The sequence below is a fragment of the Phoxinus phoxinus genome (assembly GCF_949152265.1).
Source record: "Phoxinus phoxinus genome assembly, chromosome: 9".
Classification (NCBI taxonomy): Eukaryota; Metazoa; Chordata; class Actinopteri; order Cypriniformes; family Leuciscidae; genus Phoxinus; species Phoxinus phoxinus.
This window is the reverse complement of record NC_136884.1, coordinates 36,569,041-36,631,540: the sequence shown is the minus strand read 5'-3', so window position 1 is coordinate 36,631,540 and position 62,500 is coordinate 36,569,041. Positions and strand designations below refer to the sequence as shown.

The 62,500-nt window shown below is 40.9% G+C and overlaps 2 protein-coding genes and 1 long non-coding RNA gene across 3 annotated transcripts in view; 2 read left to right on the top strand and 1 right to left on the bottom strand.

The window, feature by feature from the left end:
- LOC307004134 (tripartite motif-containing protein 16-like protein) overlaps positions 1-5,981 on the bottom strand; it is a 20,890-nt gene extending 14,909 nt beyond the window's left edge. Inside the window, exons 1-3 of the mRNA XM_079623102.1 lie at positions 5,066-5,981; positions 3,212-3,307; positions 2,891-3,124 (exon numbers count right to left, since the gene is read on the bottom strand). Coding sequence (XP_079479228.1) covers positions 2,891-3,124; positions 3,212-3,307; positions 5,066-5,638 — 903 coding nt within the window. The 5' untranslated portion in view covers positions 5,639-5,981. The remainder of the gene's footprint in view (positions 1-2,890; positions 3,125-3,211; positions 3,308-5,065) is intronic.
- Positions 5,982-26,214: 20,233 nt separating this feature from the next.
- LOC307004153 lies at positions 26,215-30,353 on the top strand. The gene is made up of 3 exons (XR_013798923.1): positions 26,215-26,283; positions 27,063-27,115; positions 30,081-30,353. It is a non-coding gene; the product is annotated as an uncharacterized lncRNA (long non-coding RNA).
- A 6,728-nt stretch (positions 30,354-37,081) lies between these two features.
- On the top strand, positions 37,082-43,938 carry LOC307004143 (uncharacterized protein). The gene is made up of 4 exons (XM_079623118.1): positions 37,082-37,344; positions 37,467-37,562; positions 39,335-39,430; positions 42,088-43,938. The coding sequence occupies exons 3-4, from the start codon at positions 39,380-39,382 to the stop codon at positions 43,246-43,248; spliced, it is 1,212 nt and encodes a 403-aa protein (XP_079479244.1). The 5' UTR covers positions 37,082-37,344; positions 37,467-37,562; positions 39,335-39,379; the 3' UTR covers positions 43,249-43,938.
- The last annotated feature ends 18,562 nt before the right edge of the window (positions 43,939-62,500 follow it).

Sequence of the window (62,500 nt, the reverse complement as noted above, 5' to 3'; positions counted from 1 at the left end):
GGATGACCTCCATGGTTGGAACGCAGGAGCTTGGAGGCTGGATGGGACCAGCAGACACAAAGGAGCCATGAGGCTGGGTGGGACCAGCAGAGGAAGGAGGGCCAGGGAATTATTCGGAACCAGAAAGTCCATTAGGCCTGGTGGGACCGGAGGAGAAGAAGAGACCTAAAGGGTGGGAGCATGGCTAGGAGTTCATTCCAGAGTATGTAGGTCAATGAGTGCTAGCACCAGGACCACCGTGTTAGGGATCCTCCTCCTCTTCACCCACTGTGAAGGGGGAACCACAGCTGGAGAGTACCAACTCCACACACTCAGAGAATAGCAAAGCCTCTGTCTGCTCTTTGAGCCCGATGTGATATAAGGCACACAGGGAGTCATCTGGGTAGTGTACCATGCAATCTAGATGGAGATTCTCATAGTTGTGATCCTCAAGGTCAAACAATTATGAAACCGCACTTCCATCAGGTTTGAAGATCACCTGAAGCAACTTTGGTGAACATTACTCAAAATTGGTACCATCAATTTTACCATGATGTAAGAAATCAGAAGGGAAAATTTGGTTTAAAAAGTTGGTTCCACTTTATTTTGATAGTCCACTTTAGACATTGTACTAACTATAAGTTACTTTGCAACTACATGTCAACTTACTCTCATTAGAATATTAGTAGACTGTCAGTAGACTTATAGGTGTTGGGGTTGGGGTTAGTAGAATAAGTTGACTTATAGTTGCCAAGTTACTTATAGTCAGTAGAATATCTGTTGGGGGACCATCAAAATAAGGTGTTAGCAGATATTAAGCATTCAGTCTACTAATACTCTAATGACAGTTAGTTTACATGTAGTTTCAAAGTTACTTATACTTAGTAGAATATCTAAAGTGGACTATCAAAATAAAGTGTTACCAACAAATATTTCTCCCAGAATAAAGAGCTCAGAACATGTTTCCTAAGAGATTTCCAGAGCTGAAATGCATTCATAAGTGTCGTCTATTTGTGACCGATCACGGAAAGTCGGCAGCACAACTTTCGAGCAAAATGAGAAAGAAGCGTTTTTTTTCAAAACTGGTGATTTTCGCTTTTTTTGCAGAATCTGTTAGTTGAGATCACGAAGAAGCCTTTCCATGTTTTAGATAGCAGTATTGGTATTTTTAAAAACGTAAATTTTGAGGTTGAAATCGGCTTGTTTTTCTGAGATTCAGCTTGCAGTAGGGGCGTGTCATTGTCTGTGTGTATTTCCATACTGGATAAGCCGGCTTTTGTTTCTTTTGTTATTGCCCCCGCCCTCCAAGGGAACAGCATGGTAGGGCTGGGCGATATATCGATATAAAAAATATATTGATATATTTTTAAATGGGATATGGAATTAGACCACATTGCATATATCGATATAGTTCAAATTTGCGCTGTGATCCTTGCTACAAGCAGTCTGAGTGCTTTTGAAGCAGTCTACGTCTCAACAGCCCAGTGTACAACGCGACTATAGTGCACATGCACTAAAAGCCTGTCTAACAGCGCCTGGATACTGGACTAAGTTATCTTTCGAGTTTTTTTTAGCTAATACTGTCAAATACACTCAAGGTTTACATAAAGGAAGTTGGTTATGTCTAAACTGAAAGCAAACCGAGAAAGTTGAGAGAAATCTGCCTGTCATATTATGCGTACATATTAGACGCGTTGCTTTCAGGTCTTAAAGAGACAGTAGCCCTAATAGTAAACATGCAGCCGCTTGTCCTTAAAGGGATTGTTCACCCAAAAATAAACATTTTGTCATTCTTTACTCACTCTAATGTTGTTCCAAACCTGTATTAGTTTATTTCTTGTGCTGAACACAAAAGAAGATATTTTGAAGAATGTGGGTAACCAGACAGTTGCTGGTCCCCATTGACTTCCATAGGAAATAAATATAGAAGTCACTGGGGAACATCAACTGTTTGGTTACCCACATTTTTCCAAATAACTTCAACAGAAGAAAGAAACATATTCAGGTTTAAAACAACTTGAGAGAGTAAATGATGACAATTAAAAATGTGGGGAGAACTATCCATTTAATGTTATTAAAACAACAAAACACAGAGGACATCACACACTGCTCTTGACTGAGAACTTTAATAGTAACTTTAATAAGAATCAATGTATAATTTATACAGTGAAGTCCATATCTGGCTTTGAGTTTGACTGATCATTTGCTCTCACTTTGCGGAAAAAATATCGGGATATATATCATATATCGATATTCAGCCTAAATATATCGGGATAAGACTTTTGGTCCGTATCGCCCAGCCCTACAGCGTGGCTACTTATTATGCAGCGCTCTAGCCGGCTCTATCTGATATCAATAGAGTTGCCTATACAGTTTTATCGGTAGATGCTAAGAGACATTTATTTATATATTACCTGTTTGCAAACTTTTTTTTTTCTTTGATGGCACATTTTCCTGACCTTTTTGCTCCCCCCTGTGCTTTACAGCGTTACAGGGGGTGTGGCTTATCTAAATGAGATGTAAATGAGCCCTATTGTCACTCCCAGCAGCAGAGAGGTGAGAACTGCACAATCTGTAGATGAAGATTTCTCCACTTTGAACTTTTTTGAGTGCCTACCTTCAAATGGCCACAACTTCTTGAAATATTATAAGATTTCCATGTGTTACACATCGTTGGAAAGCTTGGAGACTACACTTTCAGAATCTGTGAATAACTCAAAATGCCCCAGAACCGACTTGTGTCCCTACTTACCGTGATCAGTCACATTTTAAAGCAAGATGCTCAGATGAGAATCTACCTTAAGATTATATAACACAACATTGCAGTCAACAGCTCATTGTGCTCTCATGAAATGTTTCTCTGTGAGTCTCTTGTTCAAGTTATGACCCTGTTCTTCTAGATCTCTGTTACCTGCAGGAAATGGATGTGATCCTGTGTGTGTGAAAGCTGCTCCAGCTCAGCGTCTCTCCTCCTCAGATCATTGATCTCCTGCTCCAGTCGCTCCAGTCGTCCTTCAGCTCGACTCACTGCAGTCTTTTCCTGATCTCTGATCCGCTGGGTCGCCTCAGAGCGGCTTCTCTCAATGGAGCGGATGAACTCAGTGAAGATCCTCTCACTGTCCTCCACTGCTGTCTGTGCAGAGCGCTGTTAGGACACACATCACAATCACACAGTGAGCTTCAGTGAGTCCTGACTGAGACGTCTCAAACTTCTCTTCTTCTCCAGACTCACCTTATGAGAGTCTACAGCCTCTCTCAGCTGCTGAAGATCTTTCTCTCTCTGCTGGATCCTCTGCTGGAACAACCTCTGCGTCTCCTTCAGCTGCTTCTGCATCCCAAATCAATAACAGAGATGTCAGTTTATACTGCTGTCACATATCTGTCAGGGTTCTGTCACTTTGGTCTAGTTTATTCTTGGTTTTGTGCCTGAGCCCTGACACTCCTGTATTGTCTTGTCTTTGTGTGAGCGTACGGTCTCTTGTTTGTGTGCCTTGTTTCATGTTCGAAGCGTGGTGTTCAGATTCCAGCCCTCATGTCTAGTTTGGTTTCGGTTCTGTGCGAGGCGTCTGCGAGCGTCTTTGATGCGTTGTTGGCTCTTTCATACTAACAGATTGGCGAGCGTTCATCGGCCGCTAATCCCCCGCGATTTGCACCCAATAACAACCCGACCTGTCGGCGAGCTCAACGATTTGCAAATCGGGCTTAAAATCCTGTAGTGTGAACTAGGCATTAGTGTCACCCCTTCTTTTTAATCTATATGTGGATGGTCTTTCGGTGGAATTAAATGATTGCAAGACTGGATGCCTGATAGGTGATAGTATCATTAATTATTTGATGTATGCTGACGATGTTGTTATTATGTCTCCGTACAGAGCAGGCTTACAACAGTTGCTTCGAATTTGTTTAAGTTATGGTATGCAGCATGACATAACATTTAATATTAAAAAGAGTGTTATCATGATTGTTAAAACCAAAGCGCCAGTGCTGTGAATTGTATGGGCAGGCTAATATGCTTGCTCGTAAATTTTGTATGTTTACAGATGAGGTTAAAATTACTCTATTTAGGGCATTCTGTACTTCTTTATATACAGCCCACCTGTGGTGTAAATACTCTAAAGCAAAGATGAGAAAGCTTCAGGTGGCATTCAATGATGCACTTAGAATTTTGCTTAAGCTCCCAAGGTGGACAAGTGCAAGCCAAATGTTTGTGGTTAATAATGTACCTACGTTGAATGCTGTTTTAAGGAAATGTATGTATAATTTCATATGTCGATTGAGTGTTTCAAAAAATAGTATTATTAGGGTCTTAAATGACATTGCATTGACTGATACAAGATATTTTTCTTGTTTTTGGAAGCATTGGAAAGAAAACTTGTATGTCTTTTAAATTGAGTTTGTTAATTTATGTTGTATGTTTATATGGACCCATGGGTCTGAAATAAAGAAATAATAATAATAATAATTACATGAAGCATAAGGCCTCTTTCACACTGCAAGCATAAGTATCATAAAAGTGAAACTGACACAGATGTAAAGCTTCACACTGACCGTGTTTCTACTGCATAACAGTATTTATGTTAATAACTGCCATCAGTTATAAAATGTTGATTGGGAATCAGTCATTCTAATTTAAATGAAGATGGGCATCCCATTTCTATCAAAAGTTTATTTTGAAAACAGAACAGAATCCAATGCCTGAAGTGAGGCTCTAAACGACTGAGTTTATATGGACTGAGACAGATTTACTGAAAAGAAAGTGTTTTTGTCTGTCGCTGTATTTAACTTGTGTTATTCTTGACAGATATATATTTTGTCAAACAATCTGTGAATATTTTCTATAATTTTATGTTGCTTCATCAAAGCCTGTTTTACAAAAGTTTGTGTTGATCAATATGTTTACGGTGCATTTTCACCGTATTTTCTGTTAAGTTCAGTGCGGAGCACAAATACACTCAGCAGTGAAAGTCCACTTGCAGCTTCTGTCCACTTCTGCTGACGTCTGCGGTGTGAATGATGTTTACTGATCATATGGTGCTAATATAAATAGTCAACATTATATCATCAGTGTTTAGTTTATAGTTCATACCTGTTTCTCTGTCCTCTGAGCTGCTGCTGATACAGTGTCATGGTTTTTATGTTCATCCATCGTACAGAGCAAACATATAAACTTCTGATCGGTGCGGCAGAAAACCTCAAGGAGTTTATCATGTGTTTGGCAGATCATCTCCTGCAGTCGTCCAGTGGCATCGGTCAGATTGTGTCTCTTTCTTTTAAAGAAACTCTCGTGTTGTTCAAGGTGACTCTGGCAGTAAGACTCCAGACACAGCAGACAGGACTTGACGGCTTTGCGTTTTCTTCCAACACCACAGACGTCACACTGCACATCTCCAGCTCCAGCGTAACAGTCAGCAGGAACTTTAGTCTTCAGCTTCTCCACCACTTCAGCCAGCATGGTGTTTTTAGCTAAAGCAGGTCTTGGACTGAAGGTCTGTCTGCACTGAGGGCAGCTGTAGACTCTCATCTGATCCTCCTGATCCCAGCAGCCAGTAATACAGATCTTACAGTAACTGTGTCCACAGGGAATGGTCACTGGATCCTTCAGGAGATCCAGACACACTGAACACTTCAACTCATCATGAGAAATTCTGGTTTCTGCCATTTTACTGCATGAGACACACAAACACACAACAGCTCAACTGCACTTCAGTTTCAGTTTCTCTGAACTGAAGAGTTTCCTGTTTCCTGGTTCTGAGTTTGAGTGATGTGTGAAAGACATGTGCCTGCAAATCTGTAAAGCAAGTTCCTCACTCCTAGTGTAGTGGGTTTCCGTCTGCGTTGTGTTTTCTTCTTAATAATAGAGATTCCACACGATGATGCAGTTCTGATTTACTCTCGGCTTCTTTCAGTTTTTGTATCAAAATATAACAGACCACATAAGACACTTCTAACAAGGAGAATCTCTGGTTCGTGCCTCTCATCACCATGACATCCCACGAAAGAGAGAGGGTGCCTGGAAATGACATCAGTTGTACCCTCACGCGTACACAACGTAACTTACGTAATGATGGTTCCTTAACATTTTATACAGATTAACACATTTATAAAAAGGGTAAAACAAAGACAACAACACGGAAATACAAATATATATAAATAATGAAATGAAAATAACAACATATTTTGCTTATGGTCACATGACCATATATTATTATAGATTGTACTTTCTTCCAAAACAAATTATTTAAAAATAAAATGCCCTTAAATAAATACCATTACTTAACAATTCTTCCAATAATCGTGGTATGAGATTTGGCAACACCTGACAATTTCAACATTTCCACGATCAGAGAACTTTCAGAATTGGCACCATTGTCTGAATGGATCAGTCCTGGAAACCCATAGACACAAAATAAATTGTTACACAGAACACTGGCAACGGACTTTGCAGTTTGATTCAGACAAATGTGCGCATATGGAAGTTTTGTGATGTGGTCGGTTATTACTAACACATCAAAGACTTGTTATTGACATCCTCAGCCAACCAGAAATTGACACAAACCAACTCTAGCGGTGCTGTTGTGGTTATAGACACAAGTAGTGCTCTTACTCAACACACATCTCTTACATTGCATCACATACAGTTTTGTGTCTTTTTCCATTGAATTCCAGTAAAATCTTTGTCTCGCTAGACAAAGAGTGTGGTACTGGCCCTGATGACCTGTCTCATCATGCACACCTTTCAATACCAAGCCTCTTAAGGCTGCCAGTGTAACCCCTCCACCCGGGTCCTTCTCACCCCGCTCCGTGCGGGTCTCGAACCCGGGTCTCTGGCATGAGAGTCAGGCACTCTAACAAGGAGGCTAAAGACTGCAGCCTCTAGTGTCTGTCGCTAGAGCGCCTATTGAGATCAGAGGAGTGAGGTTTACTCACACAGCAACTGCTAGCTGGCCTCCGTTACACTCACCCCCCTAAACCTCACACCCATCCGGGTCACGGCACCAATGTAACCCCTCTACCCGGGTCCTACTCACCCCGCTCCGTGCGGGTCTCCGGCATGAGAGTCAGGCACTCTAACAAGGAGGCTAAAGACTGCAGCCTCTAGCGTCTGTCGCTAGAGCACCTATTGAGATCAGAGGAGTGAGGTTTACTCGCACAGCAACTACTAGCTGGCCTCCGTTACACCAGCACAACATACTGGAAAGACCTTATCTTGGTCGTCGTATTCTTAGACGCATGGTAAAGTATACCTAACCTGATTGTGAATTTGCCCCATTGTCTGGGTGTTCATACCGTTTCTTTTGACTCATTATCTTTTTCTATCCTAGAAGTCAAAGTCAAAGTATCTTTATTTGTCTCCCCAAGGAGAAATTCATTTTGGACATAGAGAAATTGCTGCAAGAGTTACAACAGAGACACACCACAAAAGCACAAGATTAAGACATGAGACATTAAGAGATTTTAGAAAACACTCTGTTGATCATGTCACTACGACTATCAAAGGACAGGTTGTGTGGAGAGCTATAAATATCTTGGCACAGTCATAGATTCAAAACTGTCATTTGAGTTGAATTGTGAAATGGTCTGCAAAAAGGGTCATCAACGTTTGAGTGGCCTCAGGAAACTTGCTAAATTTCACATTGATAGACACATGTTGACTTTGTTTTATTTTGCTTTTATTGAATCCATTATGAAATTTTCCATTGTGGTGTGGTATGGAAGCCTGTCAGTGAAGAATAAGAACTCCTTAAACCAAATTGTTAAGTGGGTGAGTAGGATAATAGGAATAAATCAACGGACCCTAGGAAATATTTACACAAATCAGCTGTACCGGAAAGCAAGTGCTGAATTGAGTGACCAGTCGCATCCCTTAAGGAATGATTTTCATTTGCTTCCTTCTGGTCGCCGGTTTGTGGCTTCGAGATGGAAAACCAGATGGTACAGGAATACGTTTGTTCCAGCGGCAATTGAAATTTTAAATAATATGAGTAAGAGAGATGTTTTAGTATTTGATAGTTAATTTGGACAGAGAATATGTATGTGTCATGGTGCAGTCTATCATGATGTTTTACTTGTAAATCTGTATGTGAAATGTTTTTATGTTTCTTATGTCTCCTATGTTTATGTTTATTTTTTAGATGACCGAATTCTTTTTATCTGCAAATCTGTACAGATTTTTTACAGAATTTATCTGTACCTGCGGGTATGACATAAAAAATACCTTACCTTTCCTTACATGTGCAAGATTTGTGCAAATTGCAAATGACCATTTTCTGTAGGCTACTTGTGCAAAAGTAATATTATATCATATCCATACATACATTCAATCACAGATATACAGTACATTAATGAATTCATGGTCACACGTTCATCACTGCTCATTTATGAGCTTAACTGAGAGAGGGACAAAAGGCTGTCTACTTGGCTCTACAAAGACCCTCACCCTACTTATCACTGGATCATGATATTGCTTGTTGAGCAGTAAATGGGTGTTTACTGAGTGGACACTGCACCGCATCCTCCAAACCCCTCAAATGCTGTACATAAGTGACTGCTCCAACAGCCGCACCTTCCTCCCAGTGATGGGGAGCACAGCTGACTTCTCACAGGACACTTGCCCCCCAAGAAAACTCTGAACCAGGTGAGGGACCTCAAGACACTTCTGTGACCCAGATAATTCCTCCACAACCTGTTTTGTATGCTCACAGAACAAATGAACCATACACAGCCTCTGCTTCGAGATGTCAAATGGTGTTCTGGTAAGACTGTGCAAAATTTTGGAAGTGGCAAAAGGTTCCCGGCTCAAGGCATCAACCACCACATTTTTTGGACCAGGTATGTCAAATTCAAAAGGAGCCAACTTCGCAACCCATCTCTGCTCCCAGGCATCAAGTATCGATGTGGTCAAAATATGCTATACTATATTTAGCCAGTGGCTGAATTGCATGGCCCATTTCATTGCCAAAATTTGAGCCTGTGAGCCAGATACTTAGACTGAGCGTGATTAACCCTCTGGGGACCAAGGTGTTTTTGGGGCCCTTGGGATGTTTTGAAATGCCCTGACATTTGTGCTTTTTTCAGTTATTTATAAACATGTTAATGGCAAAGGTGTAAATGCACTCTATATAGCACACACGGGGCTACCATAATATGTGAGCAACATGTATGTACATGTTTGGATTTTTAAGAGAATAATGTTTATGCGTGGTTTTTGAAAAAAATAAAAATGAAAGTTGCTGAAATAGACCACAAAACGCATACTAAATATGTGTTCCGAAGACTTTTGACTAATGGATGTTGTCGCTTCGAGTTCTGGCTTCAAAATGATGTGAAAAACATCCTGCCTAATCGTTCACATAAAACAATACATTGATTTAAACTTTGTAAGACTGTTTTTTTGTAAGATCGAGGTTTATGCATGGCTGTGGTAATGGACCATCAATATGAATGAGATTCAGACCCGGGGTGTGACAGACACTCCCCCAATGGCCCATCATGAGGCAAGCCTAAACACAGACACTCCCCCAATGGCCCATCATGAGGCAAGCCTAAACAAAGAGATTCCAAGGTTTTGTTTTTCAATCTTTCTTCTTGTAATTCTTCTATGTGGAGGAACTAAATGTTCAACTGAAGACACAAGTGAACATTACATGCCTGGTATTTCCAAGGTGTGTCCTGCCTTTTACCAAGCTGTCCTTTGCAAAGCACACAGATCTTGCGACCAACTGTGCAAAAAGGAATATTTCGCAAAACTGCAATGGAAACAGTTTTTGCGCATTTACAGTCACCTGACTTAGAAGACGCGGTGTGTTTGGGATCCGTGTACGCAAATAATAATAATAATTATAATCATAATAACAATAATTATCATTATTATTATAAAGTTTATTAGGCTACATATTTAGAGACACTTTTATCCAAAAAAGGAACAAAGCAATTCGTCAAATGTCATTCATAATACGGGTTAGACTGCATGGCACGGAGCCGCGGACGCGAACAGTTGCATTTTCCTATCAACAGTGGAAACAACTTAAAATAGCCTACTCTTATCATTTCTGGTCATACAGAAAATAATAATACATTATTCGCAACTACTTTTATTTGTGTAAACTCACAATAACAAGAAAGCATTGTGCTTTTGTAAAATAAAACAATCAGGCGCGCTTTCATGATCTCCGTGAACTGGAGCGCGAGAACTGAAACTAAATACAGCCTATGTAGGCTAAAGCTTGAAATGTCCACTTTAAAACGAACAAATTCGAATCGGAAGCTAATACATTCTGATTATGTAATGCTTATGAAAGGAGCATTTCTCTCTAAAAGCGCATCTGCTTAACAGCGGAGATGGAGATGTTTTTAGCCGACTTAGAAAACAATAGTTTATTAATAATATTAATGGCTCTTTTCATTCAGCACTGCGGGAAAAATATCAATTCCAGGTTCTAATTTGGCCTTGGAAAACCAGTAAAATCGACATGTTTTCCATATTAATTTGTGAAAATATTTGTAAAATATCTGTAATAATAGTGGGTAAAATATGTAGCCTACTTACTCTTTCTGATTTCTGAATCTGTTGCTAAGCGCACTCTGAGTTGCAGGCGTAGTGATGAAGCTCCATTCCTTTTAAAAAAAGTTGAAGAATATTATTGTATCGTGCCATCTTCCCAACGCGCAGGTGACTGAATGATGAAACTTAAAGCATTTGCTTGGGGGCGTTTACCTGTTTTGCATAGATGGCTTAACACATTATCTTGTGAATAGCTCGCTCCGTGAGTAGGCGTGAACGAATTAAAGTCAATGAGCTCGTAATGAGCTCGACTGGAATCGCTCTCTTTTCATACAGATTACAGAAGCTGAGAATATTAGTTTTTTATATAAATTACTTCATTTAAAAGATGCGATCTCAAGCTTTATGCCCGTGGGTATGTTTGCCTGTTTGACTGAATTTTCGCGGAGTTACAGATCATTTTCGAACGCGTTTCAAATTGGAGTTCATTGACAGAGAGAGTGCAGAACTCGCATCATGTTAATTTTTCTTTATTTGGCAAAAAGCAAAACACTTTATTTTTATTGTGAGTATACAGAAAAAAAATAGAAACTGAACAGGATCGATTGATGTATAACACGAAAATGAAAGATCAAAATTAACAGAGCATTTTGAGTTTATTTTGCATTGCTAAAAAAAAACACGAGCAAAACGCGCCGGCGCGTTTTTGGTCCCCAGAGGGTTAAGCGACTTAGAAGCAAAAAACTATTGACCTTGCAACTGCATTACCCTCCTGAACTTGGGAGAGCACAGCCCCAAGTCCACTCGTTGAAGCATCAACAGTATAAATGGTTTTGAGAAGTCAGCATGGGCAAGCAGAACTGGCTCTACCAGCGGAGCCTTCAGATTCTCAAATGCCCATATACATTCCTCTGCCCAATGATCAGGAGTGAGCTTATGGTCAGCCCCTGAACATTTTCCTACACCCCTTACTTTCCTAGGTCACTGGCCAGACATCAGCTGAAAAAGAGGCCTCGCAATCATGGACCAATTCTCAATGAAATGTTTATAGTTTACAACCATGCCCAAAAATGACCTGATTTTATCCATGGATGGGGTAACATCATCAGCTGCCATCAAGTATTTCTATGATACATTCACAATAGCCTCTACCTTCGTTGGATCACTAGCCATTCTCTTCTCTGAAACAATTTGGCCCAAAAATTTCACTGACCTGTGCAAAAACCAACACTTGGAAGGGGGCAGTTTCAAATTATGATCCTTGAGACGTGGAAAACCATTTCTAGTCGCTCCAAGCTTTCTTTTTCATTCTTAGCCAAAACTAATGCTAAAGCATCATCCAGGTATGTTCAGTGTTTAGTTTTCATAGTTTTATTTTCATTTGTCATATGTCTTCTTTGTTCAGATTCCTACCAATCGTTTGTCTCCTTGGTTACCGTTATCATTAGTTCCCTTTCGTTGTCACTTCGAGTTACGTCGAATGACGACGAAATGGGGTTCGCTTAGAAGCCTATCCTCTTCGAACAGTAATAAAACGAGCCAATGGCAAGCAAATGCCATGGGTCTGCTGAATTTGCATAGCATAACTCCGCCCCACCATGTGGGTATAAAGGAAGTGAGCTGGCAACATGCAGATATGTTTTCGCTTCGGAGCCAAGAGCATTCTTCACTCCACAAGCCATTCTGAGATCATCGCTCTTCACTCTTCGAGACGAGCTACTCTTCAGGTGTTGGTGTGACGGCGAATTCCAGCGAGCTTTATATTGCCTGCCGATCTGCGCAGTGGTCTGCCAGTCGTGTGTCTCTCCCTGGGCGCTTCAACACTGCTGTTTGAGTTTTATCTCTCTAAAAGAGCTGCACGCGGCGCGTCTTTTTAAAGACGGTTCGCCCGTGTGTTTCTGGGTGCAATACACAGATTGATTAAATCAGCTGATGGGCACGGACGCTGTCTGATGTGTTTGGGCAAACATATAGACAGTGTTCGTGGATGCGTCATGTTCTCATTGCGGGGACATGACCATCACAATGTAACGATCGAGACTCGATGACCTCCTCGAGAGAGAGTCCCCTCATCCACACCCCGATCTATTCTCTCCGCAAGAGGGAATACTTCGGCTGGTGCCCAGGGTGATCAGAGGCTGCTGTGTGGAACCAACCCGACGATCTATCCTCGGTCCACACACGCCTCTTCACATTGCAACCCGTGTGGTATCCGGATGAGATCGCTGACCAGTCCCGGCCAGAGGTCGCGGGCTGGTCCAGCATTTCATTCGATGCCCCAGCAGATGAAATCTTGTCTATCGCCGCATCACAAGGTGGGCGTGAGTACGCTGGAGAAGACTCGGCTGTGCTGCCTCCTCCGGGTGTGCCAGCATTGTCCGAGTCTGAACCAGAACTCTGCCATGCTTCCCCAGGCAGTCGCCAGGGCTTGTGTGGAACCCTCCGCCATGTCCCAAGCGCTTAAGGCTGATGATCGGTTTTTGGGGACGCACCGGCACACGTCGGCCCGCCCCCAATTCCTTTCTTCCTGGACATGCATGAAGAGGTCATGAGATTACTCAGCGGCCTCTTCCGCCTTCTCTGCCCTCGATGAGGTCGCGGCCAGTGGGTACACTGGGGTTCCCCCTGTGGAGTGTTCTGTGGCAACACAACTGTGTCCCTACAGCGCCTCCACTGGCGTGGTGGCCCTAAGCACCCACCCACCCCAAAGCATGTTGGTTTTTGTCTACTCCGGTAGCAGAGATCTATAGAGCTGCGGGGCTGGCTGCCACCTCACTGCATGCTTTGCCCATCCCTCAGGTCTACCAGGCCAGGGGTGCTCATTGCTAATGCACGAGGGTGGGGCTGGTCCAGGGCTCACGGGCGACGAAGGTGACCACACGCTCCCTGGGTCAGGTGATGTCCACATATGTGGTCCAGAGACAAGAACTGGCTTAGTCTGGTTGATATGTGCGAGGCTGAGCGAACCCGCTTCCTCAACTCCCCATATCCCTGATTGGCCTCCTCGGTGACGCAGTCGAGGACTCTGCCCAGAGTTCTCGGCCGCCCAGAGCAGACTGAGGCTCTGATCCCGCGGCCAGCTGCTCAGCCACCGGCTCAGCCGCCTCAGTCTGCTCGCCGCCGAGGGTGCCCTCCTGCGACACTCCCCGCCGGCCCTAGCAGCATCCTTCACCCAGGCCGTGCCTGGAGGTAGTCGCAGGAAGGCGCCCCAGCCCGTACCAGCCCCGCAGCAATGCGGTGCTCCCATTACGGGCAGCTCAGAGGTGGGTTGCAGTTCTTTCTAGGAGGTGGTTGCAGGGCCACTCCTTCCCCCGGTGGAGGCCCGGGGGAAAATCTCTTTTTCCAAAGAACTGTCACTCCCATCTCTGAGCACACAGAGTTCTCGGACGACAGTGTGCGCCACCTTCGGGTCCCGCCACTCTCGCCCTCCTCTGTCACAGAGTTCTCGGATGACAGTGCGCACGCTCACGGGCCTCGCCACTCTCGTCCCCCTCTGTCGCCAGACCCCTGCCAGAGCACGCCCCTGTGGAACGCTGGTCCTTCCCTGGCCTCCTCTGGCAGGACGCGGCTAATGACCGTGCCCCCACACCGGGCCGCTATGCCACCCACGTCCGGGCCGGTCATTCCGCTTCGCTGCACCCCGGGGGGACGTCTGTCGTTCGCATGACCCCGCTGGCACAGTCCGTGGGAGCCTGGTTAGAGCTTCCCCCCTGTCCCGCTGGCTCTCGCGAACCATCAGGCTCGGCTACGCGATTCAGTTCGCGCGGTCTCCTCCCCGCTTCAGGGGAGTCCACTTCACTATGGTCGGTGGTAATGCCCCTGTCATGAGAGCGGAGGTCGCCACCCTGCTGGCGAAGGGTGCGATCGAGACTGTCCCTCCAGCCGCAATGAGGTCCGGCTTCTACAGCCCCTTCTTCATTATCCCCAAGAAAACCGGTGGGTTACGGCCAATCCTGGATCTGCGCGTCTTGAACCGTTCCCTTCACAGGCTTCCGTTCAAGATGCTCATGGCAAAACGCATTTTCGAATGCGTTTGGCCGTGGGGATTGGGATCAGCCACAGGATTGGTTTGCAGCGATCGACCTGAAGGACGCCTACTTTCATGTCTCCATTCTTCCTCGACACAGACCGTTCTTGCGGTTTGCTTTCGAGGGGCAGGCATACCAGTACGCAGTTCTCTCATTCGGGCTGGCCCTGTCTCCTCGCGTCTTCACGAAGGTCATCGAGGCAGCCCTTGTGCCGCTACGGCAATTTGTTTGCCTCCCACGACTCGTCCCACTGCGCCCAGTTTTACTCCCTGACCGAGGGCACGCTCTGCACGGACGCACTGGCGCACAGCTGGCCGCGGGGCCTCCGCAAGTATGCGTTTCCCCCAGTGAGCCTTCTTGCACAGGCCCTGTGCAAGATCAGGGAGGACGAGGAGCAGGTCATATTGGTTGCGCCACACTGGCCCACCCGAACCTGGTTCTCCGAACTTGTACTCCTCGCGACAGCACCTCCCTGGCCAATTCCTCTGAGGAAGGACCTCCTTTCTCAGGGACGGGGCACCCTTTGGCACCCTCGTCCCGATCTCTGGAACCTCCACGTGTGGCTCCTGGACGGGACGAGGCAGGTTTGAGTACCCTACCACCAGCGGTGGTGGCTACCATCACTTCAGCTAGAGCGTCGTCCACTAGACATGCATACGCGTTGAAGTGGAACCTCTTCGACTCTTGGTGCTCTTCTCACTCAGTAGACCCCAGATCATGCCTGATCAGTGTCGTGCTTTCCTTCCTGCAGGATGGGTTGGAGCGAAGGCTGTCTCCCTCCACCCTGAAAGTGTATGTTGCCGCTATCGCCGCACATCACGACGCACTCGAAGGTAAGTCCGTGGGAAAGCACGACCTGGTCATCAGGTTCCTGAGAGGAGCGAGGAGACTACATCCTCCTCGCCCTCCTCTCGTTCCCTCTTGGGACCTCTCAGTGGTTCTAACTGCCCTGCAGAGTGCTCCCTTTGAGCCTCTGCAATCAGTGGAGCTTAAGTTCCTGTCAATCAAGACAGCGCTCCTGGTTGCATTGGCCTCCATCAAGAGGGTAGGGGACCTGCACGCATTTTCTGTAGACGAAGCGTGCCTGGAATTCGGGCCGGCTAATTCTCACGTGATCCTGAGATCCCGGCCTGGATATGTGCCCAAGGTTCCCACCACTCCCTTCCGGGACCAGGTGGTGAACCTGCAAGCGCTGCCCCTGGAGGAGGCAGACCCAGCCTTGGCATTGCTCTGTCCAGTACACGCCCTCCGTGCTTACGTAGACAGAACGCAGTGTTCAGGACCTCAGACCAGCTCTTTGTCTGTTATGGTGGGAAGCTGAAGGGAAAGGCTCTCTCCAAGCAAAGGTTGTCTCACTGGATAGTGGACGCCATTGCTTTGGCTTACCAGCAGCAAGGTCGACCATGCCCCCTTGGTGTGACGGCCCACTCCACCTGAAGTGTGGCCTCATCTTGGGCTCTAGCGCATGGCGCCTCGCTAACAGACATCTGCAGAGCTGCAGGCTGGGCGACACCCAACACATTCGCCAGATTCTATAATCTCCGAGTGGAGCCAGTGTCCTCCCGTGTACTCGCTTCAACCAGCCGGTACCAGGACCCGCTCAGGTGTCTTCGCTTGCTCGCCATTCCACTCCACGGACTGGATACGTGCAATATTTTCCTCAGGTGAGCCTGATAAGCCCTGAGTTCCTCCAGCGCTGTTGATGTCAACGCCAGAGTTATGCCTCTGGCAGCTTTCGCGTTGGCTAGGTGCCGCCATGTGCATGGTTCCCCCTCTGGGCGACCCCCACGTGTGTATTCCACTGTAAGCCTCTCTCGAGCATGTGTCTTTCGCTTGGCAAGCCAGTCTGCCACCCCTGGGGTTGAAAGATTCCACCCTGCGGGCTGGACACCCCAGTGTTCTCCGTATGCACCCCCCTCCGGGTCATATGTGTATTCTTAAGTCCCCCCTTCGGGCGGGCACTGATTGCATATTCCACTGAGATATGCTTCCCAGTGTACCTTGGTATTCCTGTGTTAGGTAGGAGTCCTTCGTCCGTGCTAGTCTCATGACAGGAAGCTCAGACTTACGCAGGGCACTGGAAGACAGCCGAGGTGGCGTGATTGGACTGGGAACCCCATTTCGTCGTCATTTGACGTAACTCGAAGTGACAACGAAAGGGAACGTCTCGGTTACGGATGTAACCCTCGTTCCCTGAGTAGGGAACGGAGACGTTACGTCTTCCTGCCACTTCCGCTGTACCGCTGGAACAGCCGAGTTCAGCCTTGGCTCCTTCAGCGAAGAAACATATCTGCATGTTGCCAGCTCACTTCCTTTATACCCACATGGTGGGGCGGAGTTATGCTATGCAAATTCAGCAGACCCATGGCATTTGCTTGCCATTGGCTCGTTTTATTACTGTTCGAAGAGGATAGGCTTCTAAGCGAACCCCATTTCGTCGCCATTCCACGTAACGTCTCCGTTCCCTACTCAGGGAACGAGGGTTACATCCGTAACCGAGACGTTCATATGTGTCAGCTGTGTGTAATTAATAATTAATTTAGTTACATTGATGATTAATTCGTTAGCAAAAAAAAATATCTATAATATTCGTTAAGTTAAAACTTGTGGAGGTTTTTAGTGGTAGGTTTGGTTGTTTTGGCTGATTGTTTTGCGGGAGTTTAAGTTTAATTTGGTAAGTATTAGGGATGGCTGACGCAAAACTGACGTTCCGAAGCTTTTCGAGATCCCGAAGCGCAGATGTTTCGAAACATTGATCCGAAGCGTGATACAAAATACCCATGTCACGTGACTATGGCTAAATGAAGCTTCGGAGTGTTTCACAAGTGTTTCAACAGGTGGCATGGTCCGCCGAATCAGTGTTTGATTGCACAATCGCACATCTGTGCTGAAGTGGACGCATGTGAAGCAAGCCCAGCCGAAGCACTGCTGAGGCTGAGGCCATGAGACCTAGCATCCTCTGAAAACTTTTGAGAGGAGTGACATTGCCAACTTTGAATGACGCCGCCAGGCGCTGTATTCGCAGAGCACGCTGTGACATAAGCCACGCTGTCATTGACCCCGAGTCCAAATCTTTTTCCCAGAAAAGAGATTTTCTGGCTGGGAGACAGTGAACTCTTGCAACAATGAGGGCCGAAGTAGTACGGCAGGCTTTAGAAGGCAGAGCAGCTTTAGACTGCCATCCGGCGGACGGTGGGCAAAGGTGCGTTGCCACAGCTTCCTCGACGGGAGGAATGGACTGGTATCCTTTGTCTTTCGCGCCGTCCACAGTGGAGAGCGATGAAGAGACAGAAGTCCTCAGCCTGTCCGAAAATGGCGCCTTCCGACAATTCCTTGTGCAGTTCGCGGAGGAACGGAGCGGGCCTCGAGTGAGGCGTCGAGCGGCAAAAAAACGGTAAAAATTTTACTGAGCGGTAAATATCAGTTACAAAACCGATACCCGATTATGGGAAAATGCTTAAAGGGTTAGTTCATCAAAAAATGAAAATAATGTCATTAATGACTCACCCTCATGTCGTTCTAAGCCCGTAAGACCTCCGTTCATCTTCGGAACACAGTTTAAGATATTTTAGATTTAGTCCGAGAGATTTCTGTCCGTCCATTGAAACTGTATATACAGTATACTGTCCGTGTCCATAAAGGTAATATAAACATCATCAAAGTAGTCCATGTGACATCAGTGGGTTATTTAAAAGTTTTTGAAGCATCGAAAATACTTTTTGGTCCAAAAATAACACAAAATAAGACTTTATTCAGCATTGTATTCTCTCCCGGGTCTGTTGTCAATCTGCGTTCAGGACTCCGCAGTGACGCTGCTGACGTAAGACGCTGATGACGTGTTATCTGGTGCGCCCGAGCTTCGTTTACAGTCTGAGGGAGACGCACGCTATATTCAAGCTATTCTACATTGTTTGCGTGGATATCATTTTTTTAATGGTGCGTAAATGTGCATGTCGCGGATGAGACACTTTTACAGCGTGCGTTTCCCTCAGTCTATAAATGAAGCTCGGGCGCACCAGATAACACGTCATCAGCGTCTTACGCCATCAGCGTAACTGTGAAGGATTGACAACAGACCCGGGAGAGAATACAATGCTGAATAAAGTCTTATTTTGTGTTATTTTTGGACCAAAAAGTATTTTCGATGCTTCAAAAACTTCTAACTAGCCCACTGATGTCACATGGACTACTGTGATGATGTTTTTATTACCTTTATGGACATGGACAGTATACCGTATATACAGTTTCAATGGAGGGACAGAAAGCTCTCGGACTAAATCTAAAATATCTTAAACTGTGTTCCGAAGATGAACGGAGGTCTTACGGGCTTAGAACGACATGAGGGTGAGTCATTAATGACATTATTTTCATTTTTGGGTGAACTAACCCTTTAAATATCGGGGAAAATATCGGTAAACCGATAAATCGGTCGATCACTAGTAAGAAGCAAACCGAAGGGAAAATGCACAATTATTGTGATGGGACTCATTTTACATCTCACCCATTGTTTGGAAGGCGTCCTCAAGCACTCAAAATACAGTTGTGTTTTGATGACCTGGAAACAACTAACCCTTTAGGCTCCAAAACTAAAATCCATAAAATGGGTGCTGTTTATTTCAGCTTTAAAAATCTGCCACCGAAATATAGTTCTTCTTCACTTTCAAATATCCACTTATGTCTTTTGTTTAATTCTATGGACAGAGAGGTAAATAGATTTGGTAAAGTGTTGGAAGCACTGCTAGAGGAAGTTAGACTACTTGAAAGGTCGGGTGTAGAAGTAGACATGCAAGGACAAAGACATCAACTTAACAATCTGTGTTTTTAGCTTTTAGCTATCCATTCCCTCTGTGGTTATTTGGAAAGCTTTTTAGCCAACAAGTTTTGTCACTTCTGCCTGATTTACCAAACGACTGCGCAGACTGTTTTCGACGAAGATAAAGTAGAAAAGCGCACCAGAGAAAACGATGAGCAGCATGTGCTACGTAATGATCCATCTGCAGCTGGAGCTAAAGAGGACTCATGTTTAAACAAGCTGCACTATTTCCATGTCACTGAGAACACATGTGTGGACATTATGCATCATATCCTTGAGGGTGTAGCGCCTTTGGAAATCAGACTAATGTTACGCCACTTCATTTATGAAGAAAGGCTATTTTCTTTAGAACTGTTGAATAATAGAATTTCCGGTTTTGACTATGGGTATGGGAATGAATGTTTTGACTATGGGTATGGGAATGAATGTTTTGACTATGGGAATGAATGTTTTGACTATGGGTATGGGAATGAATGTTTTAACTATGGGTATGGGAATGAATGTTTTGACTATGGGTACGGGAATGAATGTTTTGACTATGGGTACGGGAATGAATGTTTTAACTATGGGTATGGGAATGAATGTTTTGACTATGGGTACGGGAATGAATGTTTTAACTATGGGTATGGGAATGAATGTTTTGACTATGGGTACGGGAATGAATGTTTTGACTATGGGTACGGGAATGAATGTTTTGACTATCGGTATGGGAATGAATGTTTTGACTATGGGTATGGGAATTAATGTTTTAACTATGGGTACGGGAATGAATGTTTTGACTATGGGTACGGGAATTAATGTTTTGACTATGGGTACGGGAATGAATGTTTTGACTATGGGTACGGGAATGAATGTTTTGACTATGGGTACGGGAATTAATGTTTTGACTATGGGTATGGGAATGAATGTTTTGACTATGGGTATGGGAATGAATGTTTTGACTATGGGTATGGGAATGAATGTTTTGACTATGGGTATGGGAATGAATGTTTTGACTATGGGTATGGGAATGAATGTTTTGACTATGGGTATGGGAATGAATGTTTTGACTATGGGTATGGGAATGAATGTTTTGACTATGGGTATGGGAATGAATGTTTTGACTATGGGTACGGGAATGAATGTTGTGACTGGGTATGGGAATGAATGTTTTGACTATGGGTACGGGAATGAATGTTTTGACTATGGGTATGGGAATGAATGTTTTGACTATCGGTATGGGAATGAATGTTTTGACTATGGGTATGGGAATTAATGTTTTAACTATGGGTACGGGAATGAATGTTTTGACTATGGGTACGGGAATGAATGTTTTGACTATGGGTACGGGAATGAATGTTTTGACTATGGGTACGGGAATTAATGTTTTGACTATGGGTATGGGAATTAATGTTTTGACTATGGGTATGGGAATGAATGTTTTGACTATGGGTATGGGAATGAATGTTTTGACTATGGGTATGGGAATGAATGTTTTGACTATGGGTATGGGAATGAATGTTTTGACTATGGGTACGGGAATGAATGTTTTGACTGGGTATGGGAATGAATGTTTTGACTATGGGTATGGGAATGAATGTTTTGACTATGGGTACGGGAATGAATGTTGTGACTGGGTATGGGAATGAATGTTTTGACTATGGGTATGGGAATGAATGTTTTGACTATGGGTATGGGAATGAATGTTTTGACTATGGGTACGGGAATGAATGTTTTGACTATGGGTACGGGAATGAATGTTTTGACTATGGGTATGGGAATGAATGTTTTGACTATGGGTATGGGAATGAATGTTTTGACTATGGGTACGGGAATGAATGTTTTGACTATGGGTACGGGAATGAATGTTTTGACTATGTGTACGGGAATGAATGTTTTGACTATGGGTATGGGAATGAATGTTTTGACTATGGGTATGGGAATGAATGTTTTGACTATGGGTATGGGAATGAATGTTTTGACTATGGGTATGGGAATGAATGTTTTGACTATGGGTACGGGAATGAATGTTTTGACTATGGGTACGGGAATGAATGTTTTGACTGGGTATGGGAATGAATGTTTTGACTATGGGTATGGGAATGAATGTTTTGACTATGGGTACGGGAATGAATGTTTTGACTATGGGTATGGGAATTAATGTTTTAACTATGGGTATGGGAATGAATGTTTTGACTATGGGTATGGGAATTAATGTTTTGACTGGGTACGGGAATAAATGGTTTGACTATGGGTACGGGAATGAATGGTTTGACTATGGGTATGGGAATGAATGTTTTGACTATGGGTACGGGAATTCATGTTTTGACTGTGGGTATGGGAATTAATGTTTTAACTATGGGTATGGGAATGAATGTTTTGACTATGGGTATGGGAATTAATGTTTTGACTATGGGTACGGGAATTAATGTTTTGACTATGGGTATGGGAATGAATGTTTTGACTATGGGTATGGGAATTAATGTTTTGACTGGGTACGGGAATAAATGGTTTGACTATGGGTACGGGAATGAATGTTTTGACTATGGGTACGGGAATGAATGTTTTGACTATGGGTATGGGAATGAATGTTTTGACTGGGTATGGGAATTATTTTTTGACTATGGGTAAGGGAATGAATGTTTTGACTATGGGTACGGGAATGAATGTTTTGACTATGGGTATGGGAATGAATGTTTTGACTGGGTATGGGAATGAATGTTTTGACTATGGGTATGGGAATGAATGTTTTAACTATGGGTATGGGAATTAATGTTTTGACTATGGGTACGGGAATGAATGTTTTGACTATGGGTATGGGAATGAATGTTTTGACTGGGTATGGGAATTAATGTTTTGACTATGGGTATGGGAATGACTGTTTTGACTATGGGTATGGGAATTAATGTTTTAACTATGGGTACGGGAATGAATGTTTTGACTATGGGTACGGGAATGAATGTTTTGACTATGGGTACGGGAATGAATGTTTTGACTATGGGTACGGGAATTAATGTTTTGACTATGGGTATGGGAATGAATGTTTTGACTATGGGTATGGGAATGAATGTTTTGACTATGGGTATGGGAATGAATGTTTTGACTATGGGTATGGGAATGAATGTTTTGACTATGGGTACGGGAATGAATGTTGTGACTGGGTATGGGAATGATTGTTTTGACTATGGGTACGGGAATGAATGTTTTGACTATGGGTATGGGAATGAATGTTTTGACTATCGGTATGGGAATGAATGTTTTGACTATGGGTATGGGAATTAATGTTTTAACTATGGGTACGGGAATGAATGTTTTGACTATGGGTACGGGAATGAATGTTTTGACTATGGGTACGGGAATGAATGTTTTGACTATGGGTACGGGAATTAATGTTTTGACTATGGGTATGGGAATTAATGTTTTGACTATGGGTATGGGAATGAATGTTTTGACTATGGGTATGGGAATGAATGTTTTGACTATGGGTATGGGAATGAATGTTTTGACTATGGGTATGGGAATGAATGTTTTGACTATGGGTACGGGAATGAATGTTTTGACTGGGTATGGGAATGAATGTTTTGACTATGGGTATGGGAATGAATGTTTTGACTATGGGTACGGGAATGAATGTTGTGACTGGGTATGGGAATGAATGTTTTGACTATGGGTATGGGAATGAATGTTTTGACTATGGGTATGGGAATGAATGTTTTGACTATGGGTACGGGAATGAATGTTTTGACTATGGGTACGGGAATGAATGTTTTGACTATGGGTATGGGAATGAATGTTTTGACTATGGGTATGGGAATGAATGTTTTGACTATGGGTACGGGAATGAATGTTTTGACTATGGGTACGGGAATGAATGTTTTGACTATGTGTACGGGAATGAATGTTTTGACTATGGGTATGGGAATGAATGTTTTGACTATGGGTACGGGAATGAATGTTTTGACTATGGGTATGGGAATGAATGTTTTGACTATGGGTATGGGAATGAATGTTTTGACTATGGGTATGGGAATGAATGTTTTGACTATGGGTATGGGAATGAATGTTTTGACTATGGGTACGGGAATGAATGTTTTGACTATGGGTACGGGAATGAATGTTTTGACTGGGTATGGGAATGAATGTTTTGACTATGGGTATGGGAATGAATGTTTTGACTATGGGTACGGGAATGAATGTTTTGACTATGGGTATGGGAATGAATGTTTTAACTATGGGTATGGGAATGAATGTTTTGACTATGGGTATGGGAATTAATGTTTTGACTGGGTACGGGAATAAATGGTTTGACTATGGGTACGGGAATGAATGGTTTGACTATGGGTATGGGAATGAATGTTTTGACTATGGGTACGGGAATTCATGTTTTGACTGTGGGTATGGGAATTAATGTTTTAACTATGGGTATGGGAATGAATGTTTTGACTATGGGTATGGGAATTAATGTTTTGACTGGGTACGGGAATAAATGGTTTGACTATGGGTACGGGAATGAATGTTTTGACTATGGGTACGGGAATGAATGTTTTGACTATGGGTATGGGAATGAATGTTTTGACTGGGTATGGGAATTATTTTTTGACTATGGGTAAGGGAATGAATGTTTTGACTATGGGTACGGGAATGAATGTTTTGACTATGGGTATGGGAATGAATGTTTTGACTGGGTATGGGAATGAATGTTTTGACTATGGGTATGGGAATGAATGTTTTAACTATGGGTATGGGAATTAATGTTTTGACTATGGGTACGGGAATGAATGTTTTGACTATGGGTATGGGAATTAATGTTTTGACTATGGGTACGGGAATGAATGTTTTGACTATGGGTACGGGAATGAATGTTTTGACTATGGGTACGGGAATGAATGTTTTGACTGGGTATGGGAATTAATGTTTTGACTATGGGTATGGGAATGACTGTTTTGACTGGGTATGGGAATTAATGTTTTGACTATGGGTATGGGAATGAATGTTTTGACTGGGTATGGGAATTAATGTTTTGACTATGGGTATGGGAATGAATGTTTTAACTATGGGTATGGGAATTAAAAAAATGACCCAGTGTTATACTCAATCTAAGAACCTCTGACAATGCAATAAAACAGACGGCGTTGCTAATGTGGGCCTTTTACAGCCCAGGTGATAAAGACGTAATAGTATGTTTATAATACATTTGTATTTCCAACATGCTTATTTAAAGTGCATTTAAAATACATTGAATTGCATTTTAATATATTTATAAAAAATATACTAGTAGTACATTGGTAATAAACATATATATTTAAGTATACTTTTAATAAATATGCTAATTAAAAGCATACTTTAAATACATTTCTAAACAGTATACTAATAGTACATTGGTAATAAATATATATTTAAGTATACTTTTAATAAATATGCTAATTAAAAGCATACTTTAAATATATTTCTAAACAGTATACTAATAGTGCATTGGTAATAAATATATATTTAAGTATACTTTTAATAAATATGCTAATTAAAACATACTTTAAATATATTTCTAAACAGTATACTAGTAGTACATTGGTAATAAATATATATTTAATTATACTTTTAATAAATATGCTAATTACAAGCATACTTTAAATATATTTATAAACAGTATACTAGTAGTACATTGGTAATAAATATATATTTAAGTATACTTTTAATAAATATGCTAATTACAAGCATACTTTAAATATATTTATAAACAGTTTACTAGTAGTACATTGATAATAAATATATATTGAAGTATACTTTTAATAAATATGCTAATTACAAGCATACTTTAAATATATTTATAAACAGTATACTAGTAGTACATTGGTAATAAATATATATTTAAGTATACTTTTAATAAATATGCTAATTACAAGCATACTTTAATATATTTCTTAAAAGTGTACTAGAAGTATTTGGTAATAAATATATGCTTAGTTACACTTTTAAGAAATATGCTAAATGCAACCATACTTTTAGTCAAGTTTTAGTGTACTTAAAGAAAACATGCATATGTTGCTCTTACTTAAAGTAGCCTACATTTTATGTGTACTTTGTGTAAGAACAGCAAAATGATTAAGCTTTTAGTGTGTTTAAAATGTATGTACTTTATAAACACTTAGGCCTACTGCAATATAGTTTAATTATTTATGTTTTTATCATTTTAATATATATAAAAAAATTTTTTACAATATACCAACTTATAATGTATTAGAAACATTTGTCAACTATTATTAGCATTGCAATAAGCTTAAAATTATTATTTTTTCACTTTTACTTGTTTGTTGTAAAAGGCTACTTAAGGCTGTTGTCTATTACATGATATTTTGTACTACTGAAATTCCCACAATAATTTCAGCATCATATTTTTTTAAATCCATCATAGATACATTTTCCAAAGAAATGTTAATTTCCAAAAAGGTGTTGTTCTTGTTTAAATTTGAACAATGCGCATAACACACGTGACTAGTCCTGATTGGTTCCAGAGACGTTGAACGGCTGTGATTGGTTCTTATGATAATGCGCTTGCATCTCACTTCAGTTGCTGCATGCGGTCCTTGAATGTGATTAGATTTAGACGTTTAAATTTAAACTGTTAAAATATTTATAGCGATCGTGTTTCTTTAGAGGACTTGGAGGAAACCACGCGATTAATATGGATTGGGTGATGTTTTTTGCGATTCACTTTTTGAAACGTGAACAGATCTGGTGAATCGTTCATCGGAGGGATATGAATCATGACAGTTTTTCTATCGAAGATTAACGAAAGTCTTAAATGGTTTGGAACTACTTAAGGGTGAGTGATCATGACACCATTTCGTATTTTTGGCACAAAGTGTAACATCACGTCTTTTTCAGTTCAGCTAACTTACATTCAATTAGCCCAATCAGAGCCAAGATTTTCAAGTCAAAGTCGAAGCAGACTCGACGAGATGAAGATACTGCCTCAGAAGTTACTGGTAAGTTTTAGTTGCTGTTTGCATAAATAAATAGCTCACTGTTTAGTTGTTTTCCTAGGTGGAAAGGTCTGCTATGCATTTGCTAATATGACTTGCACGTGGGATACTGACGTTAACCGCTGTAACATGATGCTGACACTGAATTCTAGCAACTTCTGCACTGTCAAAGTCTAAAGTCTTTGATAAATCTGTTTAAAATCTATGTGGAGACATTTATCTGTCTTAAAACAACTATAAAACATTGTCCAATGCATCTTCAAAAAAATTAATTAGTTATTATAATATGTACATCATTATATTAATATAATTTTTATTTGCTGAAGCTGTGTATTTATTTCTGATTTCCTGAAGAATTTGGCTTCATTGTTATGATGTAAATTATCTTTAAAAAGTTTGAAAAAACATGTTATGAATATACGTTAGTTACCTTTGTCTTGAGCTGACCAGCCAATTATGGTAGTGTGTGTTGATTGGTGTTTATATTTGTTCAAGATTGATAACCTTATTGCCTTTTTGATTACTTTCTAATATATATTTCTAATTACAAATAAGTACAAAGATTAAATTGTTAAAAGGGATGCTTATAAGAGAGCATACGTCTGAAACTGCTGAGTCTGTGAAGGGTTTTGATTATATTACCCACCAAGTACATTGTACTCAGCATACTGTCATTCTTAAAAACAAAACAAATCATTCTTCATAATTTGCCTGCCTTATATATTTGTGTGTATGTATATATATATTTAGAAATCTCTCTTTTTTTATTTGTTGTTTTTCAGACTAGCTGCTATAGAAAAAAAACTGAGTGCAGAGACAAGCGAAGAAGAGAGTAGTAAGTAGTGATGCACCGATTGATCGGCTGGTGACCGGAATTGGCAGATTTTCACGTGATCGGCCATGACCTCGGGCGCCATATGATTAACATCGCACAACATCAGCAATCAGACATGCACACGGACCGCACATGTAGGAAACCTCGTGAATTACGGCCGTTTCACACCGCAAGCGTGAGCAGCGGGTTTTATTTTTTGTGTGTGAATGCTCTCATTGATTGACATTCACGCCCGAAAAAATACGCGGAGCAGGAGTGCGTTAAAGTGAAAACACGCTTTTGATGGACAAAATAAATATGATTTCACACAAAAAATGCCCAAAATGCCCAGAATGTGCATGTCTAGTGTGTTTAACAAGAACTGGAGTAGGCTAGAAAATGAACACAAAAATATTTGTAGAAAATGTACCCATTTAAACTTGTTTTAATTATTCAGTTTGGGTAAAAGTATATGGTGTTTTATTTAATAAAAAAAATAATAATAATAAATGAAGAGTTCAGATGTAATTTAAGCCTCTAAGTGCCATCTGAAAATTTCTTCTAGAATGATCATTTTTATCAAGCTTGAATATTTAAGTTCAGTAATTTATCTTAAATGGCAATGAAAATTACCTATTTGTCATTTAGGTGAAATTACTGAACTTAAATATATGAGCTTGATAAAAATGATAATTTTAGAAGAAAATTTAATCGGAATCGGCCTATAAAATTGTAATCGGTGCATCTCTAGTAGCAAGTATGGTTTAATCTCATATCACCTCTGTTATAGAGATTTTTGAATCTGGACTATTGAATGGTGATTCGGTCATGACGTATGTGTTTCTGTACATCACTTTTTTTTGCCTTTCGAAGTCAAAGGGGGCTGACTAAAAACAAATAATAATGCTAAAAATAAAGATTAGCATTTGTTATACATTATAATTATTATACTTGTCTGTTTTTTTTTTTTTTGCTGTGATACAGTGTCATAACATGTAGACCTCACTGTTGTTCAGCAAGACTTAAAGGGGTCATGACATGTTTTTTTTTATTTTATTATTATGTTCCCTTAGGTGCAATTATAGTATTACTATAGTTTTTTTTACAAAAAACTTTTAAAATGTAGTGATTTATGACCTTTTCCCACCCTGTTTCTCATCCTCTGATTCAAACAGTCTGTTTTGGGGGTGTTTCCCCTTTAAGAGTTCAGTGTTAACGCCCACTGTTATGATTGGCTAACGTCAGTGCCTATGCATCAATTATTAACGCCCCCAGCCAGAACGTTTGCGGATTCGGCGCAACTGTTTATTAGCGGGTGATGCATGCGAAGCGATGGCTCTTGCAACGATAAAACCTTATTATGTTTGAGCCAGAATCAGATGAGGAATCACCACAAAATGAAGCATCACCACAACAACGAAGACTAGATCAGCCCGTGTCCACATGGAAAGTGAAACTATTTTGAATTAATAAAAAAAAATTAACCCGAGACACCTGAAAACGGATTATTGTTGCATAATTATCCTATAGCTTAATTTGCTAACAGTTTAACATTATTTAACTAATTCCAATGAAATGATAGGGTGTACCACGGACAAAAATGCATGCACAGACAGGCCATCTTTGAAGATGCAGCATTGATAAAGGCAAATTTTTTGATTTTCTATCACATCACATGTAGGCCTACTAGAAAGGCGACATATTTTCAAGATTCTCTTATACAAATGTGTTTATATTAGCCATGGTAAAAAGTAAGTTTGCGTCGTCGTTATTGAGCCCAGAAGAGTCGGCACGGACTTATCTTTGAGCAACAGTTTTCTGGCAAAGCCAAGCATCATATTGGGATTTTTTCCTCAAAACAGTCATCCTTAAATGTATAGAACACTGCCGTGACTGGGACGTCCGCAAAAAATAAAGTGCATCCATTTTTCCCTGACGACTGGATCTTTCAGCGTATTTAAAAAGTAGTTTAAAGTTTTAAATACATTACTTACAGTTTGCGTCGTCGATGTTGAGCCCAGAATAGTCGGCACGGACTTATCTTTGAGCAACAGTTTTCTGGCAAAGCTCAAAACAGTCATCCTTCACATGTACAGAACGAACGCTTAAACAAACACTGCCGTGACTGAGACGTCCGCAAAAAATAAAGTGCATCCATTTTTCCCTGACGACTGGATCTTTCGCAGCGTATTCAAAGATGTTGTTTGTCCACAGCCAGGAACAGCACATCTGCGGCATCGTACTTTCCCTGTACACAGACCCACTCGCTGTCCGTCGACTGAACACTTGTGAGGCGCGCAGCGCGCGGGCGCGACAGTGATACGAAATGAGCGTAGTTGTCTTGCGCTTAAAGCGTAGTTGTCTTCTGCTGGAGGCGGTCTATATGCAAACGCTGGTACGTCACTTCGTACCGTGACGTCACTTCGTACCGTGACGTCACTTCTTACCATGGATCCAGAACGAGCTGTATTTAGAGCTTGATTAAATAAATGATTCGTTTATAATGGGGAGGACGTCTTAAGCTATGAAACTTGCAGGACGTTTTAATGGTACAAAGACCTCTTATATACCAAAAGATCAAGGCAAATTTGGTTTCTCATGTCATGACCCCTTTAATGTTTGTTCTATTTGATGTAGATATTTTATTAACTCCTTTTTTGCATTATATTAACATTTTATATTGAATGTCTTCTGTTAAAATATGAACTAAGCATTACATGCCATATAAAAAAATTGTGGATACGACTGTTCCCTGACGCTTTGGGGAATGCCCTCCATGTGAACCGGTGTCTAAAAAGCTATAAAATCACGGCAAACGAATTTGGCGACAACCTATGACACTATTAGTGCGACCCACAAGTATAAAAGGGGCGCCTAGATACGCAGTGCAAGTTCCCTTTCGAAAAGCAACAGTGACTTTTTTAACAGATGTTAATTTTGCATTAATATTTTAAAAAATAATAATAATATTTTTCCCTTTTCATAGATACTGTGATCAAACAGTTTCCGACCACGACAGTGTCTGAGGTGCGAGCACTGATCAGAAGAAAATGCAACAATGAGGAAAACTCCAAGACCAATCACTTCAATTCGCTTGAAGGATGAAGGACTGTTTGCAGCTATTGTATTTCACTTTGTTTGACTTTGTTGAACTTATTCCTTTAAGTTCTTTTTTTGTTTTGTTCTGTTTAATACTTCTGCAGATCAATGCATTTTATGTTAATGTATTTTGTTTAATTTTCATATGTTGCTGTACTAATGTAGTGCATTAAAGTTTACTATCTTTCAAAGAGTGTTTGTGTGTGTTTTATACAAATATTGTTTTTACTGTGTTTAACTGAATTATAATTTTTAACTGTATTTTTAATACATTAAAATATATTTTTTTCATACTGAATGGTTTTGTTCAAAAATATATTTTTAATATACTAATAGTGGGTCTTATGGTGCGTTCACACCGGACGCGAATAGCGCGTCAGGCTTGAGTCATTTCAATGTTAAGTCAATGCAAAGACGCGTTACGCGCGTAAAACGCGTGTAACGCGTCTTTGCATTGACTTAACATTGAAATCACTCGCGCCTGACGCGCTATTCGCGTCCGGTGTGTGGGTGCAGTTATAGTGTTCTACTAATACATTATTAATAACCTGATATTATATGTAAAATATACTGGGAACACATTCATATGATGTTAAAAATATATTTAAGTTGTATTTCGAAAGTGCATTTAAAATGTATTAAAAATACAATTTAAAGAAGTGCTATTAAATTACACTAAATGTACTTAAAATAGTTCCATTTTAACACAATTAAGTATATTAAAATATATTACTATTACATTAAAATTTAACTTAAATACATATAAAAGTACATTTAGTATACTTGAAGTTGTTCCAAAATAACACATTTAATACATAATTAATACAATACACTTAAAATACATTAAGTATATCAAAATAAGCACACTTTAAATATATTTCCTTTTCACCTGGGAGGTATTACCCTTTTTGGTTGGTGATCTTGTTAGTATAGGAAGTGAACGTTGGCACTTATTAATTTTGTTGAGAGAGATATGTAGCATTGTGTTTGCACCTGTTGTTATTGAATTGAATTGAAAAACTTTTGAATTGGGAAACTGCTTTGCCACCAACAGTATAGCCATCAAACATAGTACACAACCAACAGACAAATAAATAAATAAATAATTCTGCATTAGGAGACTGATAGACCCTGATTATGAGACACAATTTGAAGAAAGATTCAATTTCACAGCTTCACAAACAAACATTATAAAAGACTAGAATAATTACAATAACAATTAACAGTGTTGGTTGAAGTATCTGACCGCTGCGGGAACAAAAGACCTTCTCATGCGCTCACTAGAGCACCGAGGCATTACCAATCGATCACTAAAAGAGCTTCTGAGTCCTTTAAACAAATTGTGTAGTGGATGGCCTTCAAAAAGCAGGACAATTTTTAATTTCGAACTAATCCTCTTCTCCACATTAACCTCCAATACATCTGGGTTAAGACCAATAACTGAACCAGCTCTCTTGATCAGCTTATTTATCCTATTTTTGTCTTCAACAGATATACTGCCCCCCCCCCCCCCCGCCCCCAACAAAGTACAGCATAAAAAAGAACACTAGCTAAAATCCCTTGATAAAAAACATTTAAAAGCTTTGTGCTGATGTTAAATGATCTTAGTTTTCTCAAAAAGAACAGTCTCGACTCAGCCTTCTTCATTAGGACATTAGTGTTCTCTTTCCAGTTTAATTTTTCATCCAGATGGACACCTAAAAATGTATGACTGCACAATTTCGATTGACTGACCATTAATTGTGACTGGAAGGACATTCTCTTTTTTCTTTCTGAAATCAATCACAAGTTCTTTAGTCTTCCCTACGTTCAGTTTCAAAAAATTTGACTCACACCAGCTGTAAAAAGACTATGGACGTGCTGATTTTCTTAAACAGCTCATTATTGAGCAATGAGTGCCCAGAAACCCCCAATGCGGAGGGGTGGGAGGGTGCTGTGACACACACTTCCTAATTCAGTGAATACAGACCGCCGAGTCAGCATACAAAGTGAAAGACAGGAGGACATAGACTAACCAACTAGCTATAATTTAATTTGGCCTGTCAAACGCTCTGCAAAAATGTCCAGCATCTGTGTTTTTTAAAACAAATGACTGTCACAAACACAGAAAATACAACCCAGTGTGTACCAGAGATAATGACTGTTTACTGTTTTGACACACACACCACACACACACACACACACACACACATACATAGACGCATGCTCCTTTACTTTTGAGACAGTGTAAGCTCATTCATGAAAAAACAGTGTTTTTGTTTTACAACTTTTAACTCATTCATAGGATGTATGGACATCTATAGGTTGGGAATTTTAATTTAAAACATTATTACAACTTTTAAAAAAATTTTAAACTTTGAAATAATTTTAGCCCTAACACAATGTCTCATTCTGATCGCTGAATAAACCATAGGAGTCAGAGGCGGTGTTGTAAGAGAGAACCACTCTGTGCTTTTATATTACATTATTTGTTTCTAAACAATAAAACTAAAACAAAAAATCTAAAACTAAAACAATTGGTTTCAGTAGTTTTTTATTTTATACACTTTTAAAGAACAGTATGTTTTCAACCCAGTTCAATTCTTTTATAATCATTTCATTTATAATTTTAAAGAACAGTATGTTTTCAACCCAGTTCAATTATTTTATAACCATTTCATTTATACACTTATAAAGAACAGTATGTTTCAAACTTAATTTTAATTTGCAATATATTTATTTTAAAGGATAGATTGTTTTTGCGTGACACACTTACACAGTCTTTTTCTTCCCACTTTCCACAGGAACCCTCAATGTGCTCTGGAATGCGGAGGAGATGCTGACACATATCCTATAACAGCGCCTTCAAACTTTCTGTCATTCAAACACCCGGCAAAATCACATGATCTAGAGCTAAAAAGGTTAAAAGTCAAAACTAACTGTCAAAAACCACATGATCGAAGACTAGCAAGGTCAATAGGGCTAACCATAACAACATATGCCGGAAAGACACCGGAAGGTCAACCAGTCAAAACACATGATCGAACGGATAGCTAGGGGCAATAGGTCAATCCATAACAATAGAGGCCGGAAGGACAACCGGAAGCCATCAATCATTTTGACACATGGTGTAGGCTATTTACTACTTATTCAAACTGGGTGATGTAATCTCATAGCCTACTGTTAGAGTTTTACTCCTAACGATTTCAAGACTAATTATCATTGACAAAAGTTATTATTATCTCAGTGATCTAAACATGTTTCTTATCAAATGAATTCATGCATCGGTGTTTTCTGATATGACTTGTTACGCCAGTTTCACACATACTCCGTTTGCAGTGCGTGTGCGGTGCGTGTTGCAGTGCGTGTGCGGTACTGGAGCAGCACGCGCTATAGTGCTTTCACATATGCTGCGTTTGCAGTGCGCTACTGATACGCAGTTTCTGTGTGTCACAAAATAAAAAAAACTATAACAAACTTATAATTACACCCTGTTTAACTTCTGTATGTTCAAAAATAAAACTATATAATATGATTTACTTATGAATTCAGATATACATATTCTGATGTTCATTTACATTTAATAAATTCGCATGACATGAAGGTTGAATGTGACGATAAACAAAATAAATAAAAAGGTTTTACATATTCATGTTTAAATAGAACAACATGCAGCAATAATATATATTTATATTCTTGTTTAAAAGCAATAATCATATAAATAACTTGTTGTATTCATTAGTCAACTAAAGGCCTATAGGCTTAAACATCGCACTTGAAACAAACATTTTAAAACTTACCATCGACACCATAGCCGAGGAAATTGCTTCCCAAGCCTTTTCTTTGGTATTTAACTCTTTAACATATTCTGGATCATACAGAATTGTGTATTTTTCCACCTCCACAGACGATTGTCATGCATGTCACTGTCACCTTGTTTTTGAGTTACTTTTCTCTCCACCAGCCTCTCACGTGATTGTCTGCTGTTATGCTAGTGCCCCCCTCCCCATATCATGTATTTCTTGACGGGGGAAAAGTCATATCTGATCGCATTTTGCAACTCTTGGGACTATACTGATTATTTTTTCTATGTCTTGATCCTGTAATTTGGTAAATGTAGAACATATTAACTGTAATTATGAGTATATGATCAAATTATTACAGTTTCTTGTCAATCTATATTTATTTCAATGTGAACAATACGCTGCAGTGCGGTGCCGCACAGCAGAAAATAGACTCTGTGCGTAAACGATCGCTGCACTGCTGTATACGCACCGCAACTGGAACGGATTGCCGGACCGCATCCGTGTGCAGTGTGAAAGCTCTAACCTGTTAACATGGGTACGGAAAAAAATACGCACCGCAAACGGAGTATGTGTGAAACGGGCGTTACATGTCATCCATTAGTCATAACTGTGTGATTGATTGTTATATGCAAGTATGGTTTTCATACAGATTAACTATACTTTAAACAAATGTTTCTTATGACATGTATTCATGCATCTGTGTTTTATGATATGACTGTTCTTGTTATGTCATCCATTAGTCATAACTGTGTGATCGTTTAATATGTCTTCATGGTCCTGATATTACTCTTATCACTGTATATCCGGCTACAGTTAGTGCAGGAGCTTCTGTTGTACTTTGCACTCATTAAATGGCAAATATATATTCTACACATGTGTCATTTTAACACATCTCTTTTTGCAGAGTGGCGGTCTTTCGTATTGAAAGTATTGTTACATGTAACTTCATATTTTTCACTGTTGCAATAGTCTCTTAGTATGCAATTGAAATTGCTATGTAAATGCAGTTACTGTGCCACATTGGAGCTGCATAAAATTGTGTAAATACATCTAAATTCCATATCAGATTTCATCAGACAGCCTATTATCTTAATGACATTTGTGTTGATTTAATATAAAGAAAGTGATGACATTTACAGGTAAAAAAAAAAAAAAAAGGTAAAAAACTTTGTTAAACTAAAGTGGTTCTTTCCTCTGGTGGTCACATAAACATATCTGTGGGGTAGTTTGTGCTAAAACTTAACACACACACAAACACACACACACACACACTGGGGACATCAGACTTATTTTACATCTTGTGAAAAGGGCATTTTACACCCCCTTTAAGTTAAACTAAACCTTTCTGCTGTGATTTGAAAAACTTTCAAGACAAGACTCTAGTCCAGGGTTCCTCAATAGGCGGCCCGCGGGCCAAATCCGGCCCGTGGGAGGAAAATGTTTGGCCCGCGCTTATTTCAAGATTGTCATGGTAACATCAGCGTAAGCACGTCACTGGCATTAAAATTCAAACGCGCAGTATCTGACAGCATTCACGCACAACGAAAATATGCCAAGTGTTAAGAAAAGAAAAGTGGACACAGAAAATAGACAATTCAAATCTGAATGGACTGAACAGTTGTTTTATGTTGCCTGACCACCACAACGCAAAGCCAACGCGTTTGTTATGCACGCAGATCGTGACGTCTGGCTGATATATCAAACGCCATTTCATCAGAGCTATTGCTTCAGCCTGTTGCTTTCGTCAACAAAAATTATGACGAAATATCTTCGTCAAGAACCTTTATCGCCTGACGAAAACGAGACGAGACGCAGCGTAAATGCTGCAAGTTTAATTGTAAGTTAGGCTAAAGCGCGTTTGACACGCACGGGTTATTTTTAGTTTCACTTTCTCTAGCAGCGCAATATCAAATAGCCTAAATGTCTCGCCCCTGTGCAGGATAAAATTCGCTCTTAAGACATTTTACATCAAGTAGAAAACATGAAGATATCAGAAAAGAGATCGATGGTCTCTTTCCTGCTCGTGTGCCACATCCCTCTCAAAGCTCTCACATAGTGGTAGGCTATATCACGCGTCTTTGTGTGGTAATTTAAAACGTTTTTTTGTTTTTTTTAAACAACCCCCCAACCATCGTCAGTAGTTGGTCCATTAACACCGAGGTGGTAAAAAAGACTGCCACCGTCACAGCCCTAGATATAATAAGATAACCTTGTTTGAAATACTATATTGACTGGGTTAAGTGGTGAGTTAAATGGTGAGTACATGCCAGTTTATACTTTTAGTTTGATCCAAGTAAGAACAATAAAATATTAATGCTGATAGGTCTAATAATTGCATCTGATATTGGGGAAGTTGATGAGAAGAGATCCAGTGTGGTGATGAGCAGGATGAGTGCAGGACTCCCTTGCAGACATGGAGATCCAGAGCTGTTGTTTGTTCATTTGTTTTTAATATCCACCACATGCAAAGTTCTTTAGTTTTCTGTATCTGAAAAATGCTCATAATTGCTTGAATAAAACAGAGTAATGAGAAAAAGAAAATAATAAATAAACAAATAAAATCAGAATAATTATATTGTGATTTGTGACTCTTTTAACAAAACAACAACAATAATAGCAGAGCAAACATTGAGGCCATAACATTGTGGTCGGTGGCCCTTGGCTTTATATTGTCGGCAGAATTTGGCCCTTGGTAAAAACTAATTGAGGAACCCTGCTCTAGTCTTTTCTTCCTATTTGTTTCTGTCTTGAAACAAGATCCAGGAGCCAACCGGATGCAGGACCGGGCTGGTTTAAGGACACCGGCACCAACGTCTAGCATCGTTAACCTGCAGGTGAGAACCATGTATAATTGTAACAGGTTATGAGAATGTTTTAGAATAATAATAATTTAGCGGTCACAGCGGTATACAAACAAAACATTATTAAAATATTGTAGGAGATGTAAGAGATTATTTAAATGTTGATGAACTTACGAACTCACTTCCTAATAACTATGCACGTACACACACACACACACAATGTATGAAGCAATAATTCATGGGTCTTGTTCCTCTGGAAAGTTACCCGACAAATGCATTGACAACAATGTAACCCGCTCCATATATATAGGACTGCTTTTTGACTGAGAGTGTTGTGCATGTTTGACTTGGGTGTCGTGTACCTCCCTGGAGAGAAGTTAGTTCTCGACCTATTCAGTTTATTAACTGAAATTATTTTTTGCTATATATTTGCTCTGCTGTATTATCTTAACTTTGACGGCTCGGACGAGAACAAGTTATTTCTTACATCGATTGCTTGAACTGCTTGCGAGGTAAATAGCCTGTGTGATCCTCCACTCGTACAGGACTGCCCTGGTGAGATTGGGTGAGCTGAAGTATTTTAACCTGTAACCTTTTGATGATTTTGCTACAAATATTAATCATTGTGTAACCAGTATTTTTTTTATCTTTTTTTTTTTTTAAAATACTGTTTTTTTTTAACTTCAGCTTACAAAGACAGTTCTAAGCAATATAAAGAGCATTATAGTGCAACTTGCAAGACCAAGGACAACGAGAGGACCCAGGAAAGATTCAGCCGGATAGGTAAGCATGACTTTGATCAAGGGTTGTTAGGTGTTCAAGCACGAAGTGCTGAAAACCTATTGTAATTGTACTGATTTTTATTATTATTATTATTAATGATTGTTATTGTTTCACATGTGTAGGGACACAGCTAGATTTATTGGCACACAAGCTAGTGAGGATTTAATCTTAACTCTGACCTGACAAGCAAAAAGCTACCTTGACACAGCGATACTTGGGGCTCATCAGGACCTGAGAGCAGTAGCAACTCTCACCACAGTATATGAAAGACTCATAAGACCAGTAATTCCTTAGTCTTTATTGGTGCTGAAGGGAAAGAAAAATAAAAAGCACAAGCAAATAATGAACTTTTGTGATTGTGAATAAGTGCAGTGCCCCGTGAGTGTAACTCCACCGCTGCATTATGTGTGATGGACTGTGCGCTGTGGCGGTACTACCATATTTTAGTTCCCATGCTTATCGTGTTTCCACAACAATGTTAGTGAGTAAATCTACTAAAATGGCCAGCATAACAGTGGAGTGTGTGATGTGTAGATGAGAAAGCAGAGGTTACGCCCGTTTCACACACACTCCGTGTGCAGTGTGTATGCGGCACAGGAGCATACGCTGCGTTTGCAGTGCACAACTGGTCCGCGGCTGAACCACAAACACATTTACTCACTATTTGTATTTCAAAACCAGAAGTTATCAGCTACTTTTATAAAATAAAATAAAAGTTTTGCCAGCAGTGTGATTCTCTTTGTAGCCAGATACACTCTTTAATAGACGTATTCACGTTTAAACACTATTTAAACGTATTATTCAATGCATTACTTCTATTAAGTTGCTCAAGCAAGTGGTAAAATATTTAACCATGTACTACTTATATTAAAATCGCAAACATTTTAAATTAAAACTTAAAATTGAAAAAAAAAAAACAGCAGACTCTCATGCCTTTTCTTTTGCATTTAAATTTTAATACAATAAATCTTGCATTTCACAAAGAACTTGTTTTTCCACCTCCACGAATGAGAGGGTTGTTCATTATGCCGCCTTGTTGAGGTAGGCTACGTTGTACGTTTTCTTTGCTTTGCCCCGGTTTTAACGTAAAAAGATATCTGTGAATAGTAGCCTAGTATTTAATTAAATACATTTATGGAGAGATTAATAATAATAATAATTCATTACATTTATAAATGTAAATGAATTATTATTAATCTCACCATAAATGTATTTAATTAAATACTACAATTTTTTTACTGTCATCATTTTACTTTAAAACCGGGGTAAAGAAAAGAATATTTAATATATAAATCTATATGGTAGAAGTAACACATTAAATAATACGTTGTTTAAATTGTGTTTAAAGGTGAATACGTCTATCAAAGACTGTATGCCTGTGTGTAGGCCTACAAAGAGAATCGCACTGCTGGCAAAAGTTTTTTTTTTAAAGTTGTCGCAAAGAAGTTGCTGATAACTTCTGTATTTGAAATAAAAGTTGCGAGTAAATGTGTTTGTGGTACAGCCGCGGATCAGTTGCGCACTGCACACGCAGCGTATGTGAAAGCACCACAGCGTGTGGCAAGCTACTTGGTTTATTGAACACAATTTATCTTTGGCGGTATGGTTCCTTGCCGCGGTGGGGTTCTTGCTCCATAATTAATCATAATAATTCATAATTATGTAGAATACATACAAATGTCATTAGTTTGTCAAGAGATTGAACAGCACAGCAGTTGTATCAGAAACCCATCCCATCTCCTCTCATTCTGTAATACTGTAACCACCCCCAGATCTTCATTTATCAGCAGCTGGACTTCACCGGCCGAGGAGCGAGCATGGCAAGTGCAGTCCTGGGCAGCAAAAGGCCCAGAGACCCCTCTGTTCAGGTCAGCCATTTTATTTTACATTATTTATGATTACTTAGCTTTATAAACACTGAATTATGAAATATACTATATCCAGTTTATATTTAATGGTATCATGCATTGCAAGCACACCGTGTATGTGCTACAATTAGATTGTTTTTTGACGCATCATACTTTTCATCTTTGTAATAATTTATAATAACTAACAAACATTATATAATGCTTAACAGATTATCAGTTAATATACAGTATATTCACATAGCTAGAAATGTAAGATAAAGTGCTAGCTAATGTTTACTAATGAACTTATTAAACATTACATAATGATTAACAGATCATTGTTTTTAATGGAAATTGAAATGCTTACAAATGTCATTAAACTTTTTAATTCATATGATCAAGCACTTTAAAATCTATTTTTTTTTTTTAGAATAAATTATACAATGATTACAAGCTTATTTGTTACATTTGTTGTACATTTGAATGCTACATGTGGTAACACTTTCTATGAAGCCTGTATTTATAATGCATTATAAGGGCATTCTTAATGCATTATACTATATAAATAATACCTCATAAACAATCTTATTATAAAATATTGTGTCATCTTATGAATAAACATAACAACAGTTACAATACATTATAATACTTACCTAATTGTGGGTATTAATAATATGTGGTTTAAAACACACAATGTACATAATTTTATCAATTTAAGTTATAATAGATTATATTATATATTATATATCCTACAGTTTCATATCTTTTACTTTCCCCAGTGTCAAATCTTGACATTGTTTACGTAAGCACAGTCTGCACAGTATCATACTACATCTTATCTTTGCTTAAAGTATAAAGTGTCTGTGAATTAATATTTCCACAGGACGATTCGTTCGATTTCATTTAATTCAGGTAATTTTACAACCCAACAGATTATTACGCCACGATAGCACGACTACAAAGTATGACTTTAGACGTTTTTTTGGACATATACATTCATTTATACATTAAATAAGCTATAAGTCCACAGTTTATGAACACCCACCATCCGGTGGCGTGCAAACTCGACTTGAAACCGAATGCCTTTGCCTGCCTTAGACACAGTTAACCAGTTTAAACAGGCTTGCAGAAATGTATATTTGATTACATTCTGGAGAAAGAAGATCCGCCGATGTGCATGTGATCGCTGTTTGTGTTCGGATGTTCAGTGGCGGTCATGAGCGCGAGCACATGTTACATGCTTGTCTCTTCTGTTTTTGTAGCAAAGATAGCCTATCTAATTAAAGGATTAGTTCACTTTTAAAAAAACTTTTGTTGATAATTTACTCACCCCGATGTCTTCCAAGATGTCCATGTCTTTCTTTCTTCAGTCGAAAAGAAATGAAAACATTTCTCCATATAATGGACGTCAATGGGCCCCAAACGGGTCAAGGTCCAGATGACAGTGTCAGCGCCGCTTCAATGGGCTTTAAACGACACCAGACGATGAATACGGGTCTTATCTAGCGAAACCATCGTCATTTCTAAAATAAATAAAAAAGTGTAAGTTTTATAAGCACAAACGCTCGCCTTGCTCTGTTCTGTGATGCGCGTTCGTGACGTCACGTAATACGCAGTTACGTTGAAAAGGTCACGCTTCTGTGAAAAGTCAAACATTTCTGTCCTGACGAAAATGTTCTTTTAGGCTTTTTAATATTCCAACACCAGGATACACACACGAGATGGGCATTTTAAACGATAAACTGACACAAAGACATTTGAATATGTGTGTATGGTCCTCCTCCTTGACTGACTCGTCAAGCGTGACCTTTTCAACGTAACTGCGTATTACGTGACGTCACGAACGCGCATCACAGAACAGAGCAAGGCGAGCGTTTGTGCTTATAAAACTTAAGCTTTATTATTTATTTGTGAAATGACGGAACGTCAACGTTTAAAGCCCGTTGAAGCGGCGCTGACACTGTCATCTGGACCTTGACCCGTTTGGGTCCCATTGACGTCCATTATATGGAGAAATGTGTTCATCAAAAACCTTCATTTCTTTTCGACTGAAGAAAGAAAGACATGGACATCTTGGAGGACATCGGGGTGAGTAATTTATCAGCAAAAAGTTTTTTAAAAAGTGAACTAATCCTTTAAGGCAATTTAAATAAAATATCTAAATAATATAATTGTATATAAATATATATATATATATATACAGGCCTATATTATCCAAAGTAACTAACTAGCTACTTGAGTAGTTTTTTTATTGGATACTTTTTACTCTTACTCAAGTCACTATTAAGATTATTACTTTTACTTTGAGTAAATATTTCTGTAAGTACTTGTACTTTTACTTGAGTGCAGTTTTGGATACTCTACCCACCTCTGGTTACAAGACATTTGATTCAGAAAATGTTTTATTTGCTGTGAACATTTTTATTGCAATACGTAGAAAATAAAATGTGTTCCATATGTAAAAATCAACAAAAGAATATTGTATTGTTTTAAACGTATAAGAGTTTCCGGTGAGATTAAAGGGTTAGTTGACCCAAAAATAAAGATTGTGTCATCATTTACTGAAAGTCAATGGCTACTCTCCTGTCCAAGCGTTAATATGTGACGAGTTGGGAGGGAGAACGTGTTGGTTCTTTCACTGACCGAAGTTGCTTACGTGTGTTCTGTCTCTTCATCAGGAGTTAAAGGTCAAGTTTCTGATCAACATACCTTTGAAGGTGGATTCAGAGGAGGAGGCACAGAAGAGATGTCGTTATCTACTCAATGCTGTGATTGACGGCTTTGAGGAAAAAGATAGGAAATTTATGAGGGACGCGAATGGCAAAGACGTGCTGGAAAACGTAGCTGTGGTTTTTGGCATGAATGGAAAACACAGCCGAGAACTAGATCAAATCCTGAAGAAGCTCGAGACCTTCAGGCACGACTGTAAAATCAAGTATTCAATAATCACGTACACCTGGGGAAGCGGTGGAACAATAGCACGAGATGCGACTGAGCCACCGTACCAGCGTATTAGAGAGCGTCTGAAGGATGACGCAGCTACTACAAAACTTGTGGAGGAGTTCAGGGGGAGAGATCGAAGCTGCCTGGTGTACTTCAGTTTCGTTGATAGCGATACTATCAGGTTCAACTCCATCTACAGTGAATACTTAGATATTGTGAGACAGGTGCTGAGTAAAGACCCCATCCCGCCCACCGTGATGTCGACTGGTTATGAGTTCAACAGCGGCAGCGAGTATCACATTGCGAGTTGGCTGGACCGCTGGGTTCGCGTAGCCGTGGCAGAGCAACATCCTCTCCTCGTGTACTACCCCGAGCCCAACTTCTGCGTTCTGGTGCCTGACCAACTCAACACCATTACAGAGAGCTTCATCGACAAAAAAAGAGGGAAGATGGAGTCCGCTGTTCTGATCACCCAGGTCAAGAACCGTGCCAACTGTAAAGCTGTGTTTCCCGACAGAAAACCGATCATCATCGACGTTCCAGCCAGATTTAAGCTGAGTCCCGATGGCCTGAAGACGGGACAGTCCGCTCTGGACCCGATGAATTTGGCATTGGCTGCAAACTGTTGTGGGTTGCTCATAAGTGATCAAACATATATTAAAGACGCCCTCACAAATGAAAGCGGAAAGCAGATAGGAATTGCCGGAAGAAACCGAGGGTTCATCATGGAGTTATATAATGCTGAAACTGACCAGGAATTCGAGAAGCTGAGTAAGAGAAATCCGTACACACTAGAAGATGGCACGCGTGCCACAGTAATAGTCGATGCTGTGAGAGGAGCAAGAGATATGCGTATGTTTATTGCAAAATTTGATGAAAAGCTAAAATTTCAATAATTTAAAAGAGTATTACTCAATGCCGTATTTCTGATTAGAAGACGCTATTTTACACATTTTCTAACATGTTGAAACGTTTATACGGTACACTCGTGGAACTACTTTAATAGTTTAAATGACATTGTTAATCTTGATTTATTAACTAATCTAACAAACGTAGTTTACTCCATAATGAAAGCGCACGCTTAACTAACATTACAATTTAAGACAAAATTAACATATTGGCTTGGAGACATCTGGCTGTAACTTGTAGCTAAACTCTAGTATTATATTGTATAGTATAATACAGTATAGTGAAGAAAATACACAGGAATAATAATGTTAAACTCTCACCTGAAAATTGTTGATTCTTGAATTGCACAATAGCCTTTTTAGGTGGGTTTTGCCTTAAATCATTTTGTGTACATGCTAACATGATACAATTTACTTATTTTACTCCATGTTTTTAGATCTGAATCAGGAACGCCCACAATAATTAGGGCCTGTTTTATGTAAATGGTCTGCGCATAGTCTTGCTAATGAAGCTGGATTTTGATGCTGTGTGACATTTTTATGAATAGTGTGTAGCCCATGTTGTGCCTGATGCATGAATCATAAACAACAAATAATCAAATGTGTGCTTATTAATGTGCCATCTAATGATGTTTGTTTTTGTTCCGCTGAATAATTAAAATTTAAATACATTCTGAACTATATTGACTCTTTTACATTTATTTCCCAAGTGATTCAGTTGTTTGTTGTTGACAGCAGAATTAGACTTTGACACTCATTCAACTGTGGGAGAGGATCTGAGGGGTTTTGCAGAAAGTGCTTGTCTCATAAATAATCCCAAACCACAAGAAAGGAAAATTGTGCATGATGAGGTCCAGAAAAGGGGGCGTATCTGAGGGAACACAACATAAAATAAATTAGTTAATTCCTGGATCGTTTAACCCTTGTAACGTGATTACAACGTGACCAAAGGGAGTGTTAAATTCGAAAAAAAATAATATATTTATTCACAACAAAAGTGCTCAAAAGAAAGAGAGTAAAAAAAACACGTATACCTGAGCGGGGCTAAATCAAAAAAGAAATAAAACAAAACCCGCACTGGATCCCCTTCCCAATAAACTACTAATACAACAAGAAAAGAAAAACATACAACAAACAAAACAGTCATCGGCGGCATTCAACACGCCCTACCTAAACTTCAGAAACTCAAAACATACAGTAGTAGTGGCACCCGCTCTTACCTAGAGTCTTCCCCGGATGCTGCGCAATGGAAGTCACGTGACATGCTTCCCTGGTCGGCTGTAAGACAATTATGAAAAGAAAAACTTAAAGACTCAAAATTGACTATGACTAGGCGGTACGCACCCCTTCTAAACAACTGATATGGCTCACCTAAACTGAGTGATGCCTTTTGAAATCCATTGCCTTGATAAAATACCATGCACTGTTATGTAGTTTTAATTTGATGATGCCTGTCACTCACTCTTAAATATCTGTGATATGGCTGAGCTAGACTGACTGCTAGGTGTCTGATTTATGTTGGACAAAAGTGAGTACAGCAGTAGTCCATGTGTGGATTTATGAGGCAGTTACCATTTAGCTGCATTTCTGTGTTTAGCCAGTGGAGAAGGGGGACAGAAGGGTCTCTGGTTTTTCAACATTGTATTGCCGTTTTGAATGTAACAATGCCTTGGGCCTATGTGTCTTAGTGCATCACAATGTGCATATGTTGCATTTACAAAATAGAATATATTGATTCCTTCAGTATGTTGTTGTCATTTCTTTATTTGTTACCATAATTACTCATATTCTCCGGCTCCTTATTTTGCCTCAGTTTCATGAACTGGCCCCAATTCCAGATTAATTGAATAGCCCTGGTGTAGGTATTACCAGCTGGCCAGAGATCGCAGTAGGCGTTGTGGTGGCTATTTTATGATATTCATTGATCTTTAGTAAAATATGGATGATTCAAAGAATGTCACATGTGTGACTCTCACTTGTAGTGAGAGAAGATTCTCTTTATGTACCTGGGGAGGCAGAAGGGAGAGACACTCCAGAGAACAGACGAACGAGGACCTCTGACCTAGATGTCAGAAGGCCATTTGGTGAAGGAGGGCTTAGGAGTTGGCTCTAGTGACGAATCGAAACTAGTGTTATGGCTTCCTTGTCTATGGAAAATTACTGAATGGAAATCTACTGTGGGGGGAAGGCTTTGCGGAGGAGGCCTTGAAGATTAGGATAAAAAGCTAGTTCAGTCTGTCTGGGGGGGTGTCACTCTTCTGCACAGGGTAACAGCTGTGTATTAGACTGCTCCTTCTTGCAAGAATAAATACTTTTAATTTTATAATTTGACTCTGAGTCTCCCTTACGCAGTGATGTTTGTTTGATGAATTTTTGCCACAACAATTTGGTGTCAGAAGTGAGATTCCTTGGACGATGCCTCCTGGACCTGAGATCGGACGGTGTTTGGCCACCTGGACTGAGTAAGTTCCAGCTCTACCTCGTAAACTTGAGAGAGAGAGGCCGGCCGATGTCAGAGCCCCGGGGGGTCGACCACTGGAATCAAAGAACTCAGGTGGCTCCGAACAACATATCTCTGGGTAAGGTATAATTCAATTAAGTTTAATTGGGGGAAGAGTGAAATTGAACCATATTGGCTGAGAACTGTTTTCTGTGGTACGTAATCTGAAATTAATTGAGATCTACATACAGATCAAGATATTTCAAACAGATACGAGGAAAATAATCTGAAATTAATTGAGGTCTGTGACAGAACAAGATATTTCAAGCAGATAAATAATCTGGAATTAATTGAGAACTGTGACAGACCAAGACATTTCATACAGATAGGTACCTGGAAATTAATTGTTCCACCACGGAGCAAAGTATTTTTGGGTGCTGAGACTAATTAGGGGGAGCCAAGAAAGTCGTAACAGATTTTTTGGTAAACCGTAATTAGGAGGACACTAATAGTGTAACCCGTCCGACTGGGTTAAAAGAAAGGTCGGGTTTGTCGGGGACGCTTGACAAATAAAGAGAACGCGCGTAAAAGAGAAATCCACAGAGAACAGATAAGCGGTCAATATGGCGAAGTCTCAAAAGCAAGCTTGCGAAATTTGGTACACCGGTGTTTTGTCAAATGAGATAGAAATTAAGGGCAGAAATGTATGATATTGAGAAACAAGATTAAAGACGGTGCGGGAATCAGTTGAACAGGGCAGTGAGAAACAAAGGTTGTTGTGTCTGCGTTCAACGTGTGTAAAAGTGTGAAAAGACAATGAGTTGTTGGCTAGAATGTATTGCCATATAGTAAGATTGAATATAACTGATAAAAGGGTTTTTATTTTTCACCCATTAGATGGATGCATGACATTAGATGTCAGAAGATTTTTTTTGTAACAAAAGTTGATCCTCTTTGTGAAGGATTGAGATTTGAGTAATATGATATTTTGGTTTCTGTAAAAACAGTAAGTAGGATAAGTGGGACAGAGACAGTAATGATAATACTTGTTGAATCTGCAGACTAACCATTTTGAGAAGAAAACAACTGTAGAAAATGTATGTTATGAAAATAACATTTCTGATAAAATTTATGGAACTATTTATGAACGGCTGTTAAGTCAGATTAAGAAATGGTATGAAAAGTGAGGTTCAGATTAAAAATAATAATGATAAGGTATTGAGTATGATTAACAGGGGTTAACATGATATAAAGATAATGAATGCAAAATGGGGAACAATTCTGTATTTTAGTGGTAAAATAAAGAGTGAAATTATGTTTATTTTTGGTTTGACAACCATTATCTTTTGAACCTAAAGACTCCAGCTATGCTGAGAGTACAGCAACAGCGCGTGCTTATTCAGCCGGCTTCCGGATGTTAAATGTGTACTTGCTATTGTAATCAGTGTTGTTGATGATAATACAGAATTAGAGAGATATAAAGACAGATTTTGGAATTCAATAATGTTAAATGTCGGATATTTTGTTGATATTAAGTCATTGAGGGAAAAAGACATTGTCTGTTTTATAAAGGAAATTATGGGTCGGGGATAATTTTCCCTGGACAAGTGTTAAAGTTAAACAGAAACTTTGTGAAAACAACTTAGAAACAATTTATGCATTTCCGTGCAGTTTATGAAAATGAATGTTCTGCCAATAATGATGAAGATTATGATTTGGCTAATGTGATAGAATCCGCCACTGGTGGACTGTCAAAGAATAGAGAGAACGAAAGTTACGAATGTAACTACGGTTCTATGAGTTCTGGATGACCGCCAGAGGCAGTGCTTCACACTGAATATTATCTCTCTTGCTCATGCACAGGTCGAGTCTAATAACAACAAAGTCATCACATGACCAGGTACGTCATGGGGATCCCCTCTATTTAACCCCGTGACATCCTGTAACCTGTCTCTACAGAATCTTCTCGCGAGACTCCGAGTGACAGGGTGCTCTGGCGGTCATCCAGAACTCATAGAACCGTAGTTACATTCGTAACTTTCGTTCTATTTCGTTCTTACTGACCGCCAGAGGCAGTGCTTCACACTGGATGGCTCATAGCAACAAGGTCACGAGGAGGCTACTCCTAACCTTAAGATGAAGTTGAGGGTCCCAACAGGACTGCCGCTTCCAAAGCACCAGGCGCTGCCACATTAACACTGTAGTATCTGGAAAAGGTATCAGCGGATGACCAATTAGCCGCTGCACAAATGTCCATTAGAGGGACACCTTTTAATGCTGCCCAAGATGTTGAGATACTTCTCGTTGAATGGCACTTTATGCCAGCAGGCAATGTCAGGTTGTTGGCCTTATATGCCTGGACAATGACCTCCACCACCCAGTGTGACAACCTCTGTTTTGACAGAGGCTGCCCTTTTCTTGGCCCACCATAGCAGAGAAAGAGTTGGTCTGACTGTCGCAGTTTCTCTGTGGCACTCAGATAGCCCCGAAGGGCTCGTACTGGGCATAATTGTTCCCTTGGACTGCCATCTTGTGTGTCAGACAAAGAACGATTAAGTGCTACCAACTCAATTGGTTGATTCCTAAATGATGTTGAGAGCCTTTTGGGTAGGAATGAGGGGTTAGGCCATAATGTCACCATTGTTCCATCCGCATTCCAACGCATACAAGACGTATTGGTTGACAATGCGTGGAGCTCACCAACACGTTTGGCTGACGTTATTGCCAAAAGGAATCCGGTCTTTATTGAAAGCCACTTCAGGTCACAATGCTCCATTGGCTCAAAGGGATGTTGTGTAAGTGTTCTTAAAACCAGACTGAGGTCCCATGAGGGTACCCTAACAGTTGGAGCAGGATGCAATCGCTGAGCACCTTTCAGAAAGCGGGTGATTAGAATATGTGACCCTAGTGATTGATCATTTACTTTCACATGCTGGGCCGAAATTGCAGCCACGTATACCTTTAGGGTAGAGGGAGCCCTGTTGTTGTCTAGCAGAGACTGCAGAAAACATAACACCATTGGCACCGGGCAGTGGTCGGGGACCAAACTTCTTTGTGTACACCAATCAGTGAAAAGCTTCCACCTACAAGCATAGATATTCCTGGTGGAGGGTGCTCTAGAATTCAGGATTGTGTTTTGCACCTTAACATCACAAGACTTCAACAGTAATTCTGGCTCCTCAGCGGCCAGACACAGAGCTGTAACCGATCTGGGTTTGGGTGCCAAATCTGCCCCTGCAGCTGAAGGAGCAGGTCCTGCCTCCTGGGTAGGCTCCAGGGCTCCCCATAGAGAAGCCGGCATAACATTGGGAACCAAGGCCTGCCTGGCCAGTTCGGTGCCACTAGGAGCATCCTGTGGTTCCCTTGAAGAATTCTGTGAAGAGTTGGCAGAATTAATGGGTTTGGGGGAAAGGCATAGAGTAGAAGATTTGGCCAGGCATGCGCTAGAGCATCCTGACCCAACGGGCTGGACTTCTCCGTCCAGGAGAACCACAGGGGGCAGTGGGTCGAGGTCTCGGAGGCAAACAGATCCACTTGTGCTCTGCCAAATCGTCGCCAAACCATCTGAACAACTTCTGGATTGAGTCTCCATTCTCCCGGCAAAGGTCTGTGGCGAGACAAGTAGTCTGCCACCACATTCGACACTCCCGGTATATGCATCGCCCTGACACTTGTGAACCGAGGGAAGGCCCATGTCAGGAGTTCTTGTGCTACTCTCAGAGACTGGCTGGACCTCGTGCCACCTTGATGATTGATATGATATACCACCGACGTATTGTCCGTTCTGATTAGAATATGGCGGTTCTGTAGGGCCGGCGCAAAGTGCTTCAGAGCTAATTGCACTGCTTGAAGCTCCAGGGTATTTATGTCTTTTGTGGCTTGCTCGGGTTTCCATGACCCCCTGATCATCCTGTGCTGCCACACTGCCCCCCAGCCAATTAGCGAAGCATCGGTCTGTATTATCTCCCGGCGAGAGGGAATCACACCCAGAGCTACCCCTTTCGTCAGAAATGACCTCTTTTTCCATGGCTTCAAGGTAAGGAGGCATCGTTCTGTAACTTTGACCAGCCTGCTCCTGTGCCATGTGGGGTTCAGGTGAAGACTGTTTACCCATCGCTGATAAGGGCGCAGTGAAAGAAGGCCCAGTGGTATCAGCGCAGCTGCTGCTGCTAGCATGCCCATCAATCTGAGCACCACTCTGAATGACAGCTTGATCTGTTTCCGGAAACGCTGGAGTAAGAGCAAGATGCTGTCCACCCTCTGAGGTGATGGGAATGCTTTCATCGATCTTGAATCTAGAGTGATGCCTATGAACTTCACTGACTGACATGGAGCCAACTGACTTTTGCTGAAGTTCACCCTGAGACCCAACTGAGTGACATGGGAAATCAGCAGACTGGTGTGTTCTGTTGCCTGCCCTTGAGATGCAGCACAGAGGAGCCAGTCGTCCAGATAAGGAAGCACCTGCACCCCCCTGGCTTGTATTGGGGACAACGCTGCCGCTATGCACCTGGTGAACACCCGAGGGGACAGAGACAGCCCAAATGGTAGGACTCGGAACTGATAGACCTGACCTTGAAATGCGAAGCGGAGAAACGGTCTGTGTTGTGGTGCAATTGGGATATGAAAATAAGCATCCTTCAGATCTATTGTGGTGAACCACTGTAGTGGTCTGACTGCCTGAAGGACCTCCGTTGTGCGTAGCATGTGGAATGGCAAAACCTTGAGGAACTGATTGAGGCCCCGAAGGTCGAGAATGGGCCGTACGCCGCCATCTTTTTTTGGAATTATATAGTACATTGAATAAAACCCATTTAGCCGTGCTGACCACTTTACTGGTTCTATGGCGTCCTTTTCTAGGAGTTCGGCTACTTGTTTTGACAATGCCAGTGAGCTGTTGGGGTCTTTGACAGTAGTCATCTTGACCCCATTGAAAGCAGGGGCCCGCCGTCGGAATTGCAGCCTGTACCCTTGAGATAGCGTTGCTATTATCCAAGGGTCTGAGGTGTTTTCTTTCCAGAAATTGAGCTGCTGGTGTGAAAACCGTCCGACGGTTGGCCCCAGGACTTCATGCTCTGCGAGCCTGGGCTTTATTATCTCTGGGGGGGCGCTGACCTAACGCCCTGCCCCTTGGAGCCCGAAATAATTGTTGTCCTCGTGCTGTGGGGTACTGCACACGCTGATCTAGTTGCCTTGGCTGGCTCCCCTGAACAGCACCTGAACGAACTAAAGGTTGAGAGCGAGTAGGATACCGTCCCCCATACCCTTGTCTAAATTGTGATGGTGGAGTTCCTCTTAGGTCTGCCAGCTGCTGTCTGGTCTTATTCGTCTGAATGCTCTGTTCCAGAGTTTGCTGTGCCGCTGGTCCAAACAGTTGGCCTGGGATTACAGGGAGGTCACGAAGTGTTCTCCTACAGGCATCTGACAATGGAGACTGTGCCAGCCATACTTGGCGGCGTGCCTGAGTGAGTGTTGACATGAGTCTACCCAATTCTCTTGACATGAATGCAAATGCTTGCAATGATGCATCGCTTAGGATTTGGGCTGAAGGATCACCCCCAATAGGTTGGACTGGGAGAGACTGGGATAGTGCCAGCATAAGATGAGAGAGCGAATTCCCTATGCGACCCATGCGTGCTGCAGTATTGTATGCTTGACTAAGAAGATCGTCCGTGACTCTGCACTGAGGTCGTGGGCAGCGAGCATTAGGTCTCCAAGCCTCCTCCGGTGATATAATGAAAGAGGCGATAAATGGATCCACTTTAGGTATCTGACCCAGGCCATAAGAGTCTGGTTCATGCATTGCTGCCAAGGCCCTGCTTGCTGTGGTATGATGAGTAAGTGATTTGGGATTAGCCCAGCACCTCTGTAGTTCCTCAATATAATCTTTGGATGGGGGAATGCTAAGAGCAGATGGCTTTGACGATCCTCTGAAAAAGGCACTGGATGGAGCTGCCACCGTAGGGGCAGTATCCAGACTTAAGCGTGCCAACGCAATCTGGAGGGCTTGTCTCACCACATCCTGATCTGATTCTCCACCTTCAGCTGAACCCCGTGCTGTGTTCTGAGAGTCATCCTGAGAGAACTGAGAGTGGGTAACTGATAAGAATTCTTCATTCCCCTCCTCACGAAACTGGTTTTGAGAGGCTGCCATGGACAGCATATCCTCCTCAGGAACGGGTAATTCCTTACTGGGATTTCCCAACATCGGTGATGGTGCCTCCCTTGGTTGCAGATTTAGTAATAAAGATTTAATCTGGGCAAACTCTGAGGTCAAAACCTCCACTTTATTGGCTAAAGCATCCTCTCGATGTCTCTTACTGGTGGAGACACTCACTGTATCCACCCTTTTCCGCTTAGCCGACGCTTTTCCCTGCCGAGGCGCATCTGAGGTCAAGAGTGCCTCTACTGCAGCTAGTCTGGAAGTTCTCCGCTCCCACGACATGGTGCTACAATTCATACAGGCATCATCAGTGAGGCCCTGCTTCAAATGTTCCAAGCCTAAGCAGGATGGACAGCAGTCATGTCCATCGTCCTGCAGTAAAATGGCCCTGCACACAGTGCATGTCAGGCTAAGCTGTTCCATACTGCCACAGCAGTGCTTTATTGAAGGCCGAGCGAAAACACTCTGAGTGCCACAAAATTCTATAACGGTAAGGTACCGAAAGTTTTTTTTTTTTTTTTTTTTTTTTTACACAGCCAAACTACTGGTATACTTATCCCACTGTTGATAGAATTACCAGGTAGCAGTACAGAAAACAGAGCGAAAACACTCGTATATAACGCAACTGTGAGAAATATATATGCCTATATAAAAGAAAACAAACAAACAACCACAAAAAAACAATTAAATTGTCATGTACATAGCTAATGTGCTATTTAATCTATAACAATACTTACCTAATTTAAATGTTCAATATGAATACAACCAACTGCGTGCACGCCGTCGGTCTGTAACAAAAAATATATTGTTGTTCCCGGAGCGCACACACTCTTACCGTTCGTGAAAATTAATCACTATAATGGCTTTTCTTTGGAGCGAAACCACTCTGAGATGCCATTTATACACGTTTCAGAAAAGAAACAATAGCCAGTGCTAGTAAGCAACTTACCGCGCTCTGGCAGTGACCGGAATAAACAGACGTGTTCCACGTAAAGTTTGTTTTCAATCCGCCGCAGCCTCTGGAGGACGCACAACGCGCGGCTCCAACAAAAAATATTGTTACGAGGCTGTGAAAAGACGGAATCCAAGTATTCTGAATGAAAGTTTTTTTTTTCGACCTGCAATCTTTGCACGTATGCGAGAAGATTTTAGAGACAGGTTACAGGATGTCACGGGGTTAAATAGAGGGGATCCCCATGACGTACCTGGTCATGTGATGACTTTGTTGTTATTAGACTCGACCTGTGCATGAGCAAGAGAGATAATATTCAGTGTGAAGCACTGCCTCTGGCGGTCAGTAAGAACGAAATAGAACTGCTTATCAGCTGTGTTTACATTCCTGAATGGGACACTTCAAGGGTGTCAGTAAGCTGGAGCTGCTAGAAAGCTCACGGTGATCAAACTATAGGCAAGGGGACAGAGAGTGTTTTAATTGTGGTCAGCGGGGTCATTTAGCAGTAACTGTAAATGCCCACTCAGAAAGGTGTAAAAGAAAGTTGATGGAATGTGAAAGTGACGTGGATTAATGTGGGTTTGAAAGTAGAACAGTATTTGAATGACGATATTAAAGTTTTCGTCTGAGAAAGAACTAAGAATGTAGATTGAAAGAGAAAAGAAAGTTGATAGATGGAAGTCGTAAGTAGATTGAAAGAGAAAAGAAAGTTGAAAGATTTAAGTTGTAAGGAAATCCTTTTAAAAGGAAAGAACTAAAGTACCAGTAGATGTAAATTGCAGATAAGCAAAATATTTGTAAAAGTAAAGGTAACTAAAAATATGATTGTCTTATAATGAAACGCTTAAAAAAAGGTTTTGGAAGATCCTAATTGTAGATTGGTAAACCCCTAGAAGAGAAAATATGGAAAATATTGTCAGATAAAGTTGTAATTGAAAACCTGACAACTAAACTGTAGATGTTTTAATGAAACGTTATTGAGAAATAGAATAACTATTTGTTGCTAAATGTAAAGATGTAGAAAGGGATCTGATTAAACAAACAGCTTGGTAGTGTTGACCATGAAGCAGCTAGAAGATGTTTTGGTTTCAAAAGATAAGATTGGGACTTGGCTGAAACTGACTCAATATGAGTGGAAATTTGTAATGTCTAAATTCCCTGATGTATGGGCAAAAGACAACTATAAAATTATTCTAAAATTGAAAAGCGTATGTAATTTCTGGCAAAGATGCCTTAAGCTGCCAGAATTAAAAGATAAAGTAGAGAATGTTTAGGGATGAGAAACATTGTACCAACTCCTGAAGGCCTGAGTCTCTCTCTCATTCAATGTAAGAAGGCTGTTATCTAGCCTGTCATGACAATAAGCTATTTATAGTAAAGTGTTTCAGTTGAAAATGACAGATGTTAAAAGAAATCATGTTAAAGGAAATCATTGCCATTCAGAGGGCAATTTGTACTTAAATATTTTAGATTTGTAAAACTGAATGACTTTAAAGAAGTCTTTAAAATAATAATGTAGACCTGAATTGAGAAGTGACATTTTTGTACTTGTTATTTTAGGACCAGTAACGTCTTTGTCTGATCTTAGCCTTCACCATGACACAGGACCTATGACCATGCTATGGATGTACACTGAATAGATGGATGTGAATAAAGTTCACTGTGATTTTGTTGATTCGGACATGTCTAACAGATTTGAGTGATTAAATACTGTTGTTGTTAACCTGTCTCCCTTAACATTTATTAGGCATGCAGTCCAGATGAGGTGACTCTTGAATGTGTCTTTCCTAAGCTCCAGAAAAAAAAAAAACAGCTGAGTTCTGTTGAAGAAACTGATTGTGTGATGCGAGCGGGTCACCAGTGGGTACGTGGCTACTCAAAGACGGGATGATTTTCCTGGCCAGGAGACATTCTAACGCAGGGGGTCCCGGACACTGCATCTCCGGATGGAGGTGTTATATGTGAGAAAGGTATGAGAGTTGAGCGCTGATTACCAGAGGCCACTGGGGTCAGCAGAGCATTGTGGGGTCAGCAGAGCATTGTTTGACCGAGAAAATGTGAGTTCCTCTATACCACTCACCAGAGAAAACCCCGCAATTCACTGTATGGCTTGTTTTCAACTGTGACAAGTCTGATGGAAATTATAGATAAAGAGCTGATGGGAAATGTGCTTTCAAGAGCCAGCTGAGACCATCTGATTGTCATTATTTGTTGGGGAGACAGTAACATAACTTATTAATTTATATCAGGAACATGTTGCCTTATGGGCAAGGAAAATTATAGAAGTGTTGATTTTGAACTAATATGTCTATAAGATGGTTTTAACTCCTGAAAATCATGAGACATGGTGGGTGGCTATAGATTAAGACAGTTTTTGTAGAGTTTGGATAATAAAGGTGAATTGAGAATTTATACAAGTATTCAAACTAAAGATAACCTTAGGAATACTCATAGCATAATGTATTTTAGATTATTGTAATGGTTCTAATTTGAGTTAAACATTTGTATATTAACATTTATGAACTATTAAGGGTTCTATGATTAATTAAGTTTCAGTCTTAGGAGGCTGTTTGAAAAGATTATTTGTGTAAGAGAGACTGCTGAGTGGAGGAAGGGATTGGGACGCTGTTTGTCTTTCTGTTATCAGGCCTGGTAAGGCAAGCTTAAACAAAATAATGATAATGAACCAAAACAACCCAGTTGACTTTTCTAAAGAAAAAATGAATAATGGACAGATAGAACATTTGAAACGGTTTGAAAGGCCATGTAAAATTATATAAAAGCTACAGAAAGATGTGAAGGTTAAATCTTATTTAAACCTTAAATATTATACTTTTAGAGTTAATATAAAAAAAAAAAAAAGCGAACATTGTAAATGAGCAGTTAACATGCTGTATGTGTGTCTAGCATAAGTGTGTGTGATGGGGACAGCACTTTATGTCTTGTGTTAGTTTAGGGCAGCTATTCCGCCTGAATAGTGAGTATATTGTGTCTTTAACCTCTGGAGAGTGTTTTTTTCATTACAGATGTGTTAAGGCAAGTGACAAATTGTAAAGAAGGCAAATGCTGAGTGAATCTGATGAGAAGATGATAGAGAACATGGGACGAGCTTTAAGATCACGCTCCGTCTGATAGTAATTACTTTTGTCATTTATGATGTGGATTTGAATTACTTTTGGATAAGTTTAGGTATTTATATAAATTGGAATTGTGGAGTTGTACAGTTATAGATTTGACGGCAACAACAAAGGGACACATTGGCTAAGTCAATATAAAATTATCCAGAGAGAGCCATTTATGATTATCGTAAACAAGAGGAGAATGTTTTTTTTGACTGACATTGACCAAGTCTGTACAGCACGACCTGACTTTTAAAAATGGTTGCAAGACCAAACAACAGACCTGAAAAAGCAGGATACGTGGCGAGACTGAGGGCCGTTGCCCTTCAAATATTTCGATAAGAAAATGAGATTGTGACTTTTAAGTGAAGAATGTAATATTTTGTTTCAGAGGCAGAGAAAGATGCCTGGAGGAAGTTTGTCTGAGGGACAACGTTTGGGTTAGTGTTGATGGCAGACTTTATCGAAGACACTATGTTAAATGTTATGTTAAATTGATGATCGAGTTGTGTCGACCATCAAAAGGGGGATGCTTTATGTTTTATTAGGAATAAATGTTGGGAGAACACTAGGGGTAATTGGGTAAAAGCCCTGAAAGAAGCCATTTTTCTGCCTAACAAAATTGCTGTCTGGATTGTTTCAACAGGAAAGCAAGGGCATCCAAGGCCGTGGCAGTACGTACTTTACTATCTGACAATAACCTCAAAATTTGTTTTTCTTTACAGAGAACATGCAGGTTTGGGAGACAATTAATTTTGCTAACTCTCCTGGCCTGGGTTATTATTGTGGCAGAAAGGTGCTACACCTTAACCTAAAATTTTCCTTTTGCAGAATGTCAGGATGGATTTCATCAAGCTGAACTGATTCTGTTTTTCCAAATGTATGAATACTGACTTGTGAACGATATGTGTTTTTCAGGGGAAAAGGACTCTGACTCTAATAAGCAAGAAATGTCTAATGATAATTGAAAATGAAATGAAAAATAATGATTTTTGAAAATTCCACAGGCCTACACCAACACGCCTGGAGGAGGATGTTGGCCAATCTAATGGTTTAAGAATGTGGTTTTGTGATGATTTTGAGGATTTTATCTGATTATATTAAAATAGGGCTTAGTATTGATATTGGTATATGACAAATGATTTGATTGGTTACTGATTTATTAGAGAATATTTAAGGCAAATGTTTTCAGGAAGAGAAGATCTATTAATTAATGTAAATTATAGGGATTATTGAAGCTTATCAAGTAGAACCACTGCCTGATTGAATTAAAGGTAAAAGAACAAAATATGGTTAGGGAAATGGATATGGGGAAAATGTTGAATGTGTAGTGTATGAGTTATGATTGGATGTGTTATTCTGATCATTTTGTTATTCATGGGTGAATATGAGAAAACTGGAATGTCTGTTCAATTGGTGAAAATGACAGTCTATCTGGATGATGATGATGATGATGATGAACAAAATTATGCAGATGATTCAAGTAGAGATTACAGTTAAATGTGTTGATGTTTTCTTTTTCTTTCTGAGAACGATTGATATGTAAAGAGGGTTAAAAGTAGCAGTCATCCGTGTTACGAGATGGCGTACAAGGACAGGGTTTGAAACTGAGGGATTTTTTTATTTTTTTATTTTTATTTATTTATTTATTTATTATCTGTTTGTTTTCCTACTGTGCTATAATCTTTTTCCTTACTAGTGTGACTGCGGTAGTGAGCCCGGCATTAGTAAATTGTTTACTTGCTTGCTAAATAATTAATGGGGCTTTCCCCCACAAAAAACAGCCTTATGCTTCTTCATTCTAAACTTTTTCTTCACAGGTTCAAGGAGACTGATTTTTATGATGTAATGACTTGAACTTGCATTTATTATTGTTGTTATTATTATTATTATGTTTGATTAATAATGATAAAAAGTGAGGAGTTGTGGTGGCTATTTTATGATATTCATTGATCTTTAGTAAAATATGGATGATTCAAAGAATGTCACATGTGTGACTCTCACTTGTAGTGAGAGAAGATTCTCTTTATGTACCTGGGGAGGCAGAAGGGAGAGACACTCCAGAGAACAGACGAACGAGGACCTCTGACCTAGATGTCAGAAGGCCATTTGGTGAAGGAGGGCTTAGGAGTTGGCTCTAGTGACGAATCGAAACTAGTGTTATGGCTTCCTTGTCTATGGAAAATTACTGAATGGAAATCTACTGTGGGGGGAAGGCTTTGCGGAGGAGGCCTTGAAGATTAGGATAAAAAGCTAGTTCAGTCTGTCCGGGGGTGTGTCACTCTTCTGCACAGGGTAACAGCTGTGTATTAGACTGCTCCTTCTTGCAAGAATAAATACTTTTAATTTTATAATTTGACTCTGAGTCTCCCTTACGCAGTGATGTTTGTTTGATGAATTTTTGCCACAACAGCGTGAAGGACTATAATGCGTTAAGAGCTCTCTCGAGTACTGCGGAGCTAAACCATTTAGTGCTTTGTGAGTAATCAGCAATATTTAAACATTTATATACGATGTTTAATAGGCAGCCAATGCAGTGTTGACAGAACCGGGCTAATATGGTCATACTTCCTGGTTTCTCTGCCAATTAAGTAAAGATCATGTTCCATGAAGATATTTAGTAAATTTCCTACCGTAAATATATAAAACATGTATTTTTGTGAGTGAATGCAGCACAATCGTGAACATAAATGCACAACTTTAAAGGAGATTTTCTCAATGTTTAGATTTTTTTGCTCCTCAGATTCCAGATTTACAATAGTTGTGTCTCGACCAAATATTGTCCTATCCTAACAAACCACACATCAATGGAGAGATTATTTATTCAGCTTTCATGTGACGTATTCACCTTTTTCACGAAACTACCCGTTATGCTTCGTTTTATTTTTCAATTTCTACAATTGTACAAATTTGCTTTATTTAATGAATGTGTGTTAAGTTTAACAGTGTGGCCACGTACCACTGGTGGTCCATTCAATTATACTGAAATTATTATATACAGCATTCTATTGTATTATTCTTATTTATGTTATTTACACTATAAACAATATTTACATATATACACAATATACAATATAATATATATACCTATCTATATATATATTGTATTACATTACACATGTATATACAACGTACTATATCTTTAGATTTATATATATATAGTGTTTTTCATTATGAAATGATAATAAAACATGTATAAGGAACCACTGTCTTAGTTGTGTCTGTTGATCAGAGTTATGAATACAGAACAGAGTGTGAAATCCACAGTATTTACAAGAGGATATGTACAATATTAGGGGTTTTAGACTCAGTGGCTTGACAAGTGGTCCACATTGGTAGTTCTTAAGCAAACATGCCACTGTAAACAGTTGGTTTGTGCTACCAGAAATGGACAAGGGGATGACTGTGTCACACAACTTGTGCTCATTCACTCGACGGCTAAGACGTTAAACGTGTACCCTGAGCCTGGCCACAGACTGAGTGTGTGTCACTTCATGAGCTAACATTCACTTCCCTTGGTCAGGAAAACAGGCCGCTGGATTTTGCATGGCGCTATCAATGAGGAAGCCCTTATCTACCAAGATGGCCATGTCAGGGGTAAGGACAGGGACGGACTGGGACTAAAAAATTAGCGCGCAGAAACTCGTCAACAACAACAATAACGCCTGGCATGAGTGTCACAAGACTTTAATTGTGGCTCATGATACTATACCATCCAAATTATAGCAATAGCACTGATGTTGACTAGATGTTGTGTTAAAAGCATATTATTCTAGATTAACTTGAATACTACATATAAATGGAGGTCTCAACACACTGCAGTCCTGTGTAAAAAACCTCTAGGCTGTGACGGTCTGACTTGGGGCGCTTAAAGTAATGTAAAGTTGAGCTGGAGTGGGTGTCTTTCTCTGCTCTTGGTCTATTCTATTCCATGCTGTCTTAAAATTTATTTATTACTTAATAACCTTAATTAATTTATGCAGTAATTAATCGTACTGCACAAATAATAATACCACATCTAAATGAAAATACACCATTACAAATGTAACTTCTGTATTCAAAATATTCAAAGTTTGTAAGCATTAACTGTAACGTTACCAACATTTTATGTTGTAACCAACATATTTCTTAATATTAGCTACTGCATGTGGCATTTTACAGCTAAAATGTTGAAGTTGAGCTGTTTTAACTACTGTAATCATTAAAAATGTAGCAACCTGAATATCACTTCCTAACATCATCCCTAGCAAGTAACTCTCTTTCTCCTCTCATGTTCCACACTTACTTGCCCTAGATCTACCTGTGGAACCAGCTCATCTCTCTGTCCCTCATCATCACTGGTGGCATGGTGCTGCACAGCTGTCCGGCTCACTTCTTCACTGCTGCTAATATTTAACTGTGAGGTGCTGCTGCTGGCTGTGCTGCTAAATATTTCAGTTAGTTTGCGACATTTAGCGGCTTCAGTATCGAAATTCCACAAAAAAAAATCTCTCGCCTTCTCAGCCCCGCCCTTTTCTTTCCGTTTTTTACCCGCGGCCGCGTTAACAGGGAAAAAAACAGGTGATGACCGCGTGCGTGGCGGGTGGTGGACCGGCCGTCCTGGAGTACTGGCCGTTCTGTGATTCTCCAGATCACACAGATGGCCAGTCCGCCCCTGGGTAAGGAGGTTAATGGTCCCTGACTGTTCCCGGTCACTAATAGACCCTGCGTAGAGTCCAGACACGCATGCTATTGCACCATGAGGCGCCATTCCTATTAAAGCCTTGAAGGTGCAGTGAGCCTTATAGCCTTATTACTCACTTTGTAAAAGCAAAGAGGAAGGTGTTTGGCAGCAGATCTCAGTACAATCCAGGATAACCTGTGTGTCTCGAAAATTATGAAAGTCCTCTGGCTCGTACTCTCTCTTTCGGCATCCAAATGCACACTGACCCCAGGACAAAGTACAGGGAGGTGGCCCAGGTTGTTATGATATGCGGCTCACATTGGCCTGATGCACATGAGATGACCGAGGCCCTTTTGCCTGAGGCCCAGAGCAAGATGCAACCTCGCCGGTCCCAAACACTCGACTTCGCCGGTCCCAAACACTCGACTTCGCCGGTCCCAAACACTGGACCTCGCCGGTCCCAAACACTGAACCTCGCCCCCAAACACTCGACCTCGCCGGTCCCAAACACTCGACCTCGCCGGTCCCAAACACTCGACTTCGCCGGTCCCAAACACTCGACTTCGCCGGTCCCAAACACTCGACTTCGCCGGTCCCAAACACTGGACCTCGCCGGTCCCAAACACTGAACCTCGCCCCCAAACACTCGACCTCGCCGGTCCCAAACACTCGACCTCGCCGGTCCCAAACACTCGACCTCGCCGGTCCCAAACACTGGACCTCGCCGGTCCCAAACACTTGACCTCGCCGGTCCCAAACACTCGACCTCGCCGGTCCCAAACACTCGACCTCGCCGGTCCCAAACACTGAACCTCGCCCCCAAACACTCGACCTCGCCGGTCCCAAACACTCGACCTCGCCGGTCACAAACACTGGACCTCGCCGGTCACAAACACTCGACCTCGCCGGTCCCAAACACTGGACCTCGCTGGTCCCAAACACTGAACCTCGCCCCCAAACACTCGACCTCGCCGGTCCCAAACACTCGACCTCGCCGGTCCCAAACACTCGACCTCGCCCCCAAACACTCGACCTCGCCGGTCCCAAACACTCGACCTCGCCGGTCCCAAACACTCGACCTCGCCGGTCCCAAACACTCGACCTCGCCGGTCCCAAACACTGGACCTCGCCGGTCCCAAACACTCGACCTCGCCGGTCCCAAACACTCGACCTCGCCGGTCCCAAACACTCGACCTCGCCGGTCCCAAACACTCGACCTCGCCGGTCCCAAACACTGGACCTCGCCGGTCCCAAACACTCGACCTCGCCGGTCCCAAACACTGGACCGCGCCGGTCCCAAACACTCGACCTCGCCGGTCCCAAACACTGGACCGCGCCGGTCCCAAACACTCGACCTCGCCGGTCCCAAACACTGGACCTCGCCGGTCCCAAACACTGGACCGCGCCGGTCCCAAACACTCGACCTCGCCGGTCCCAAACACTGAACCTCGCCGGTCCCAAACACTCGACCTCGCCGGTCCCAAACACTCGACCTCGCCGGTCCCAAACACTGGACCTCGCCGGTCCCAAACACTCGACCTCGCCGGTCCCAAACACTCGACCTCGCCGGTCCCAAACACTGGACCTCGCCGGCCCCAAACACTCGACCTCGCCGGTCCCAAACACTCGACCTCGCCGGTCCCAAACACTCGACCTCGCCGGTCCCAAACACTGGACCGCGCCGGTCCCAAACACTCGACCTCGCCGGTCCCAAACACTGGACCGCGCCGGTCCCAAACACTCGACCTCGCCGGTCCCAAACACTGGACCTCGCTGGTCCCAAACACTGGACCGCGCCGGTCCCAAACACTCGACCTCGCCGGTCACAAACACTCGACCTCGCCGGTCCCAAACACTGGACCTCGCCGGTCCCAAACACTGAACCTCGCCCCCAAACACTCGA

Excerpts from the sequence above, each read along its gene's own strand:
- LOC307004143 (XM_079623118.1), top strand. The coding sequence starts at position 39,380 with ATGGCAAGTGCAGTCCTGGGCAGCAAAAGGCCCAGAGACCCCTCTGTT. Across the intron at positions 39,431-42,087 it reads CCAGAGACCCCTCTGTTCAG|GAGTTAAAGGTCAAGTTTCT; the intron begins GTCAGCCATTTT and ends TCTCTTCATCAG.